Here is a 59,587-nt window from a genome sequence, read left to right as displayed (position 1 = left end):
GCTGTGTGCTCTTTCACGTCGCTGCAGAGCTGGTGGCATTCTGGGAGGAAAATTCCTCCATCCTACCTCAGGGTCGGCATTGAGCAGGCACAGTCAGGCTTCCCGCACTGTGCCATGGGGAGGGGGGGGCCCAAGCCTGGCAGAAGCAAGCAGGATTCTGGGGTCAGGGTCATAGTTCAGAGGAATCGCGAGAGATGGTCAAGGTCTGCACACTCTGGCTGGACTGGGACTTAGAGGTGCAGCCAAACCCTGCAGGATGAATTGCTTTGGGGAGGTGTCCTGGTCTAGCTCTGCATGTTATGCTGTGCCTTGGAGGTGCACATATGGCATTGGAGGGGGAGCAGGGGGCACCGGGGAGCTGTGGCCCCCTCTGAATACCTGACACACGCTGTTCAGTGGCTAGGAGGATGTGCAGCAAATGGCAGGCTACTGAGAGATGCGGGGAAGGTGTTCAAGGTGGCTTCTCCCTCCCCACAGGGAACAGCAAGCTGTGCTGGGAGACAGCCCAGCAGTAGCCCACAGCCTGGCTGGACCAAGAGTCAAGCCATGGCCCAGGCTTAAGTTCTGCTCCTTCCCCCGCAGGCAGGGTCAAAGTGCAGACAAATCGAGCCAGTACTGCACTGATTGGCGGAAGCATGAACAGCTCTTGCTCTGCCTGGCTGCAAGCCTGGGAAATGCCCCTAAGATCCGTCTGGCTGCCCTCGCCCAGAACCGTTCCCGAGGCCCCATCGCTTGCCTTGTGTCCCTCCTTCCATGACCACTGCTGCCTGGCCTCAGCGGGAGGCCTGCTGGGTTGACAGCTCCCTGGGGGCTGGTAGAGATGTGACCGCTCTCAAAGTGCTGCCCTGCTCGCCCAAACGCCAGGCCCAGCTTATGCTGCCAGGCTGGCTCCTGGCCTCTCTGGCTCAGCTTGAGCACTCCTGAGCTGTTTACTTGCAGCAGCTCAGCTGTGACCCTGCCCAGGCAGGGGGCTAGCACCTATCCCAAAGGCACCCTTACAGCACTGGCTGGCCCCAGAAGCTTGTGTCACTTTCCCTGGCCAGCAAGGCTGCCTCAGGTCTCAGCACAGCTGCAAGCAGCTGCTGTCAGAGTGCTGTGAAGGCTGTTGCTGTCAGGCTGCTCTATTGGACTCTGGGAGCAAACAGAGCAAGGCTGGAGCTGCAGCAGCTTGTAAATGGGAGGGACATCTGACCAGCCTGACTCCCCTCCCCCTTCCCACACACAGGCAAACCAAGAGGTCAGTCACCGCTGGGCACAAAGCACAGTGGGATAGCTGCTGGAGGACTGCCAAAGCAGCACGGCACGCACAGGTCCAGGCGGCACCGACTCCAAATGAGGCCTGGTCCCATGTGAAAGAGGAGAGCGCTCAAGGACAAGGACAGGGCAGCTCTGGGGTCTCGCCCCAGAAGGGGTCAGAGGGCCACACTTGTGAGCCTGCGTCACGCTACACGTCTCACCGCCTACAAGGTCAGATGCTCTCTGCTGGGCGAGAGGAGAGGGGACGTGGTTCCCTGGCAGCTCCTGCTTCCAGTGCTGTCCACGTGCCAGCTCCTCCGGCCATGCAAAGGGTGGGTAGGCCCCTCCCCCATCACCACAGGGTTTCACACCCCCACCCTGTGCCAGAGGGGCAGAAGAGCTTTGCCCCCCTACCGCCATCTCACAGAGGTGATGGTGACCAGGGCATGGAGGGGTGAATTTCACCCCAGGCGACCTGGTCTACGGAGCTCCCTAAAGTCATCACCTAGCTTCCTACCCAGGGAGAATGAATATGCCCTAAATAATTACCAGTTAGGAAAATAACCCTCCAGATGAACAGGGGCAATGGTGGCTCGATGCTTAATCAGCTTAGGACTGAAGAGTAACAACTTTAACATGTTCTTAAATCAAATCAGGACTTAACCAAAGCTCTAAATATGAACAAACCGATTAGATTCTGTGCGCCCAGAAGCAGATTAATCTATTTTATACCTGCAGAGTAATCTATTTCCTGTCCTCCAGCCCCTCCGTGGCTCTGTCCCCCCCTTAATGAGAGACCATCCAAGCCAGGCAGAGCAGCAGCAAGTTAAAGGGGTATGGACTGGACCGATGGACTGTAAGGTGGGTAAAAAGGTGGTTAGGTGGTCTGGCTCAATGACTGCCTAGCAGCTGGCATCAAGCAGGGTGCCCTAGCGGTGCATCCTAGGGCCAGGTTTGTTCAACATCTTCAGAGACCTGGAGGAGGGGCTGGATTGCACCCTCAGCCAGTTTGCAGGTGACACTAAGGTGTGGGCAGAGGTCGGTACCTTGGAGGGTAGGGATGGAGTCTAGAGTGACCGAGACAAATTGGAGGGTTGGGCCAAAAGCAATCTGAGCAGGTTCAACAGGGAGAAGTGCAGAGAGCTACAGTCGGATGGAGGAATCCTAAAGGCTGCTACAGGCTGGGGACTAACTGGGTGAGCAGCAGTTGTGCGGAAAAGGACCCTGGATTACGGTGTCCGACAAGCCGGATATGAGCCAGAAAGGCCGACGGCGCAGTGGGGTGTACGCGTAGGAGCGCTGCCAGCAGACCCAGGGACACGATCATTCCCCTTTGTTCAGCACTGGCTCCCGCACAGCGACAGGTTACAGGCTGCACAGGGCCGTGCGCTCTGGAGTAGGTGGGTTTAGCTAAGCCCCAGCTCTGGCCCGGCACAGGCCTGTAGTACTGGTGGGTGCGTGTGTAAAACTGAACAAGTTCCCACACTCGAGAGTGACATGATTCTTTGCAGCAGGGCTCCCTCTGCTGGAGCAGCCCAAACCAGGCAGGGTCCAGTCCTGCCAGCCGCCTTTGCCTTCCATTGAGCGGAGCTGAGCCGGAGCAGAGGTTGCTCAGCAGCTGGGCAAGGCCCTGAGCACCTCGCCAGGTCAGGCCAGGCCAGGTCGAGGAGAAAGTCTCCCATTTGCACGTTGCTGACAGCAGCACTAGGCCCCAGCTTTGCAGAGACCCTGGTGGGAGGCTGACTGGCACAGGGCAAGCTGAACTGCTTTGCCAACCGGCACCGCGGGAGTCCAGCTCAGAGGGCTGTTGCTCCCAAGCCTACAAAGCTCACCCAAGGGCCAAGCACACCCACAGGCCAGGGGAACTCCCCTGGGGAGCATTCCAAACCCGTGTGAACTGCTGGGGTGCAGGCGGCTTGCGGTGGGAGAGGGGTTGAATGCAGACCGGAGGGCTAGTTAGAAGCTGGAACGGAGGCTCCAGTCAGCAGCAGGTGGCCATGCCCACATGGCATACACCAGGTCAGGCTGCATGCACATGCTGGGCACAGCCAGACCCATGTCTGCCCAACACCCAGGGATAGTGCTTGACACACAGGGTGCCACCCTCACACCCAGCAAGTGCTCTGCCCGCACAAGGGCACCCAGCGGCTGAGCCCCATGGGCATGGAATGCCCGTTGCAGCCCCAGACTAACATGCACAGCGCATGGCAAACACGTCCTTCCACACGTCCAGCAAGAGCCCAGCACAGCCGGCCTGTTGTGGTGTGGAACAGCCACCGGAGCAGCTCTCTGGGGCACTCGGCCTCCCAAACAGGTGCTGGGACACCCAGCCTGGCCCAGCAACCCTCATGTCAAGCGATTCCCTTAAGCTTCGGTTACAGGCAGCAGCCTCTGCCAGTACCTTCCCTGCAGAGCTGGCTAAGTGTGCGCATACACCCAGGAGAGGGATGAGATGTTTTTCCTGCTCCTCTGTTGTGACAGTGTCTCACATCTGGGAGACAGCCTATGGGAGGAGCAACTCCCAAAACTCGGAAACCAAGTCACCACTCCACAGATGGGCATCTGCGTGGCACTCAGCCACCTCATGCGCCACTCACCCGGGCAGCCTCGGTACCATTCTGCACCTTGACACTCGGATTTAAATGGCTACGGCCCAGTAAGCACAGAACATCCCAGCAAGCTGGACACCACCTAGAGCGGGGGGAGTAAAACTAACACCAAGGGCTGAAATGGCAACCTGTTGCGTGTCAGAGTCGCAGTGCTGGAATCGATTTACATACATCTGCATGGCATGCTCCCAAGGGGCACTTAGAACGGAGGCGCTCCATATGCTTGGTTCAAAGGGAAGACAAAGGGGTGGGTGACTTGATCACAGGCTGTAAGTCCCTATGTGCGGAACAGATATTTGATAAGAGGGTCTTCACGCCGGCTGATGAGGGTACACCACCAAGATTCAGCAGCAGGAGGCCGAAGCCAGACAAATTCACCCTGCAAACAAGATACACATCATTTAAGTCAGGACAATTAACCATGGGAACAGCTCACCAAGGGGAGTAGGGGGATGCTCCCTCAAGGACTATGTTAAAATCAAGGCTGGATTGTTTTCCAACAAGGTCTGCTCTGATTCCAACACTAACTGAGGGAAATCCTGGGGCCTGTGTTAGGGAGGCAGCCAGAGTAGATGGCCCAAGTGGTTTCCAATGACTTTCTAAGCCACAATCCTAGAGTTTAAGGCCAGAAATGATCCCAGAAGTCAACTATTCTGACTCCTGGCACCACACCCGCCAGAGAATTCCCCCAAAACGTGGCTGGATTCTGGACTCTGAGCACTGTACTGCCATTTCTACATTTCCCTTTTTAAAAAAGGGTCCCTCTGTCCTTCTGCTTCCACCTGAGAGATTTTGCCTCCACCTTCTGCTCCCCCAGAGCTTTTCCCTTCTACTGTCTTTCCACACATTTCCCCTCCCTTCTTCTAGCCCCACCATCTGCAGTCTCCTCTGTCCCTTGCAGCTTCCTAGAATACTGGTTCCACCTCTATAAAATCAGGTAAACAATTACCAGGTCTCAGTGGATAATGCCTTACAGCCTGGAAACCAAGTGTGACAAACCCTTATACTCCACGTGGAGCACAGGTCATCTACAAGTGTCCTTCACTGCACTCTGCGTTGGGACAAAACCTCCAGCTGACCCCACGAGTGCCCCAGTTGTTGTCCTTCAGTCTCAGTAGATCTTCTCCACGCTGTCCAAGGTCTTCCTCTTTTGTGTTTTCCTTGCAGGTTCCACGTGAGCCCTTGACAGACTACGCTGGGTGATGGTTTTCTGAGCATGTGGCCTACCCATCCCCACTTTCTTCTCTTGATTTGAGCATCAAGTGGTTCTCCTCCTGCTGTGTTCCAAAGCTCCTCATTTGGGACCGAGTCTTGCCACTGGATGCAAAGGATGCACCTCAGGCCTCTGTTTAGGAATGGCTCTAGCTTGTGATTTGACGACTTTTTCCTACACCAGGTCTTGCACCCATACAAGGACACACTCTTCACACTTGTGTTGAAGATCTGCAGTGTTGTTTTTGCAGATATTATTTGTGAACTCCATTTAGGACAAACTATCTTGACTGCAGCTGTTGCTTTCCCTATCCTGCCATTGATATCCTTGTCTGTTCCTCCATCTCTGCCATAACACTCCCCCAGTAGGTGAGCTGCTCCACATCTTCCAGGTCATCCCCTCCCAGCGTGACGTCGGTGGTTTCAATCCTCATTCCTTGGTCTTTCCCTGGTTAATGCTCAGTCCAGTCTGAAGCAGTTTTCTCTAGTCTTGTGACCTTTTCTTCCATGTTTTCATGTCAGTGTGAAAAGAGGACGACAGCATCAGCACAATCAATGTCCTCCAGCTGTTTGGGAAGTGTCCACTGACTGCCCCATTGGTGGCCGTCTTTCGCCCCACTTGGGGCCTGGCAGCCATTGCTCTCAGCTCTGCACTCCAGTGCGAGAAATCTGGAAATGGGAACTTGAGTACTTACGGAGCCCCTGGCCTCCGTGTAACATGGCCAGAGCTTCAAGCAGGGCTGCAACTGGCTACAGAGAAGGGGGCTGATGGCACCTTTCCCACCTTTCAGCATAAAAACCACCCATCAACTTAGCTCTGTCCAGGCTGCCAAGAGTCACTACACCTGGCCACCATCCCAAGAGTCTGAGCTCCTAATGGGAAAGGAAACAAATAACTTGGAGCAGGGAAGGGGGACGTGAGCGCAGCCCCGGCATGCAAAAGGGGAGGGGAGGAAGATTGATGGACTGGTATGGGGGTGGAGGGAGGCTGTAGCCAAACAGAACACCCCCCTTTTGCTCTACTCTATCTTGCCTTCCCTCGGTGCTTCAGAGCACGAAAGGGTTAAAAGGAACAGCCCAGCCCTGGAATGCCCCAGAGCGCAGATGGGCTTATCTTAGCCACCATCCTTGAAGCTCTGGAGCAAAGCTAAGAACAGTGGGCTAATTAACAGCTGGGCCTCGGACTGCCCTTGGCTGATTACCATCAGTTGATTCGCCCACAGGGTCCCAGACACGAGGAAAATCTCCAGCCCATTAAGAAACAAATGCCCCTAATTGTCTCTACCTCGCAGGTGTGAGCTACGCCCTTGAACTCCCTGTGAGAACCAGCATCAGACAGTTTAATTCAATTAAACCAAGGAAGACGCCTACGTGACCCAATGGGTATAAAAGAGGGGTCCAGCAGACCCCCTATTTGAGCTCCAATCATCTTTCCTGCCGGACAGGAGGGTGGGGGTCGCCCCAGGTCCCCGGGGACGCCCGACTCCTGGAGAAAAAGGGACAAAGGACTTCTTCCCAAGGGATTGAGAGGGAAACTGGCCAAGCCACGTTGGTAGCGCGGGGTGAGAATAAGACCTGCTGGGTATTTCATCTTTTTCTTTTGCGTGCATTTAACAAGTACAGATCTCTGAATTAGAGTGCATGCTAGCTATTTGTAATCAAAGTAGAAACCTTGTAACAACTGTAACCACAAGAGCTTAACTTGCTAGGTAAACAAACAAAGCAACATTGTAACAGTAAGAGATTAACTTGTTAGGTAAATAAACAAAGTAATTAAGTGGTAACCTGATGACTCCTGTTACTGTGCAAACCGAACACAAAACAAAGACCCAACTGCTTTCAGCTGCTCTCAGCCTGGTCATTGGTGGGCTCTGCCATAGACAAGGGCATACGTGGCATCTCAGCTGGCCATTGGCTAACAGAGGCGCACACAGCCCTGGCATGTGACAGAGGAAGAGCAGAAAGCACAGAGACTGTCACGGCAGAGGACAGGGGAATGGAGACCCAGACCCCTAGGCACAAGGGAGTCCCTAAAGTCAAGGGGGCTGGGAGGTGGGGCCCAGGGAGCTAAGGAGGGGGAGTACACGGGTTTGTGCCCTCTGCTGGGTGCAGTGAGATCAGCCAACACAAGCTAAGATGTGCATGAGCCCCCCAGCAGCTCTACTTTTCATCGTCACACTTGTCTTCCTGCCGTGCTCCAAACCGACACCCCTGAGGTCTCCACCTCTGCCCAGGCTCTTATCCACTTTGGTGTCTCTGCTGTGGCTCTGATGCACTGCTGTAACTGCAGCATCTGGGGCCAGTCTGCACTCAGAGATCTACACCCCACCCCCAATGTTGTACCTACTCTGGGTGGAACTTGGGGAGCCTTCCAGGGCCACGCTGCAGCCCAACCTCTAGCTTGTCCTTCAAGAGCGTTTCTTCTCGTTGGGACCTGCCAGCATCCAGCCACGTAGCTTCCCCAAAAGCTCTGTCTGCGAACCCACTCTGGCCACTACAAAAAGGGGCAACATTCCCAGAATCAACACTCGCCTCCGCTAGTCACCAGCAGTACCTCGCTCATTCTGAGGTCCCCCGCCCCAGGGACTGCCCCCCCTGCAGCATGTGTGGGGGACAGCTAAGCTAAGCTGCTGGAACTGGCCGCACGAATGCGGCAGCTCTAGGGGAGGCGTGAGGCACTGCCTCGGTCCAGGCATGGGTGGCTAGTCCCAGATCCCACCAGCGCTGCAATGCCCACGTGGCTGTCTGCAGCCCATGTCTCTTTGCCCAGGCTCCTGCTCCCCACCAAAGCGTAGCTGGAACCTTTAGGCGCCTCTGCTAGCGAGCCAAACCTTTCCAGGCATGGAGATGGCTGCTGTCTACAAACTTACTCTCTCTGGGTCAACTGGACCACTTACCAGCTCAGAGACCCCTGACCGGTGGCTGAGGCCTACAAGCTGCAGAGGCTCAGCTGTTGGGCTCCTCAGCCATCGCTGGAGCTGTGACCACCACAAGGACATAGGGACTTGACGTGCTTTGCAAGCTGAGCTCACAACTGGCTTTTAATACAGCCAAAAGCCAAGCCCGCTTCAAGGGATGAAGGAACACAGGCCGCCCCCATCATCTGGGACACCAAAAAGGGCTCCAGGGTCACAAGGAACTCAACAGGCGCACGCCGCGCATATGGCCTTGGGGGATGCAAAATGGGGAGTGGCCGTATGGAGGTGACCGTATCTATGTACGGCATTGCTGAGACAAACAGAGCAGCACCGAGCTCACAGCTGGGGTATGCAGTTTAAAAAGAAGGTTGGAAAACTGGCAGTAGTGCCAAAGGGAGACAGACACTCACGCTCACGGGGGAAAAAGCCATAATGTTAGGCTGGTTTAACCATGTCACTTGGTGTGTAAAAACCCACATTCCCTAGGCAGTGCAGCTAAGCCAACCTTCCCCATTCTGTGTAAGCTGGGAGAGAATTTCTTCATCAACTTGGCTATCGTCTCTCGGGGAGGTGGATCACCTCTGATGAGAGGAGAGCCTCTCCCACTGGCGCAGGGAGTGCAAACGCTAGCAGTTTCTCAAAACACAGTCGGAGAGCTGATCTGATTAAGTGCAGGGCACTAGGGGCATTTTCATCTTTCACAGAAAGCAAGAACCAGAGGCTAAGAGCTGAACCCAGACCAATTCAAGCGAGTAATCCGGCACAGCTTTACCAGCAAGCGTGATTAACTGCTGAAACCAGAACCTCCTGGGGGTACGCACTCCATCTCCCAGGATCTTCAGATGAAGCCCAAAGGCCCAGCTGAAAGGTGCTTTAGCCACAACGAGTGAGGAGAGTTGCTGGCCTCAGCACAGGGGCAAGTGCTGAAATTCAACAGCATGTAGAGCAGCAGAGAAGCAGAGTTTGGCTCCTGCCGGCCTTGGGATCTCTGAACGCAGAAGCCTGCAGCCTGATGCTTCTACTGCGTCCCACAAAGCTTCCGAGAAGGTGCACAGATGGCAAGTGTTTCACACACCATTGAATCCTGTTTTTCAAATGCACTGCATTGGCTTCCCGTGGTTTGCAGTCCCCACAGCATAGGCCAGTGATTCCAGAGCGGTTCAGAGAGCCGGCAGGACACAGGGTGCTCACTCGCCTGCTTTCCATGTCCCAAAGTGCTTGAGTACCCCAATGCCCTCACGTTACCAGTCCAGCTAAGCAAGTGACTCAGTTGCCATGGGGCAGGCAGTGGTTAGAACTGGGTGTGCACATCAGTGAGTGGGAGTGGGGTGTCCACAAGACACTCCGAAATGGGTCACACCAAGGATGACATTTGGGGACCCCGGGTTAGTTCGCTTGCTGTGGCCTGAGGACGTGCTCATACGCTGAAGAAGCGATGCCCACATATGCCAGACTAAGATGGCAGGGGTCCCTCCCTTGGGGTCTATTTCAAATTGAGGTCTGGAATGCAGGAATTGAATGCAGGAGGAGGGACAGGTAAGCAAACTGCTTGGTCATGCATGTTCTTCCCGTTCAGATTTTACCCATTTTCACACCGCATGGCTTTCTAATCACGTGTTCCCTTCCTCGTTCTTACACTGGGGAATTCAGTAAGCAGAGTCAGACAAGCATCCCTCTTCCCCAGTTAGCACCCTCACCTGCCCACCCCAAAACTGTCGTCGCTTTACCAGTGCCGCACACCTGGGGGAGACAGTAGTGGCTGGAAGTCCTCGTTGAGGTCTCAGATTTCGTAGGGTGGCATTTTCAGTGGATACTACTGCTGTGACCTTACATCTCTGGGGCACCTGGCACATCGCAGGTTCTTCTGCCGGCTACAGCAGCACCTGTCAGTAAGGTTGCTTTGCTCCTGTCAATCAGATGCTTGTTTGAGTGATGCGCGCGCACACACACACACACACACGGTGTGCATATCTAAACCCAGGGCAGGAGGTCAGGCAACAGAATTAAAGCAGTTGGTTACCAGCACTCTTCATCTGCACAAATATTTCACAGCAAGTCCACGATTTCAAACTAACATATGTTACCTACATTGTGCTTACTATTCAGAATGGGGGAAGGGGAGCCCATATGCACACATGCTAGCTCTTGTGACAGCTAGACTGCTACAACTTGGCTGGAGGGAGCCAACAGAACAGTGAGTGAAGCCTCATAGCACCCCAGTACTGCTGCAGTGTGCTGTCCCTGAGGGGATGGGGCAGAGAGCTGAGTCTCAGCCCTTCCATGAGCTGATTTCCAGTCTGCCAGGACAGCCCGAAGTGACAGGACGTGATGCAGGCAGAGGTGTCTCCAAAGCTTAGCACAGAGCTGCAGTAGTGCCACTGCTTGGAGTACCTGTGCAACACGCAGGGCACCAAGAGCTGGACAGCGTTTCGGGGGCCCAGAGAGGAGGAAGACAGTATTCTAGTGCCGGCGGGGCTTCAGAGATTGACCACGCTGCTGTCTCATTTCGCCTGAGCTCCACCCCTCCCACGTCACACCACAGATCCTGCACTCAAATTCACACTTACTGCTCAGTGTGCAAACTACAAACTCACCTCCTTCTAAAGAGCGATGAACAAAACTCTCATCCCGGCTTACCTGTGCACACGACTCCGTCAGCACCAGCGTGGGAACAGGCCTAGTCGACTCACTGTCAACTCCCTCCTATTGCCACGCGTACAAACACAAGTGATAATTCCCAGTCAAGATCCAGGACCGAAATGGACTATTACACTCCAGCTCAGACTGAGCAGTTTAGGAACACAACCGCACATGCCACGCTGGCGCACACTAGATTTCACACATCCCCAGCCTTCCACAGCATCACGTACAGAGAGATTTACCATCTCATCTCCTCCTCCCCACCAGCAAAAACAAACACCCCAGATGGAAGCACAGCTCCAGCCTGTCGAATGAAGACCACGTGCAGGTTTCCACAGGTATGATTTGCAACCCCACAGGAACTTGTACATCAATACTACAAACTCATGCAAGAAAATCAGGTTTAGAGGTAAGAGAAACACATGTCTAGAAGTCCATATGTGTTTGGTCTTTTATTAGGACTGACACATTCATTGTATGTCACAACTTCCACTGATCAATGAGTTTTAGAAAAATCAAAAGGCCAGCTCCAGCCAGCAGAAGGATGGGGCTTATATAGTAATAGTTTTGAAAAGGCATTAAATGTTCACTCCCACCCCAAATCCATAACCCTCCCCTAAAATCCCTCCCACCCCACCCCCGAACCTCTCACAGCTTTGATTGTGTTGACAAATATGGTTTGACAAAATGCTTCCCAGCTGCCAGGTTATTCTCACTGCCACAAAGAGGCTAGCTAGAACTCAGAAAGGCCAGGATTACTTTAATGGTGTTTAAAAAAAAAAAAAAAAAAGAGCTGATATGGCAACACTACCAGTAAAGTGGGATACATCACAGAAACAAAAGTCTTTGCAGGCAACACTGGCTGGAAATAGTGAAACACCTGATGGGTGAAACAAGTGAAACTCTAAATTATATACAATTGTAGCTAAGGGTGGCACTGAAAACCACAGTCTCATTTAACGTGACCCAAGGTTTAACTTGCCCTTATCTATTGCTTATTTATTCAGATCGGTAATAACACTTTGTACAGAGACAGATGTGTAAAAATGAAACTTTGTGGAAAAACAGCTTCTCATGTGAAATGCAAAGTATAAGCTCTGTCCAATGTGGAATGTACCTACAGTCATTTTTTACAAGGCTCTCACTTGTATTCTTCTCTTTCTAAAACCAACTGACCTGCCAAGCAAGTTAGGTGTACATTTGACTTGCTTGGGACAAGCTGCTTTGAATCATTTGCAAGCATGTTTTGCTCTGATGTTCATTTTCACGTTGAAAGTCTTACTTGCCCCACTGTGTACAGACAGGGTCCGTAAGTGTCTGCTAGCAACATGGAAGGCAGGCAGGCAGGAGCCCTAATCCTTATGAAGGACGAAATTCAGTTGTTAAACTTCAGTGGGTATCCAATGGCTTTTTCCAGGCATTCTACCAAAGAGCCCGCAGAAAGAAAATCCCTCTCCACTTCCACAAATTTGATGTAGATGGATTTAGGCGACACCCCTGGTTCTACGATGCAGTTCTGAGATAAAAACCCATTGATCCCAACCCAATCTTTGCTGAAGGTTTTGGTGTTGGCCTGAAAATGTAAAAACAAGCACTGCTGGAGAGTTCTAACCTCAGCAATGCCAAGGTAACAATAGACAATTCTGGTGGACTCCATCTCCACCCGGAGAGAGGCCTGCGGTGAAGGGACATCGACCTCCACCGGAGTCTCTTTCCCAAGATCTGGGCCTCTGCGGTCTGCATGAGGGGAGAGGGGTTTCTCCTGGCAATCTTCATAGCCAATGGCGTACAGGCCAGGGCTTTTGGGAATCCCCCCTGGTAATAAATACTGGACAACATTTCCTCCAGTTGGCTTAGAATGAGCTATGGGTATCCAGTCAATTTCCATGTGCAGCTCCAGGCATCTTGCTTCACTAATGGTAATTTCTAGGAATTTATAATAAACGTTTTTCCAGTTCATTTTCTGCACTCTCGTCATGACGACCCGGCCCTCGGGCTTCTCCGAGTTGAAATACTCCCTCAGCCGCTTGCCAAGAGGCACCTGGGAGCTGATCTCAGCGTAGTGGTAGCGAATATCCTCCTTCCAGCGTGTGTTATAGCCAATCCCAAAAACGGCGAGCTTGTTAGAGAGGTGCAGCCTGGAGAAGTCCGTCCAGCTCTGAAACAGCTCCCATTTTAACTGGACGGATTCCAAGATCTGGACGATATTCTGCATGACGTCTTGCTTCCTAGAAAAATTAACACAAGTGGAAACCGTAAGACGGAGCTCAACTCAGACTGAAGCAAAACAAAGATAGAACAGTTTGACAGAGCACATCAACCTGCACAAAACATCAACCACAGCAAGAAGAGCCGGCAGCTGAGAAACAGGTGGAGGAAGATGTTCCGGTTAGCCCCAACACACAGCATTCATCATTAGCATTTAACCATTTGACTCTTTCAAGGAGCTTCAGAGAAGTCCCAAGAACTCTGTGAAGCAGAGAGAATCCTACTTCTGTTGACACAATGACAAGGATGGTGGGCATTCTGTTTCCCAACATTAAAAACCAGAGTCCCTCCAGGAACAGCCAGCCCAGACGCACGTCACACGGCGTTCTGGGATGCTCTCTTGTCAGTTAGGAACCTGTGTTCTCCAAAGCGGCCATTGGCAGCCAAGGCGAGAGAGAGCTGGCTGCTTGAGTGGCCCTCCTCCAGCCAAGTGGGCCACAAGACGGAACTCAGGCACGTGCTCCAACCAGGACCTCAAGAATAAGATTAAATACACTGCACTTGAGTCTCCTCTATCACAACTTCTTCCAAAGCACAAAATTATCCACTATTAGGGGCAAATTAAACTGCCAGTGCAACAGCAGCCGAGGGAGCGCACAGCTCTCCCAATGCTCTCTGCAATCAGCACACATCTCACACAAGCCCTTACTAGGGACAGAAAATCCCTCTGAATTGGTTAACTGGTTAAACAATAGGCTAACCCACCACTAACCTGGTTAACCAGGCTGGAGCAGCCTCTGCCCATTGAACGCTGGAGCCAGGGCTGCTCCCCGCCCACTGCAGTGCTGTGGATAGGAGTGTTCCAGCAGGGCCAGAACAGGCCCGGTCCCGTAGCTGAGCTGAAGTGGCTTCCCCAGCACCTCCTGCCACCCCCCCGTTTAGGATGAGGCTCACCAGTGAACTTCCCTAACCCTTACTTTAAATGCAGGTCATGTCTCAGTTTGCTGCTTGGTCCTCCCCTCCACAAAGCATGCCAGGCCCCTTCCCCCTCCTCCTCTCCCCCACCAGCTGTGGAACTCCGCAGCACTCCACAAATGCTGGGGGGGCGGGCGGGGGAGAGGAGAAGTGGGAGGAGTAGGTAAATGCAGAGCCCCCAGGGCACAAGCAGCGCAGGGGTGCACAAGATGCATGGAGAGCCTTGCACTGGCTGCAGGTTGCCCAGCACTAATCTGCAAACGCTGCTCTAGGAATTATTTGGGGCCTGCATGATAGTGGCCCCAGCTGGCCTTGGAACCTACTAACAGACCAGTGGGAGACCAGCATCTACACATCTTTATAAATCCAGCCCTTTGACACCCACCATACACATTCTGCACAGACACACCAAACTAATGCTGCGGTAGGAATGATCCTACTTTTGTTGTTTTTTAATCCTAACACTATAGTAAATTATCAGTCTTCTCTTTCCCTCAAAATGCAAACCCCAAACCACCAGAACGTCTTTAACCAAACTAGAGTCTCTGCTGATAAGCATAATCTTCTGCAAAAGCTAAACCGCAGTTAAATCAGTAGAGGGGGAAAAACATACATGTTTCTCTTACTGATGTATTTCAAGTTCCACTTCTTTGCACAATTTCATCTCACTTCCCCGGATTCTTGTGAGGGCAAGACACGAGCAAACAACTGTTTTAGTATTAACCAATAGTGCTTTTAGGCAAACATCCCTCTGCTGCTATGAACAGTTATGCCCCCAACACTACAAACTACTAAGATATTAATTTGTTCGGTCATACTCATAGGTACGTTTTAAACCTTTTGCCTTCGGATTATTAAACTTTCCCCAAATTTAGCCTTGCAACTTCTTCATTGGTGGGGAAGAGTGAAGTTTCAACAATTTGATGTCCGCTTTATATAAGTGAATGTACCTCTCTCGTAAGAAAGAATTTTTGTCATGCTCCCATAATTCAAAAGCTATGACAAATTTTGCACAAGTTTTCCCAAAGAGCGTTTATTTATGGGCCAAGATTGAGGCTTGGCCTACACTAGGGGATAAGATCAAATTCAGAAATGCAATTCAAGCAATGTGAATTGGGCAGCTGGAGTCGATACACGCTGATTCAAACTTTAGCACTGTCCCCGCAGCAGGTGGTCAACAGGAGACACGCTTCTCTTGACTTCCCTTATGCCTCACCACTGTGAGGAGAACAGGTGTAGACAGGAGAGCCTTCTGCATTTGATTTAGCATGTCTCTTCTAGACTTGCTAAACCCAATCCTGGAAGATTGACCTTTGGAGTGCCTGTCCATGGGTCTGTACAAATGCGCCCTAAGCATGGAACACATCAGCCAAAATAGAAAGTTTGAAAATATTCTAAGCAACTGGAATAAAGAGAAGTTACTCACCGTAGTAACGGTGGTTCTTCGAGATGTGTCCCCGTGGGTGCTCCACCATAGGTGACGGCTTGGCCGGCGCCGCAGATCGGATCTTCCAAGCAGTTTCTGCCGGACCGCGCATGCGCCGGCACGCGCCGCTCCCTGGCGCGCTCCTGGCCATGTGCGCGATCCGGTCCCCGCCAGTTCCTCGACCAACCGCCTCGGTTGCCCCTGCAAAACACTAACAGAGATCCGAAGCGGGGAGGATGGGCGGGAAGTGGAGCACCCACGGGGACACATCTCGAAGAACCACCGTTACTACGGTGAGTAACTTCTCTTTCTTCTTCGAGTGTCCCCGTGGGTGCTCCACCATAGGTGACTACCCAGCAGTAACCCAGATAGGTGGTGGGTAATCGGATTATGTGCAGCTGGTCCCCGAGAGGACCGCTGCAGAGAGACGGGTATCCTCTTGGAATACCCTGTGAAGGGCGTAATGTTTGGCGAACGTGTCGTAGGATGACCAGGTCGCCGCTCTGCAAATGTCTTTCAATGCAACGCCCTTGAAAAAGGCTGTTGATGTTGCCACCGCCCTGGTGGAATGAGCCCTGGGAGTGGCCGACAAAGGAGTCTTTCTGAGCTCGTAGCACATTTTTATGCAGGATACAATGTGCTTTGAGATTCTCTGCGATGAGAGACCTTCTCCTTTAGATTTGGGAGCGAGGGAGACCAGGAGTCTATCCGTTTTTCGGAAGGACTTGGTCCTGTCTACGTAGAAGGCTAGCGCCCTCCTCACATCCAGGAGGTGTAGGCGCGCCTCTTCGCTGGAGTTATGAGGCTTTGGATAGAACGAGGGTAGAACAATAGGTTCATTGATGTGAAACTCGGAAGAAACTTTGGGAACAAAGGCTGGATGCAGCCGTATGGTTACCGCCTCCTTGGAAAAGACAGTACAGGGTGGCGTTGCCATGACTGCCGCAAGCTCGCTCACCCGACGGGCTGACGTAATTGCAAGAAGAAAGGTCGTCTTTACTGTAAGGAGGCGAAGGGGAACCGTGGCCAAGGGCTCGAACGGTGGTCCCATGAGTGTGGTAAGCACCAGGTCCAAGCTCCACGAAGGTGGAATCGGTTTCCGAGGGGGGTAGAGGTTTACCAACCCTTTGAGGAACCTGGTAACCATAGGGTGGGCGAACACCGTGTGCCCTCCCTCCTCATGTCTGAACGCCGAGATGGCGGCCAGGTGGACCTTTAACGAGGATAGCGAGAGTCCTGCTCTCTTGAGGTCCAGTAAATACTCTAGAATTGTAGGTATAGGCACCGAAAGGGGGGCCAGCTGCTTGGTAGAACACCAAGCCATGAAGCGAGTCCATTTTTGTTTGTAGGTTTTCCTAGTGGAAGTCCTCCTGCTACTTTCTAGGACTTGCTGTACCTCCACTGTGCATGTGCTCTCTAGGGAGCTGAGCCATGGATTAGCCACGCTTGCAGTCGCAGGCTTTGGGGGTGCGGATGCACTATGGACCCCTGGGCTTGCGTGAGCAGGTCCGGCGCCACCGGAAGAGGCATCGGTGGGCGGTCCGACAGGCGCAGGAGTAGGGGGAACCATGGTTGGCGATCCCACGTTGGGACTATCAGGATCATCCGAGCCTTGTCTCTCCTGGCTTTTTGCAGAACCTTGTGGATCAGCACTGCGGGGGGAAACGCGTAAAGCAGGGGGCCTCCCCACGGGATCGCGAACGCGTCCCCCAGGGACCCCCGGCCCAGCCCTGCTCTGGAGGAGAATCGTGGGCACTGTTTGTTGTGCTGAGTGGCAAACAGATCTATTTGGGGAAACCCCCATGCGTGGAAAATGGGCCGTAGTAGATCGGGACGGATCTGCCACTCGTGGGTGAGCGCAAAACGTCTGCTCAACTGGTCTGCCTTCACGTTGTGCGTGCCCGGCAAGTAGGAGGCTCTCAGGATTATATCGTGGGCGATGCACCAGTTCCATAGGCGGATTGCTTCCGCGCATAAGGTACGGGATCGAGCTCCTCCTTGCCTGTTTATGTAAAACATGGTGGAGGTATTGTCTGTACTGATCCCGACGACTTTGCCTTGTATACGGTCTCGAAAGTGTTTGCAGGCGTTGAACACTGCTCTGAGCTCTAAAACATTGATATGCAGAGACTGTTCCGTGGGTGACCACAGTCCTTGAGCCACCTCTTCGCCCATGTGCGCTCCCCACCCTATGAGGGAGGCATCCGTAGTGAGGAAAAACGATATTTGCGGCTGATGGAAGGGTACCCCTGTTAGCAAGTTCCCGGGGTTTACCCACCATTGCAGGGATTCGCGCACCCCTGGTGGGGGCGACACCACCCTGTGAACGGTGTGTACTGCCGGCTTGTATACACTTGCCAGCCAATGTTGCATGCCGCGCATGTGCAACCTGGCGTTCTGTACCACAAACGTAGCCGCTGCCATGTGGCCCAGCAGCTGCAAGCACGTCAAGACCGGCACCGTAGGGCTGAAGGTGATGACCTGCACGAGGGAACCGATGGCTCGAAAGCGAGCCTCTGGAAGGTATACTCTCGCCGAGACTGAGTTTATGCGAGCCCCTATGAACTCTATGTCCTGTGAGGGGTCTATCTTTGATTTTGCCATATTGATAACCAGGCCAAGTGCGGAGAACGTGTTTGCTGTGACGCGTATCATGCGGAGAACCTCCCTTTTCGAGGTCCCTTTGAGCAGGCAGTCGTCCAGATACGGGAAAATAAACACCCCCTGTCTGTGCAGGTAGGCTGACACCACTGCCAAGGTCTTGGTGAAGACTCTGGGGGCCGAGGAAAGGCCAAACGGTAGGACCTTGTATTGGAAGTGTTCGTTGCCCACCATGAACCGGAGAAAACGTCGGTGAGCCGGATGAATGGTTATGTGGAAGTACGCGTCTTGTAGATCGAGGGCTGCGAACCAGTCTCCATCGTCCAGTGCTGTAAGGATGGAGGCAATAGTGATCATCCGAAAACGTTGCTTGCGCAGATACCTGTTGAGGCCACGAAGGTCTAAGATGGGCCTCCAGCCTCCTGTCTTTTTCTCCGTCAGGAAATACCGAGAGTAGAACCCTTTCCCTTGCAGTTGCTCCGGCACCTTTTCCACCGCCCCTATGAACTCTAGGTGGGCCACCTCCTGCCTGAGCCTGGCTACATGGGAGGCCTCCTGGGGGTGGGGCTTGGGCGGGGGTCGCGGCGGCGGGAGCGACTGGAAGGGGATGGCGTACCCCGTGGCTATGATCTCCAGCACCCATTTGTCTGTGGTGATCCTTTGCCACTGGTCGTAGAATGGTCGGAGGCGATGGTGAAAAAGTCGTTTCGGATGATGTTGTGCAATGGTGGTGATGGCGCAGCCCTGGATTTGTATGTCAAACTTGTGGCCTTTGGCCCCGCCCCGAGGACGGACGGCCCTGTTGTGAGCGTCGCCTGGGGGTTCTGTACTGCTGGTGCTGCTGATGCCGCCCTTGCTCGTAACCCCTGTGATACTGGGGGCGCTGTTGCTGGTATTGGTACCGCCTTTGCTGTGGGTAGTACCTTTTCTTTGAGTATGGAGGGGTGTAAATCCCCAGGGTCCTGAGTGTGGCTCTTGAGTCTTTACTGGAATGAAGGACCGAGTCAGTTGATTCAGCAAACAGCTTCTGCAAGTCGAAGGGAAGGTCGATTATCTTCGCCTGCAGATCTCTCGGTATGCCCGAGGTCTGGAGCCAGGACTCCCGTCGCATCACCACTGCAGTTGCTGTGGAACGTGCTGCCGTGTCCGCAACGTCCAAAGCAATCTGAACTTCCATCCTCGCAGCCGCGTAGCCCTCTTGCACTATGGCCTTGAGGACCGGCTTTTTGTCCTCTGGAAGCGAGTCCATGAGGGAAGTTAATCTGGCATAGTTGTCGAAATTATGGTTCGCCAAGTGCGCTGCATAATTTGCCATTCGCAAGGTTAAAGTGGAGGAGGAGTAGACCTTTCTGCCGAACAGCTCTAGCTTCTTGGCATCTTTGTCCATTCCCCCTGTTTTAAATTGAGATGTTTTTAATCTTTGCTGCGAGGACTCCACCACCAAGGAGTTTGGCTGGGGGTGGCTAAACAAGAACTCCATGCCCTTCGCCGGCACGAAGTATTTCTTATCCGCTCTCTTTTGGACAGGCGGAATAGTTGCCGGGGTCTGCCATATGGTAGTGGCAGACTCCAAGATCGCTTCATCAAGCGGGATTGCTACTCTGGAGGAGGCCGGGGAGCTCAAATTTTTAAGGAGCTTATGATGTTTCTCTTGCACTTGTGCTGTCTGGATGCCTTGCGTGAAAGCTACCCTCTTAAACAGCTCCTGAAACTGTTTGAGATCGTCCTTGGGATGGACGTCCCCTAAGGCCGTGGCCTCATCCGGGGAGGAAAACGAGGAACCGCTGGGGTACATTTCTTTGGACCCTTCCGGTTCTTGATGGTGATGGTGCGCCCTCTCGCTGGAGGTTTGCGAGGGAAAATCTCGTGGGTCCACGGCCAGTCCCCCCTGGGATGCTTGAGTCTCCGTCCCCGATCGCGATTGCCCTCGGGGGTACGAGGTAATATGTGGGGATCTCTCCCTGGTAGATTGCCGATGGTGTCCATGCCCCGCGTGGTAGGGACGACCATGGCAGTATAGGCACTGTTCCTGGGAAGGTGACCGTGACCTTGACCATTCCCTTTGCACGTACCCTGTGTGTCTGGGAGAGGGGGATTGTCGAGACACTGGAGAGAGCGATTTTGCATAATAGTCCAGCGATTCAAATCCCAGGAAGGGCGAGGGTGGTGCCAGCCATGGGGAGGCTGATTGCAGGAAAGGAGAAGGGGGCTCCGGGTAGGCTAGGGGGGGCCCCTGCCTTCTGGTTGGAGTCTGCAACATGAGCGGAGGGCTGTGAGAGAAGAGCTCCACAGCCCTGTCTGGAGAGGGGCTGCAATGCCTCCTCTTGTGTGCAGCCTTCCCCCTCCCTTGAGGAGGTAACTCCGCCCCCTGATGGGCGGGGGATCCCGGCCCCGTCGGCACCGTGCTAGGCACGCTCGAGGGCGGTGCCACACGTGCGGAGTCCTTGTGCGCCTGCAGGCTACGTGCCTGCGCGCTCTGCACCGCCGGTTCCCCGGGGATCGGTGCCGCTGCCTGCGGTGCCGCTGGTACCGGCGCTTGCTTAGCCGCCGCCCTGCCTGCGGTGCGGGGCGGCTGGCTGATCATCGGAGGCTGAGCCGCTTCCACGTGGCTCTCCGTGCCGCCGCCGATCAGCTGTTGCTGCGGCTGGGGGCTGCTCGCTCCTCCCGTCCCGCTCACTGTTGCTGCCGGCAGGGATCGGGTTGGAGAAACTTTCCTCCGTTTTTGCGCTGATGGAGTGAGGGAGGCAGCTTTCCTTCTAAGGGCCCCGGAGGGTCCCTCCTGCTGCGGCCGCTCCGGCACATCTGGCTGGAGGGCCTTGTCAAGAAGCAGCAGTTTAATTCTCATCTCCCTGTCTCTCCGTGCTCTGGTCGTTAACTTTGCACAGAAGGCGCATTTTTGTGCCACATGGGACTCCCCCAGGCACCTTATGCATAGACTGTGCCCATCGGACACTGGCATCGCCTCTCGGCAGGACTCACATTTTTTAAAGCCTGAGGAGGACATTGTTGGTGAGTCTTTGAGTTTGTTTGTGGGTACTTAGCACTTCTTTGTGCTGTTTCCCCGTCCGATGGCCTGCCTCAGCAGGAGGGCTGATGGCCCTAGCTCCCGGCCTCCGGCGCTGGTTACTGGGACTGGCTTGAGCTGTCCCTCCGTAGCTTGTTTGTTTTTTTTTTTTACAAAATAACAACCGGTTACTTATGGTATCCTAAGAACTGAAAAACTTTAAAGAGAAAAACAAATAAAGTCGTTGAATACGCTATGTGGCTTTAGCCTAGTCGGATTCCGTCTGCAGCCGACGGCGGTTGAGAGGAACTGGCGGGGACCGGATCGCGCACATGGCCAGGAGCGCGCCAGGGAGCGGCGCGTGCCGGCGCATGCGCGGTCCGGCAGAAACTGCTTGGAAGATCCGATCTGCGGCGCCGGCCAAGCCGTCACCTATGGTGGAGCACCCACGGGGACACTCGAAGAAGAATTCTAATTTTTTAAAGAGTTGAAATGCCTGCCTCACCACACACACTGCCTCTCCTTACAGTCTTACTTCTCCGTAACTGTATTTCAACTTTTTTCTATTACTCATTTCCCAGATTGTTCTAAGAACAAATGGTCTTTCTACTTTTGCAGCTCCCAGTTGGCTTCTTAACTTTGAATGAACTAGATGAATAAACTGAAATGAAGAAAATATTTTCTCTGCCCTGAAGATGGAGGCCGCTCCTGTTAATACCTGGTTTAGCACTTCAACCAATTCCGGTTCCAGATGTTCAGTGAATGCCATCCAACAGAGGTCACTGGTTTGACTTTCTGGCTGTGTCTACACTAGCCCAAAACTTCGAAATGGCCATGCAAATGGCCATTTTGAAGTTTACTAATGAAGCGCTGAAATAGACATTCAGGACCTCATTAGAATGCTGGCAGCCGCGACACTTAGAAATTGACAAGGCTCGTCCAGACGGGGGTCCTTTTCGAAAGGACCCCACCAACTTCGAAATCCCCTTATTCCTAACAGCAGATACGAATAAGGGGATTTCGAAGTTGCCAGGGTCCTTTCGAAAAGGAGCCCCGTCTGGACGAGCCGTGTCAATTTCTAAGTGTCGCGGCTGCCAGCATTCTAATGAGGTCCTGAATGTCTATTTCAGCGCTTCATTAGTAAACTTCAAAATGGCCATTTGCTGGCCATTTCGAAGTTTTGGGCTAGTGTAGACGTAGCCTCCTAGTTCATATTTCCTACCAATTTTTTACATTTAATGTAAATTAAATATTACATTTGTTTACTCAACTAGTTCAATTCAATGACTATTTCATACAGTTAAGAAACCACATGGAACTTGGAAAAGCAGAATAGATAATTTTAGTTTTCCAACCTACACTCTTCAAAACTTAGATGTGAGAAGGCAATCTCTGCTAGTACTAAAATTCTGAAAGACACTGACCAGAAGTAATCAGTTCAGTTTAACTATGGATATCTCATCTGTTTAATGAATGGCAGTTTCAGAAACAAAACATGTTCTGATGTACTTTTATAATTTCTTTATGTTCCCAGCACACACAAGCCAATTTTAAAGGCTGGTCTGTTGGTTAATTCATTTGGAATTTCCAAAACAGTTTCTCAAATCTCAAAAAAGTAATACAAGAAATGCATCATGCACCATTTTCTAAAAGAAAAAGTAGTTCCATGATTGCTTAAATAAATGTGTGTAGACATAGAGTTAGCAAAAAGAAACATCAAATTTAGCATAAAGGCTACATTCAGTTGGAAATCATCACGTTTAATGGTTATCAGCCTTTTCACAGAAAAACAAAATACAAATGCAAAACATGATTAAAATCAGCGTTTCCTGCTTATCGATCAAACTCATGATTACAACTGGAGATTTCAACCCACGTGATTGACATCGATCCACCCTGTCAGATACCGCCACCAAAGCAAGTACCACAGAAAGAATCTGTACTTTCACAAGCCTATTTGCACACCCCTGATGCACGCTAAGCACCTTCACACAGGAAGGATGGAAAGGCACGGTACAATTAGCCACTGTGTGTCTGGGGTGCAAAGAGCTGCCAGCCTAGCAGAGCCATGGGCAGGTGTTCCTGCTTTTGGTAATTCAGAAATCTGCCTCAGTCCACAAAACCCCACTAGAAGGGCACATGACACAAGCTCTGCTCATGCTGTGACCCACAGTAGTGAATCTGTACTTGTTCCCAGACAAGCAGGGGAGGGCGCCGTGGGGCTTGTGGCCATCTCCCTTCTCTGCTACCATGGACAAATCCTCTTCTGCCTTGCAGGGAGTGCGTGCTCTGGAGAGCCCACACGTGCTCCTTTCTCCCACACCTCCTATGGAGAAGGGAGGCACTGCAGCTACACAGGCCTCACTCTGTCTCTCTCGCCCCCCCTTATTTATTTCCTCTCACGCGCGCGCGCGCACGCACACGCGCATGCACATGCACACCCTTGCTCACTCCAGGGAAGGAGCCTCTCGGAACCAGGGGAGGCACAGAGAGGCGAGATTCGAGGACATGAGGGGAGACACGATGTGGAGCGGCATGAGAAGGGAAGGAGACTGACCAGAGCAGAAAGACTGTGCCCTGAGTCAGTGAGCGAGACACAGCTGTTGGTCTTCAGGTCCTGGGGATATGGCTGCTGACTACCTTGTCTGCTGACTCCAAGGAGGATCCCCCCATGACAGTCAGCTGCTCCCTGTTGCTGGTGCCCAAGGGATCCCAGGACATGCCAACCTGATGGTGCTGCAGCCCTCAGTGCCAGGGCTACCAGCTTGGCGGGGCCTGAGACAGTGATGTCGACTTAGGCTGTGGCTGTTTGCTTGGTTGTACGTGAAATGAAGGTGGCTGAAGCCACCCAAGTTGCCACTCAAATGGGACACTGGCTCCTTCCCTGGCCTCACAGATAGTTCCAGGAGTCCAGAATGGCCACTGAGCTTGGTTCTGTGTCCGGGGAGGCCACGGTGCAAGACGAGCCCATCTCTCCTCCAACGACCTGGAGCTCTTGGACGCCAACTCCAAGAAAGATGATGATGGAGAAGCCAAACTTTGGGGCACTAACTGTTAGGTGCCCAGGGACCAACTGGACTCTGGAGGTACAGGTGCCAGAGTGCCCTGGAGAAGGAGAGGGCTGGGACACCACTGACTGTTTCCTTCTTGAGTGTGTGGGGGCGGGACAGCACTCATCTCTTCATTCCTAGGAGGAGGCAACAGTGCTGTGAGGAGCAGCAAGTCGTCAGCTGCCTTGAAAGCCCTTGGTGTCAAGGGGAGCAGCAATTGCCCACTAGGGTCTGCTGAATGCAGCGAGCCCAGACTCAGCTGCCTTGCTTGTGCAGGAGTCGATGCAGCTTGGCCCAGGAATGTGGAGCCCTGGCCCAAACGGGATGTCACAGACATCTGGCAAGGAGAGAACACAGACTGGTGCTACGACTGGGTGCTGGAGCAGCCATGCTGGTGCCGAGTGTCTCAGGGAGAGTCCTTTCTTGGCACCATGAAGATGAGTGTGGGGAACCCTGATCCCAGGCCTGAGCAAGGACAGAGGGCTGCTTCCACGAGGAGAACTTTGAGCTGCCCTTCCTTTTCTTTAGGGGTTCCAACATGGAACTCACAGCAAATTTTACAGCAGTCCTTTTTGGTAACCTTCCCTTAGGCATCTTAAACAAGAGGCTCTTCGGCATGCACGTGGCACAGCCCTCACAGGTTTTAAACCCCAGGGACCACAGCATACGACTGCTCTCCTGGAAGTGCGGCAGGAGGCGAGTAGGGGGAAAGGGGAAGTGAAACCCTCAGTTAACTCAATGATTAACGCTACATAAGAACTAACTGGAGACAAACTACATACACATGGCAGAGACAGGAGCGCTTGCTGAAGCGAGGGCTGTGGGCAGTTCCAGTTAACTATCGCTGGTGGTAAGGAGGGCCTGAGGGGTTGGTGGGGCTCAATATTAAGGCACAACTCCATGGGGCGCCCAGGTCATCCCGGTGGGAGAAGTCTTCCAGCAACCATGTACGCCCCGACTGGAACGGACATGGACAGAACTCAAAGAAGAAATGAGAACTTCCTTCTTCCAGCTCCCTCTGCCAAATGATTTTACTCAGATTCAAAGGTCACCCTGAGGCACAGGCCAAGCTTGGAAAATCCCTGCCTGAAAGCTTGAAGAAAGCCAAGACTGAACACAGGATATTTAGAATGGAAACCGTTGGGTACTTAACAGTAGAGGGCAATGCTCTGCTTCCTATTAAAGTGTATAGAGAACTATGTAAGGCAGCTATTACATAGAAACATTCCCCCAGAATTATGCCCCCCAGTGGCATATCTTCCACCAAAGAATATCCACAAATACATGGTGGGGAACATGGATTGTGAGCGCTTCCTGCGAGAGCAAAGACACACTGAACTTCCCACTATTCACAAATTAGCTAACACAGCAGCAGATTACAATCCAGCTTTGCCAAGCAGCAGAAAAAATTATCACCTAGGCACAGAATCGACTCACCCATCCTCCCATCACGCTCAATGCTTTAAGTCACCTGTACTTAAGCATAAGGCAAGTAAGACTCAAAGCTAATCCCCTCTCCTCCTTTCCCTGATTGCTCCCTTTCTTTTCAGCTAATTGTCTGTATTCCTGGCTGTTATTAGATAGATGTCTGGGTACTAGTTTTAAGCTTCTATAGATGCACTCATTAGTGGGAATACTCTTATACTTTAATGGACCTCTACATTTAAAATAAGCTTTTCCTACCTGCTTAAAAGGGACAAAAACTTTAGGCAGGAGGAATCAGACTACAAATAGATGCAAAAACTAGGATTTTTACCACAGCCCCACACAACCTGCCCACCCTCATCCCCAAAAGTTATGATGTGTATGATACACAGTTTAAACATTTGCATGCATGTCAGAGTTCTGTTTCTTTGGCTGTATAACACAGCCAGAAGAGATTTGCATTGTGAAGCTTTCCACATGTTTTGAGGTAACTGGAACGATGCAAAAAGCAGATTCTTCAATAGTCTTGCACAATGTATTTATAATTATAGTCAGAAGTTTCAAATATCCTCCTCTCGCATAGTGCCCTTAGGGACATGCATTCAATGGTAAAAACATTCGTAAATTACTTACTGTGCTTCTTCTGAAGATTCCTGCTTTATCTTTAATGTTCTCTTTGTGGGAGGCATTTCATCTGAAACGCAAAGTTCCAACAGATTATTACACATTGAGAATGCTCCCAAAGCATTTCCCTTTCAAGGGTAGCAAGGAGCTCACTTAGTGTTTTGCAGTAAAATTCTGATGTCACACTCTGAGTACACAGTTTCAGCCCTTAACCAGCAGCACCACAACTTAAAGGTTAGCTATAGGATCAGAACCTGGCTACATGTGTGCAAGATCTTTCGACAGTAATTCCTGCTATTAAGTCACAAGCCAATTTCTTTGTAAACTACATTCTGAAAAAGGCCATTCTGCCTTCAATAGCACATTTGAAGAGCAAGCACTGGAATAACGTATCTGTATTCCATTTGGATTGTGTGTGCCCTAAGTACCTTTCTCAACCATTCACAAAACAAAATACTTTCAATCTTAACTGCACATAAAAGCTACGTCTACACGTGAAGACTACATCGAAGTAGCTTATTTTGATGTAGCAACATCGAAATAGGCTATTTCGATGAATAACGTCTACACGTCCTCCAGGGCTGGCAACATCGACGTTCAACATCGACGTTGCGCAGCACCACATCGAAATAGGCACTGCGAGGGAACGTCTACACGCCAAAGTAGCACACATCGAAATAAGGGTGCCAGGCACAGCTGCAGATAGGGTCACAGGGCGGACTCAACAGCAAGCCGCTCCCTTAAAGGGCCCCTCCCAGACACAGTTGCACTAAACAACACAAGATCCACAGAGCCGACAACTGGTTGCAGACCCTGTGCATGCAGCATGGATCCCCAACTGCGGCAGCAGCAGCCAGAAGCCCTGGGCTAAGGGCTGCTGCCCACGGTGACCATAGAGCCCCGCAGGGGCTGGAGAGAGAGCGTCTCTCAACCCCTCAGCTGATGGCCACCATGGCGGACCCCGCTATTTCGATGTTGCGGGACGCGGATTGTCTACATGTGCCCTACTTCGACGTTCAACTTCGAAGTAGGGCGCTATTCCCATCCCCTCAAGGGGTTAGCGGCTTCGACATCTCGCCACCTAACGTCGATGTTAACATTGAAATAGCGCCCAACACGTGTAGCCGTGACGGGCGCTATTTCAAAGTTAGTGCCGCTACTTCGAAGTAGCGTGCACGTGTAGACACGGCTAAAGATTGCTATAATTTTATTGACATGAGTAAAGCCTGAATCACTCAAACCCCTATTTAGAATTACACTCCTCATGTACATTTTAAAAACACAGTTTAACAACTACCTCTGGCTTCTCGCCTTTCCTTCTCCAGTATCTCAAAAGTAGCTCCTTTTTATGCCTTATTCGTGCACATCTGTCACATTCTGACCCTCTTTAAATGAAGCACTAATATTCCCAGTTCTCACACTTTATTTCTCTTAGGGAAAGTTTGCTATTTTCATATGAAAATATTAAATTTAATCCTCTTCTTGGTGAAAGAATTTACCAATCCCTGAATACAGCTGCAGATGGAAGTACATTTGTGAGTCTTCCTGCTCCTAATTTAACTTACAAAAATGATAGAAAAGCAAGACTAGTGCCTTTGGTAAATACTGCCTTGCTCTTACAATCATATTGGAATAATTCTTTAAAATGAACTTTGATAAGCTTCCTTAGACGCGATACATATATAAACCTTTTTCCTTCCTATTCACTGTAAGCAAGAATGTACCACTATACAAAATACTTACTCAGAAGCCAAAAGCAAGCATATTTTCAAGAAAGTGGATCTGTAATACATCAGGGCTGGGCAAGAGCATGTGGAAGAATGAATATATATTTTTAGCAAAAGCAAACATCTGGCAGTTTTCCTTGCGCAGTAGAACAGTAACTGTAGCTTGGTAGCTTTTTATGTCTCCTAACAAATTAGGAGTTTATACTGAGCTCTAATGTCAAGATTCCTTCCACTCCTGCATTCAAGTTCCTTTTAAGCAACACTCAACTCTCAGACTTTAAGACAGGGGGCTACAGTAGCACCTTGTCAGAAAGAGCTACTGCAATATTTTACGTGTTAGAATTCACTAGCAATAAAAACTAGCAGTTGATCAGTTTACTCCACAACTTACAGTTACACAGAGACGTGTCTGACAACCCCAGGAAGGCCTGCAAATTAGGCACCTTAGACTTAAACAACTGTACAAGTTATAAGAAGTGGTTTCCCTCTACTTCCCAAGAAGCGTTCTGACTTATGACAAGTCTTAAGCCTGTAAGTATACGAAATACACAGAAGGGGTTTTAGCAGCATTATAGCATTGGTTTGATTGGGATTATGCAGTAGTATTACTAAAGTGGTTTACAAGTACCAGCAAAACAAACAAACAAACAAACAATCAGAAAGGATCGATAGTCAATTTCTTACCTAAATCCGGGTCTCCACCCTGGTAGCAGTGAAGATCTTGACTGTGGTTTCCCCAGTCTTCCTGTGAATATTCCTCCATAGTGCTGCCATCTGATTCCAGCTCCTGGTACAAGCCGCTACTATTAATGAGTACAGGCTGGCAGGGTTGTGAGTCCCATCCTCCCTGACCAAACACCTGCTCCAACTGTTCAAACGTGTAACTGCTTTTCCTTTTCCCAACACCATGTTCTTTCACTCGACTGTAACACCTGCGGAGGGTCTAAGACACAAGACCTTCTGTTACTCGACGGGTGCCAGCTTTCCAGAGTGGCACACGCTCATCTGCAAGCAGAATGAGAATGCTAGACAATCTGTCTACTTCGTACTGCTCAGTCTCTGTTACGTGTGCTCAAGTACTAGAATCCATCACCAAGCTGCCAAATTAACCTTTGTAAGACAGGAACATTTAAGTTGTGATGCTTCTTAACATATGATGCATTAGCCTGAATGCCTATTACAAAGAACAAAGTTGTACAGAACCTACACATTCACCAGTTTCAAAGTTAAATATTTTATTTTTCCCTCGCTCTCAAAATCCCTAAGCCTGCTACAAATTACAGGAAAATAGACATGAAGTACCATCAAACATACCAACCAGCCCGTAGGATGCACACCTTCTACAGGAAGGAGAGACTACAGCTGTTGTGCCCACAGTTTGGAGAAGGTGGGGGTGGAAGAAAGATAGAAACAAGAGTTCCCAAAAGCAAAGAGAGTCCAACCTTCCTTATTCTGGTAAGAAGATACAAGGTAAAAAACGTTTGCCTAAACTAGTTAGCTAGTAAAACGTATTACTTACATATTTTGCATTCCTTACTAACTCACTCTGTCTCTTGGGAAGCTGCTGAAATTTAAAAGAGGTCAAATCAATAATGCTCCCAATTCCCAGACTCAAATATCAAATCATCAAGAAACAATACTAAGCTGGTCACATGTAATGATCCATTACAACAGAGTCCAGTCCAGATTTTGAAGCCTCCAATAAAGACAGTTTACCAAGATCAGACCAGGTTTTAGTACCTATTTGATTTCTTATTCTAGTGGCTGAGTTAGTAGCAAGCACTATGCATTATAAATTACAGCATGAAATCCAACTCTGATGCATCTGCTTCCAATTTTCCCAGTCAAGAAGGAGCTGTTTAGAAGTTCTTTATTCATGCCCCTGAATGTTTTTAATACAAAGTGTACTTCTACTTTGAAAAGTGGCTAAAATTGCATTGTGGGGTTACATATTTTCTATGTCTCAAGGACTTCCTTATCAGATGGACTCAATTTTCTTGTAACTGCCATCCCTTCAAGCTCAACCTTGGGAGGGGAAGAAAAAAAAAAAAATCAAGCTTGGTTGTCTCTCATTAATTTCATGCTGCTGCTTGGGAAAGCGATGAACAGTACCAAAAGCAGGTCCAACGTTAAAGAGCAGCAATGGGCAACCTGGGCTAGTCAGTGGCCCACATGAGTGGCCCTCCACTTCAGGGGGCCACAAGACTGCTGTAACCAAGACGGTTTCCCAGGACAGCATAGCATTGCTAACTGTGCTTGTGTACCTAGAGTTTGCAGCGTGTGCCAACTGAACTGTAGCATTGCTTTGAGCAGATACAGAGGGAGTGCACAGCTCTCAGCGAGCACAATGAGCACAAACCTCACTGAACATGCCCTTGCTTCATGGGCGCGCCACTTTAGTCAGACTTGTTGGGGGGGAAAACTCAGGCAGATGGAAACCAGAAGGATCTGGCAATCTCTCGGGTCCACACACAGAACCCCAATGGGCTGCATGTGGCTCTCACGCCACAGGTTGCCCACTGATAGGTAAGAGTTAAAAAAGGAAGCTGGGACAGTGCAAAGTAGCAGAGATCTTTAGCCACCAAGGATGCAACAGCCAGGAGATCCTAGAGGGAGAGGAAGAGAAACCCCTTTTTCTTCCATAACTGGAGCGAGGGATTTTCAAGGACTCTTAGTAAGCAGAGCTGGTACAAGAACTCCAGGTTCCCTCCTCCCCAAGCAAAGTTGTAGGACAATCTTCTTAGCTGAAATACCAGCATGGGTGGTCGAAACATTGGGCTTCTCAATGGGGTATTGCTCACGGGGCTACTGTTCCTTTTCCACCTGTGTCTTTGATATTTACCACTGGTTAGTAGGCAGAGTTCTCCATTAGTAGGCGTTGGGTAAAGCTTTCAAGTCTTGAGCATCACTTTCCACTTGTCCAACAACTGTGTGTTCGATGGGGTTAGATGAGCAACTGAGGGTAGAACCAGCCCCAGTATTTGATGCTTAAAAATCTGTTGATGTTCATGAGAGAACGGCATCCCTCTTCAAGGGCTGGGAGTGGGAGTGATACTGCAGGGCTAAAGAAACAAACACTGGATAGGTCAGTGAGCAGCCCAAGCAGGGAACATGCAGGTACATGGGAGGAGACTACTTGTGGGGAGGAAGATATCACTACTACAAGCAGTCACTTTGTAGTGTAGAACTACACTCAGATAGCTGCTCTCATTCTAGAATGAGGCTTCATTTTTCACCTCATTTCTTAGTGTCACAGGGTAGCGTGAAAACTAACCATACCAGCTGCAACCTGAAGAAGAACTTTGGGTAAGCTCAAAAGCTTGTCTTTCGCCAACAGATGTTGGTCCAATAAAAGATGTTACTTCACTCACCTCGTATCTGAGACCCTACAACTGACAGGATTACACGACCACTGCATATCATTCCTATGAGCTTTTAGAAATCGCTGTATTCGAATTTTAAAAATTTTTCCTAAAGATTTTATTTTCTTACAAGCCTCGCAATACTGCCATATCCAGCTGAGCAGCTATTGCAGCTCTCTCAATTTTGAGGCCTATGAGATTCTAACTGCTTTATTAATAGTCATGCTAAACAAACACAAGGTTGTCTCTAGCAAAATTAACTGAGAAGCTTCAGTATCTTCTGATTAGGTCTTCCGAGAGGCCTCAAGATCTGCAAACATTGGCTCAACCACTTAAAACTTAAGTTTACATTTCAGAAAAAGAGTTCTCTCAAGCAGATAATTTGTAACATCCCTGCAAGACTTCAAAGGCAACATTATTAGCAGCCATTTACTTCATTCAGCTGTCAACACGAATGCTATCTGGCTAAGAAAGCAGCAAAAAGTTCACCAAGCACCTACTGAACAGAAATCTGTGCAAAGGAAGAATGAGGCAGTACATACCCTGGTCAGAACACATTCCCAGATACTTCAGTAGGATAGATGTCAACTCCAAGATCACTGCCAAAAGGGTCCAGAACTTTGCTTGGATGACTCTATCCACCTCTGAAAACTGAAAGCATTCTACAACTTCACTAGTGTCTTTAAGAGAAGAGCTCCCCCACCCAAAACACCATAGCTAAAAACTGTTGGTGGGACCTCTACTTCCCTTCCCTGGAAATGGGGGGACTTCCACTATTTTCTACTTCCCACAGGCACTCTCCATCCTGGATACCTCTAGGTCTCTACAGCATAGAGCTAAAACTGGGAGAGTCTCATCTGAGCTGCATGGCTGTTAAACTAACGGGAATTAGCCACTTCACTGGGCTACTGTTTGCAAGATCAAGAAATCAGCACTGCATCAAGACATTCAAGATTTTCTGCACAGTTATAACACCTGGGAACATGGGGGGTTGTTTTTGATGGAAGACTTAATTCTCCTTAGGCCTATAGGAATTCCTGTGTTATCACTGGAGATGGGCTTTTTCCAAGACTTGTAGTACCTTTGTCCCTTCCAGGATGCCCTTGAGCAGGGATCCAGTTGTATTAACAACTCACGTCTTTGTACATACTACCAACACCTTTCTACCCTCATGTCTTTTGAGAAGGAGCAACTTTTTAAATATAACCGTTTAACATGTGGTGCGAACCATCAGCCACCTTCTCAAATTTTGTTATTACTAAAGAGATAATGGATGCTCTACATTCAGAAGATAAAGGCTCTCTGCTCACTTACAACTTAAAAACTGTACACAGAAAATGGGACACTGGGAAATCCTGAAAAGCTTGTACTGCACGCTCAGCCAGAGTGGAACTGCTGTGGCATACACGTACCTCCTCGGGTTCCCCCCGAAAATGCTGACACCATGCCCTACAGAGCAGTTAGTTTTCCAGGCTATCAATATTGGTACTGGCCCATCAGTCAGTTTCCCACTGTGTATGTTTTCTGAAGCTTTATACCTGATTTATCTGATGCAAGTTATGAGTCACCAATGTAGCTAAGTAATAGTAATGAGTTCCATGAAAGAGGGCAACAGGCGGAAAGTGCAATGGTTTGAGAAGCTGCTACACGAGCAAAGAATGTTAGATAAAGTCTCACACACGTTAGTGATCTTCAGCTAACTCTGGTTTATTTCACCAAACTTTTCAAATTAAAGGAAAATAATTCAGCATAGAAAGTCTTCTGTAGTGCTTAACCTTTGTGTAACCAGGTAATGGGCCTACATATCTCCGCTGTAAGATTCTTCAGATCTTGATAAAAAAGATTTACGGTGCTTGGTTTTCAATTTATTGATTTATGCCTGAAAATCTCCCAGGTTTAACAAAAACAATGGTGCTGGTTTTTACTTATTTTTCACTCATATTTTGGAAGCGTGTCTCGGCCAAGTTTCCTGCTTTGGCAGGAGACACAGCAGCTCACTAATTAGCTTTTTTTTTTTTCCCCCCCTTGCAGCAAAGAGCCAACCCAGGCTTTGGTGAAGCCAAATCAGAAGTACCAGAATATGTATATGAGTACCCAAGTGACTGTTTTCAAACCAGTGCCTGGGAGATACAGGCCACCATGGGTGTAGATAATTATCCATGCTATCAGCATTCAGAGCAAACCGAAAGTTAGTGATCCGCTTTTCATGCTAAAATGAAAAACTACATTTCAGAACATGAAAGGAATTTTTTTTTAAAAAAAAATTCAAAACAGAAGGCACAGGAAAAAAGAATATTTACAGCCCAGAAAACTTCCCTTTTCAATTATTTTTGTAATAAAACACTGAAATTACCTGGAAGTTTTAAATAAAATAAAAACAGGTATGGTCCAATAGAAATTATGGATGTCATGCTAGAATTTCTGGGTGAAACTCAGTTTGTGTTAAAGGAGGTGGTCATACTACAAGTTGAACCTCTCTCCTCAAGCACTTTGGGGACCTGACCAGCGCTGAATGAGAGAATTTGCCAGACCACAAGAAATCAACACTGTCTAGCAGCACCACCAATGCTTCCAATGCCTACTGGGTTCTCAGAAGACATCTAGGGGTAAATTACAGCTAAAGGACAGTACAAAACACTGGCAGCCACTATTGGTGCCTGTAAACAAACATTATGTGACTGTGGGAAACTTGGCCATACCCATGATAAGTGGTTGTTTGGCAAACTAAAATCATGCTGGATTACAGATGCTGCCAGGTGAGTGTGTTCCAGATTAGAGAAGTTCAACCTGCAGCTGATAACAGTCCCTTTAGAGCTTAAAAGTCTGCATACCAGATGAAAAATATGGATGAACTGAATTTTTGTTCTTCTCAGGACACTTCCATTAGTTCTCCTTGTGCAAATGGGCTTTTTTGTTTTTTTAAAGACAATTTGGCTGAAAAAATGAAACTGAGACCAGTAAAACACTATTTCTGCAATAAAATTTGGAATGGTGGGTAGAGCCTGCCCAACGGGCTGTTGTTACATTAAAACATCTTTATATTACTAACGTTCCATCTCAGAAGTCCTCTTGCCAGGGTGCCAGATACAAGAAAAGCAACAGAAGGGACTGAAGGGGTTTGGAATTTAACATCTCTATACTAGATGTGCTTTTAGTAACTTCTACCCTGAAGAACTTTTCAATGAGAGAATGATTAAAGAGACAGGAATTAGTGTCAGAGTCTAATACACTTACTAAAAATGGTTACTAGAACCTATAGGGAACAAATAGCCAAGTCCAGTTGAAAAATCACCCTGCAGGACAAGAAACGGTAAGACTGATTTGTCACACTGGTCACCTAGATGCACATTCTTGAGAGAAGTGTACGCTCAGCTCAGAAGCCTCAAGCCTCCTCTTGCCTCCTCCCCAGTGCTCTGTAGTCATAAGACACCTAAGGGACAGAAGCCAAAACCACCACCAATTCCATCCATAAACTCAGGAATCCTTGCTGTCCCTTCGAGAGCTGGCCAAGTGGCTTCTCTTTCCACAAACAAACAATAATCGAGCTTCCATAGGCAGAAAGTGCTTTGAATTGGGCATAAGGTGAGAAGGCCAAGTCAAAGCAGCGATGCTGAATAAGAGCCCAGAGTCACAGAGCAGCATAGCTCAGCAGGAGAAATTTTTACAAAAGCATCAGCAGCTCCTTAGACCTTTTTGAATGTAACCCAACCCCCACCGCTGGCTGAACATACGACAAGTCAAAACTGTCAAACTGCGCGTATGAATCCCCTGTGGGTTGAACAAGACTGACCTGCCTCTTACTCCTATGAGCCAGGCTGACCAAGGATGTTTTTATTATTTGGTCCCCTTTATATAGCTAAGAGTCTTCTGTCCACATTGTGGACCCTGGGGTGGCAAATGCTTCCTTGGTGCGATTAAGGGCTGGAGAACAACAGAAGGAAATTGATGCCCTGATTACACAAGCACCATAGATCACTTTAAACATGAATTTGGGGTGCGGAAACAGGCCCACTCTGTCCACTGTAGGAGTGTAAGGGATGGCAGATGCCTATTGCCGTAGTGAGAGGAAGTCTGTCTTTACAGAGGTAAGTGGAAGACAACCTTAGGAGCTTCATTTGCCTCTGTCCTAAGAGTTGAGCCTTTGCTGTCCATGGAATACAGGACAAACCCACCAAACATTGTCATTTGTAGGACAAGTTCAGAGTGACAACCCTCACACAAGAGGACAGAAAGCTGAGACAGATCTCACTTGCTTTGCTTGTAGGACTCATTTGGCCACCAACTAGCACTCAGACATGTTGGACTTTTCTTCTGTACTCACTCAGTTCATGTGACTAAGGCAGCGGTTTGTTAGGGATTCTCATCAGCAATGGCTGAGGCACATGCCTTAGAGCAGGCGTCTCAACTCCCACCAGCCATGCATGTGGGGATTTTCAATCTGGCCTGTGAGGCAGGGCAGGCCCATTCTCCCCTCCCCCATTGCAGCCCATCACTGGAGGGACATGGCCTTGTGGATTACGTACGGGGCCTGGTGCAGGGTGGCAGCAGTGATTGAGGGCCCCCTCCAATGCTTGTGGCAGCGGGAGCTGTGGAAAAGCAGAGCGTGCTTGGTACTCTCTCTATTCCCCAACAGATCCCACTGCTGTGGGCAGTGCAGGGGGCAGCAGTGGTCAGGCCTTCCAGGTAATCTGAGGTCACGTCTGCCCCTGCAATAGGCTAACCTGTATTGGATTGTTAATGTGACAGTTTGCTACCCAAGACAGACTATACAATCTACTTGGAACTGATAAGTGCAGATTAAGTTGTATACTGCAATACTCTTGTAGTCAACTTAAGGAGAAAGATAGCGGTTACCTGTTTGGGTAACCAGTCATGACTGTGTCTTCTAGAGGAACCTAGGCACTTTGTTTGTTCAGAGCTCTCAGTGTTAAGGCCTGCAATCTACTCATACTTTCAACCCCTAGGAGAGGACACATGAATAACGTCAGCAACAGCCCACAGCAATCTTCAGGAGCTGCTCGTCCAATAGTTTAAAAGGAAAAAAAAAAGGGTCACATGGAAGTTCAAAAACTCAACCCCATCATTGCTGCATATGTCTACTATAATTTATTTCTTCCTTACAGGTAGCAGCAGGAAGAGCCACTCTCATGTAGGCTGAGATACAGGAAGTCCTACAACCAAGAAAGTTCATAAACTGGAGATTTAAAGGAGAGCTGCAATAATTACCTAGAAAACCTGCCTCACACTGAGACCTGAAGTATTTAAACGTGTTCCTCTTACTGAAGAAAGGATTCAGAGGTAACTTGAATTTGATCTATAAGTATCAGCCCAGGAGATTAAAGCCCTCTAGTGTATCCTATCAGACAAAAGGGGTAAGAGCCAGTGACTGGAAACTCAACCCAGAAACAAGTTCTCAGTTGTAGAGATATTGGCCATTGGAAAAGCCTAACAGTCGATGTGCTGGATTGAGATTTGAAATCTTTAATTTAAAATGGGATGCCCAAGAGATGTGCTCTAGAGCAGTGATGGGCACCCTAGGCTAGCAAATGGCCCTCCCAGGAAACCATCATGCTGACACACCAAAAGAGCAGTCCTGTGGCACTTTAAAAGATTAACAAAATAATTTATTAGGCAATAAGCTTTCACGGGGCAGACCAACTTCTTCAGATCTGGAGACAGTGCTGTAGAAGTGGGTCTGCCTGATGAAAGCTCATCACTTAATAAATTATGTTGTTAGTCTTTAAAGTGCTACAGGACTGCTCTGTTGTGTTGTTAGGATGCAGACCAACACGGCGACCTCTCTGTGACTTTGCAAAATCCTGGGCTCCAGTAGCTTTGCTAGCTGTGCTTGCATCCCTCATACCTGTATGCAATCAGCACACGCTTTGTGCCCTTGCTTTACCTGTGTCATTTTAGTAATATGTATGGTTTCTGCCCACACAGGAAAAAAGCCAAAAGAATCTAGCAACCCTGCACATGGGCAGCAGTAAATAGAATGTCTTGAGGGACCTGCACCTACTGTGCTCGGGCTAGGAGTCTTTGGGTTTAAAAAAAAAAAAAAAAAAAATGGTATCAATGACCTGAGTTCAGACTACATGATAAGGGCCTTCATGACAGCCAGGGAAAACCAGACTGCCTTGACTGGTATTAGAGAAAACTTAAACGCCACAAGTGTTAAGTTTCATAATGCAGGAGGGAAAAAAAAGGCAAAACCTCTTAAAGAAAACCTCTGCAAGTCACATCTTAATACATGAATGCTGGTGTTTTGTCTCTTTAAGTCAAATACAGATAGTTGTTTTCCCTTTTTGGGTCTCATCTAGCAGAAGAGACTTTCCAATTAAAATATCCTGTGAGTTTATTTTCTTCTGTGACTGATACATTTTCATCTCCAGACATGGTTTAAATCATATGAAAACTGTTTAAGATCTTCTTTTTTAATTGTAAAAGTGTCCGCTGAGACTATCCAAAGATCAGCAGAAATCTACCAGCATGGAGTACAATTGCTGTACACATTCAACTACTAAGATCATGGCAACCATGTGGAAAGATCAGTGGAGATAGTTACTTTGGAATACAACTCAGGATTTGGGACAAGTGACGATTAGGTTATAAGTTCTTTCCTTACAATCAGCATGACACTGATAGATATCAACGCCTGGATGGTCGCACAGTGTTCAGCCAACAGTGGATGTATTGTCAATATTTTAAATGGATTTCACACCCTGGCTGAATGCAACTCTTATGAAGTAACACCTTTTATTGGACCAATACGTGCTGGTGAAAGAAGATTTCAAGCTTGCTTCAGACTGGAAGAAGAGTTCTATATAGCTTAAAAGCTTGTCTGTCTCCCCAAACAGAAGTTTGTCCAGTAAGATGTTGCTTCATCTACCTTGTCTAATACCCCAGGATCAACAAGGCAGCAGCCCATACAATGGAAGATAGCAAAATGATCAAACTGAGTCAAATTCAAAAAAATTAGCAGCATCAACACAACGTTATGTTGCAAGTCTGAAGAGTATGATCCTCCTGGAAAATCACATTAATTTGACAGATGGGTGATACTTGTAGCTATAGTAGGATGCAGATAAACTTGAAAACTCTGCCTGAGTGATAAAGTTGTAAACCAAGTGTTGTCAAATGCACAAAGAAAATACTTCTCCTTGGCTGAAGAAGTGTATGTATGTTACTGGAGGGGTAATTGCGCAAAAGGACTTTAAGATGTACAACATTACCACAGAGTATTTTTTCAAAATGATCAGGGTATGCTATTTAACAATACTCTTTCCTTCAAGAAACCTCAAGGGACATCTTTGAGCATTTCTGCTGTTTTGGTCAGAGAATACTGACTGACTAAAGATTTTAGACACTGCGCCTGCCAGAGTGAATATACGTGTATTGTTTTCAATGACTTCATTTAAATGTTCGGACTGAGATGAGACCACATAATCCAAATACTGTAACTCAGTTATAATTAATCCTGAAGAGCACCAGGGTCACTACTCCATCACTTTTTAATCTTCATACTGTATTACTGAACATGCAACCTAACAATGGAAAGCACTATATAAAAAGCTCCGTTTTTACACAACTAAGCTTGTTCACTCCTGAAAGACAAATTTTAGGAAAAGGGAGCGCACATAGCTTAAAAAATGAATTTGCACTTCATACCAGCTGTGGATAGGGCATTTTGAGACACTTTCTCCAGAATTTAGCTGGATTTTTGAAATTCTGAATAAAAAAAATCAAGCAGTAGAGACTCTCCTCAGGTTACTGCACAAGGCTAGCTAGCCCAAGGCCAGGGAAACCAATGTGCCCAATTTCTCTACTAAATAAAATATTTCTTCAGCTCTCACATAGTGAAAAGTAAGAACAGCACAGGGTAACGACTACAGGTATTCCAGCAAATATATTTTCTGCTAACAAGAACGATGGGATCACAAGCAATTTGAAGACACAGAGAATGATCAGAAGGAAGAGCCAAGCAACGGTAAAATTAAGGATGTTGTTTAAAATTTGGAGAAGAGGAAAATAATGGCCATGGAAACCATTTTGGAATCTCACTGATGTGGAAATTAAGACCCAATTTTTCTGTGCTTCATGGTTAAGCAGTTGATTGTTCCAGAGAACTTTTTAGATCAAAGTTATATTCAACACTTCACCTTTTGAAGACATAAGATAGCAATAACTGTTAGAACTGTTGCACATGAATCCCTAAATTTAAACCAGAATCATTAGATTGGCCAAATTTAAAAGTAGGCTCATTTCTAGATTGCAGTCCAGCTGTGCATATGTGAAGAAAACCATATGCAGATGTTACAAGAACTGAGATCACGCTTTGTATTTTACCCTAATTCAAAACAGGATACACTAATTTGATAGAACAGACAAAAATGGAAAAAAACCCAACTATTCTTACTAGATGATTTGATGAGGGAGGTGAATCAAGATTCTACAGATTCCATGGAATTAAGTGCTGAAGAAAACCAAAATAAAGTTTGTTTAAAAACACTCAAGATAAATAAATCACAACTTAAGTAGCACATCAAATACTTTATGGGTAAAATGAATGTTACAGTTTCTTAAATGTACATCAAGGGATACCAGTTAAAACAGATGATAAAAATCAATATTGAGGTTCAGCTACAGATTTATTTAATTGCTTAAATGATTTAGGCTGGCATTTCCCAGGGAGCCAGGCATGCACAGCTCACTGGAATGCCACAGGTGTTGTTATTTTAAGCCAGAAGGTATAACTGTAATGAGCAGGAATCTGTTTGCAATGGGGAAAAATGGAACATCTTTTTACAGAGAATCTTCAGTTTTTCACATTTTGTGGGTAAAAAAATCATACAATAGAGCCCTATTGATCTGAGCCTCCAACCATTACCCTTTCTGGATTAACTGAACCAGGACTGACAGGCCAAGTCCTATCGCCTGCGGTTTAAAGCTGTCTAGATAACCCAGATTTTTGATTACCTGAGCTGGCCCTGGTCCTAATTAGATCAGATAAATGGAGTCCGATTGTATCAACAAAACAGTGTTCAATATCTACATATGCAGTGTGACTAGGAAAAGTACATTTAGGAGTTTAATATTAATCACAGAAAAAACCACCCCATATTTTTATGTTTGAGAGAATTTGGGGTTATCATGGAAAACTAGACTCTCCAGTGATCATTTACTCTAGCGACATTCATAAACAGTCAAGATTTTCACTCAGTAACCTCTGCAGCAAGCCAACTCTTGGTGCCTTTGAAAAATGCCAGCCTTAGCTGGTGCTGGACACTGAGTGAGAGAATTCTGGTTTTGAGCAAGCAGCACTATGGTGAACAGACCTCTGAGCATGCTTTTCATGCAATATGGTAGGGTCTCTATATTCACAAACCTTTGCAAATTCAGTTATTGGGGAGTGGTCGCTTCCCCTGGGACCCCAGGCAGGGAGCGCCAGCAGACACTGCTCCCTCCCGGGCCTTGGACAGGGAGCGCCAGCAGCCGGGGGCTGCCATATTCACAAAATTCAACATTTGTGAAGGTTCTCAACATGGAAACCTGGCAAATATCGAGATTCTACTGTACTCATCTTCCGAGGCAGCTATGCTGAAGAACCTCGTAACAGCAGGGTTCCAGGATATGTAAAAGATTGGGTCACAGCATGATCTCACTGTCGTGAGTTGTGCTGTAACACGTTAAGGTCCCTAATGGAATGTGCTCAAGATGTAAAAAGAATGCACCAAAAAAGTCATTGTTACAAGCAAGTGGCAGCAGCTGAGTCACAATATTGGCCAGCATTAACTTGAACTGCTGTTCTTCACCGGTCCATTGTGGCAGGAAGCCTGAGATACAGCCTCATATAGAATTTACTCACTTATAGATTGGTTCCCATTGATACACCTTCAGAAGAAGTGGGTTTGCCCCACAAAAGCTCATGAAAGACCAACAACATAATTTGTTAGGTAAAGTGCTACATGACTGCTGTTTTCTTTTGAGTAGACAAAAGAATGTTAAGCAAATGATTTTAACAGTGATTCTTTCCATGCTCATAACAGCCCAAACTGTTCATTACAAGTGTAGCAGATTCCCTACAAGCCCTTCTGGATTCACTATCTAACAAAGGATTGCTGCTCCTGGAGATATTGCAAGTTCAAGGTTGATAACAGGAAACCTTCATTCTTCTTCTACTCATCATTGTGAAACATACACATGAAATAATGTAGCTATTCATTGATCTTGCTAGCCTGTAAACAATCCAAGCTGACAAAGTTCTGCTCAAATCCTTCTCCGCCATGCCACCCCACTAGAGTGAATCTGTCTTAGAGCAGGCAACACATGGACACAGAGTGATTAAAATGTTCACTCCGGTATACCCCTTTTTTGGCAATCTTCTTCCAACCTGCTCGAACCAACAGGCTCACGCAAATCCAAGTGATCCAAGTGCCACTTTTAACACAGAACCAACAGCGTGACATTTCCCAAGAATGTTCAATTTATTCCCAGCACATAAGTACAGCTGAATTAATCCAGGAGTCTTCTACAAACACTACATAAGGTTCTCACCACCATAGCAACCAAAGTCTGGTGTATATTGACCAGTTAGACTGACATATGAATGTCTCTTAGTGATCTGAAAAATCCACATCTCAGAGACGTAGGCACTGCTAGGTGGACAGAATTCTTGCTTCAAACTAGCTATTGCCTCTTAAGGAGGATGATCATCAGTGATGGGAGAACCCCTCCCATTGCTAGAAAAAGTGTCAGCACTTAATGCTATAGCAGCACCACTCTTGCATTGTGAGGGAGACACTAGAAATGTAAAATCCCATTTAATTAGTTAACCCGCTAAAGTATCAATTAAATGGGGTGGGAGGCAGCCCAAGGGGCCAAAGATGAGGGCTGCTTTGGCTGGGCTACAGTGCCCTGATCCGCAGCAGACCCCATGAGTCTAGAACATCCCCCAGCCCATGGCAGGCAGGAGGTGCGGGGGGGAGGGGAAGGTGTGCTGCAGCCCTCATCAGTTAACCAAAACTGATAAGTCTCACCCTAACATAACCAGTAAACCTCATCTGTTTTGGGTGAGACTTACAGGTTAACCATTAATACCCCTAGGAGACTGCAGAAGACTCATGAAAGAAAACCAAAACTACACTGTGAACTGTTTTAAGTAATTTTCACCATGCACTAAACCTGAGGTGGGGTATCTTCTTCAGGTCATTGATGCATAGACAAATTAGTCAGGGAGTCAGGGCTAAGGGGCTTGGGTGAGAGGGATGATGCAGGAGCAGTCCAGAGGTTGATGATCTGGGCCGGAGCAGGTTGCAGGAGCAGCCTATGGATGAGGGAATCTGGGAAGCAGTGGAGGGTTTGGTGTGAGGGGTCTGAAAGGGAGGGTCTGCATGGGAGAGGGGTACAAGAGCCATCTGGAGGCATGAGGTCTGGGCAACAGGGGTGCACTTACCTTTGCAGCACCCCCAGACGCACATGGCTCTACATCCTCACCCCCTGCTCCCAGGCAATTTACTCGGCTGCTCTGATTGGCCAGAATTCTGGCCAATCAGAGCAGCAGTAAGAAGCCCACAGGCAGGCTATCCAAGTCCCGCTGCTCCCCCTCCCTTCTCCCAGCTGGGGGAACAGCAGTAAGCACACGCAAAAAAACAAACAAACAAAACACACACACACACACAAAAAACCCAATACCCACAGTAGTACAGTATTCTCAAACATTCTGCTTAATCTACAATCCAGTGGACTAAAGAAATACTGCAGGTCTTTGAGAACTATATCCAGGACCACACCTCAGTTTCAAAGCCCAACAGCCCTACAAATGGGTGTTCTAAACCATCTGGCTTCTGGTGTGCCCTGCAAAACCCTACTTTTCAAAGACAAGTTGTCTTCAGAGTCCATGGGCAGAGGTAACACAGGAATCCCCCTGCTTGGGCACAGTACTAAAGTACTCAGCAAAGAAGAATCACAGCTGATGTCTGGTACCTGACTCTCAAAGGTTTACTCTAGACCAGTGTTTCCGAAATGGGGTTCCACGGGAACCTGGGGTTCCACAAGGTGAAAATAAAGGTTCTGCAAGAAAATCCCATTACAATAGCTGACTCCTCTGCAGCTCCCTGCCCTGCCATTGCTGAAACAGTAGAGCTGAATTTAATTGGTTTAATGACAGGCAGGCAGGCTGGCTAGAGGGATCCAGATGTTAAACCAACTCAATTTAGTTTCATTACTTCAGTAGTGGCAGACCAGGAAGCCACTGACTGTCACTCACTCTTCTTGGTATCCAAGCAGCCACACCCCTCCAGCTCACACCCTCTCCCCCATGGAACACCTCCATACCAGCCTTCCTTCTGCTGGGCACACGTGGCTGCCCGCTGTAGGCTCCCCAGCCAGCAACACGGATGGGTTAGTCCTGGGGGCAGTTTGGGGCTGAGAGGGGTTAAGCACAGAGACGAAAAGTAGGTTTGAGGCTGGTTTGTGGGGTAAAGCTTGGGGATAAGGGAGTGGATTTGGAGGCTGAGGTAGGTAAAGCCTCGAGATGGGGGGCACATTTGGGGGCTGAGTGAGGTAGAACCTAGGAATGGGATTCCACAAAATTCTTTTGAGTTGAAATTGGGAAACACTACTCTAGAATGCTACAAGCCCAAAATGTCTGGGATAGTTAAGAATGCTAGACTATTCAAAAATACTATATTAGATACCCAGAAAACTTCACTGACAGCATAGTAATACCACATCTTGGTACTACCTCTTGCTCATGCATTTCTGTTCACTGACAAAGTGCTGAAAACGCTGGCCAGTATCACAGAACAGAAAAGAAAACTGTTAAGACTTGGTAATTTTAAACAGACATTATTAATTCACTTTTGTAATGATTTGTACTAAAAACATAAAAGCACCTTAGACATTTGCTTGCATCTGTCACTGGAAACCCTGAACTTTTTACTGTGGTCAAAATGCTAGTGCTCGTCCTCTGCCAACCACCATTACAAAATAAGGTTAACTAGTCAGAAAACTAGTCTTTCAAACATTAGCTGTCCATCTCTTTTTATTAGGTGGCAGGTTTAAAGCAAACAAAATTATTTCTCCACGCAACACACAAGAACAGAACCTTACCAGGGTTCAAAAGAGACCTGGATAAATTCACCAAGGCTAGGACCATCAATGGCTATTAGCCAGAATGGGTATCAATGGTACGCCTAGCCTCTATTGCCCAGAAGGTAGAAATAAATGACAAGGGAGAGATTACTTGTTGATTACCCATTCTGTTTGTTACTCTGGGGCATTCGGTATTGGCCACTGTTAGAAGACAAGATATTGGGTTAGAGGGACCTGGGGTCTGACCATCCCTATGTTATTTTTCTAAACAAAACAAAAATGCAACCTCTCATAAAGATTAAAAGTTACCCAAATGATGAATCTGGATTTAGGGAAAATCTGTTTCTGAGAAGCACATGTGCTATTCTTAAAGTACCTTACTTGAAGAAGTTTTCACTACTCATTGCACACTCGAGCAGGATAAAGAGAAGATGTTCTTTCTTGTGGCTCCATAGGGCACATTCTAACTTGGAACAAAGGAGAAGCAAGTGGTTCGGCTAGTAAGAACTACACTGAAGGTGCACTCCCAAGGCACACTGAAAATCTGCCTGAAGTTTGTGCCCCTCCATGCCACCTGGTTTCAACTGGTACCAGAGAAAAAACTCAGCTGTTTTCACCAGATGTATAGTCTGACAAAGTCTTGCAAGAAAACTAGTACGTAGGAGCTTTCCCACTGGATGAGCGTAGGATGGGTCTGTGTGGCTCAGGATGCTCTGTACCAACAGCTGGTGTCTTGCTACATGAGTAAACGCCCATTCCCCTACCTCACACCCCAGAGAAGCACAGTACAGAAGCAACGAACCCAGTGCTGAAGTGACTGTAGAATTAGCACAAATGTGACACCTGCCACATGGCTGGTGCCCAGCCCAGCCCCAGGGCATGGGGGTCCCTGGGACCCAGCACAGGTGATTTGCTTGAGTGCCTAGTTAGCAGATCCGAAGCCCTTGCCCAACACCCCTTCCCGGAGCCCTGGGCCAGAGCCGCCCACGCCATCCCCAGAAGGGAGCTGTCCAGGGGGTCAGGCCAGGATGCTGCCAGGCCGCACCCCGCTGTGCTACAAGGGCCCTAGGAGACAGCGAGGCTCTGTATCCCAAAGATTCCAGCCTCTGCCCAGCCCACAGGACGGCACAGGAGCGGCCGCCCCCGGAACCGAATCGGGCCGGCCCAGCCCAGCCCAGCTCGCCGTGTGTTATGGCCCGGCCCGCCCGCCTCCCTCCCCGGGTCCCCTCGCTCGCCCCGGCCCGGACCCCCGCCCGGCCCGGCCCGGCTCGCCCCGCCGTACCTTGATGCGCTCGCGGCACTGCGACGGGGTGCGCTCGTAGCCCAGCTCGGCCAGCGCCCGCGAGACGCGCTCGTACATGGCGGGCCCGGGGGCCTTGCTGCCGAAGACGGTGCCGGCGCCCTCCAGCTGCTGGTACCGCGCCTCCACCAGCCGCTCGTTGCCCCACACCGCGATCAGCGCGTTGGTCTCGGCCGGCGTCCACGACATGCCCCGGCAGGCGGCTGCGGCCGCGGCCGCCGCGGCGCCGCCGGGCGAGAAGGAGACGGAGGGCGAGGCCCCGCCGCGGCCCCCCGGCCCGGCCCCCGCGGCGGCGGCGCAACCCGGCCCGGCCGGCCCCAGCGGGGAGGCGCCGCTGGGCGTGGAGGGGTCGGAGAGGCTGGGGTTGCCGTCGCTCAGCGCCCCCGGCGAGCCCGGCGACAGCACCTCCATCTTGGGGATCTTCAGCGGCGACTCGGCGGCCGGGAGCTGCGAGGAGCCACAGGGCGCCGCCATATTGGAGCTGCCGAGCCGAGCGGGCGGACGTGACGCGCACCGGAGGAGGGGCTTCCGGCGGAGGGGAGGGAAGCGGGAGAAAGGGAGCGCGCGCGGGAAGCACGTGCCCTAGGGGAGGGCGCTCGAGGACGGGGTGGGGGCGTGGCCTGCGGGGGTTCGCGGCGGCTGGCTGCGCGCGCCGGTCCCAGCAGGGGCGGCTACAAGGGGATTGACTCCGGTGCAGGGTTCTTCTCGTGTGCACGGACGGGCGCCGGCGGGCGCACCGTGGGGCAAAGCGCACAGGCGGGACCTGCAGCCCCGGCCTTTGTACAGTTGCACAGCAGAGGCTTTGCTTTTCAGTTCCCACGGGGGGCTAACACATACACGTATTGGCCTACTAGAGCCGGGGTTCTGAGTTCACAGAATCCCAGGGCGGGAAGGGACTTCAGGAGGTCATCTAGTCCAGCCCCTTGCTTCACGCAGGATCAACCCTCACTAAGTCATCCCAGCCAGGACCTTGTCCAGCTGGGACTTAAAAACCTCAAGGGATGGAGAATCCACCACCTCTCTAGGCAACGCATTCCAATGCTTCACCACCTGCCTGGTGAAGTAGTTTTTCCTAATGTGTAACCTACACCTCTCCCTCTTTAACTTCAGACCATTGCTCCTTGTTCTGCCATCTGACACCACTGAGAACAGTTTCTCACCCTCCTTTTTAGAGCTCCCCTTCAGGAAGTTCAAGGATGCTATTAAATCACCTCTAAGTCTTCTCTTCTGTAAACTAAACAAGCCCAAATCCCTCAGCCTCTCTTCATAGGTCTTGTGCTCCAGACCTTTAATCACTTTTGTTGCCCTTTGCTGAACCTGCTCCAGCAAATCCACATCCTTTTTATACTGGGGGGCCCAAAACTGGACACAATATTCCAGATGTGGCTGCACCAGTGCCAAATAAAGAGGAATAACTACTTCTCTAGATCTGCTTGAAATGCTCCTTCTAATGCACCCTAGGATGCCGTTAGCCTTCTTGGCTACAAGGGCACACTGTTTACTCATATCCAGCCTTTCATCTACCATAACCCCTAGGTCCCTTTCTATCATACTGCTGCTGAGCCAGTCGGTCCCCAGCCTGTAACAATGGTTGGGATTCTTAGGCCCCAGGTGCAGGACTCTACACTTCTCCTTATTGAACCGCATCAGATTTCTTTTGGCCCAGTCCTCCAATTTATCCAGGTCACTCTGGATTCTCTCTCTACCCTCCAACAAATCTACCTCTCCCCCTACTTTTGTTCAATCCTTGAGGAGGCCAATTAAGGATTGGGGCAAATAGATGTCAGGGAGGGTGCTTGGCCCTGCCAAGGGGGCAGGGGACTGGACTATATGACCTCCTGAGGTCTCTTCCAGTTCTTGGAGATGTGTATCTCCAATTATATTTCCTAAAAGACAAAGTGGCCAAAGGTGAAAGTTGGATCCTCCACACTGAGGTAGTGCCAGAGTTGAGAGGTTGCCTGGGTAGTGCCAGGCCTGGTGCCTGGGCATGGTGCTCCAGTCAGGGTGGACACAAGAGGGATGAAACTAGCCTTGCACTGGCAACGCTAAACCTGGCATTCCCCAACTTTCAATGGCTTGCCTTGCAACTTAGTATGTTCTTCCTGGTGTAATATTTGCCATGCAAGGAGTTCATGGTATTCCTGCAAAGTTCAGGAGAGTTTTTTTCTTGCCACACATCTATTAGCATCTCTTTGAAAATCCCACTGTCTTAAAAACAGCAACACCAGTTTTCATTTCTTTTCCTTCTCCTTGAGGTTTGCCTGTGGCCTCAGTAATTCACATAGCTTCATTCTCTGTGTAGGGCAGTGATATCACAAACTATGGCCGTGTTATTCAGAGCAGTTATGTGAATTCCTCCTAATCTGGGTATTTCCTTCCTCCTCACACTGCTGGAAAGCAGCTGTCTAGCAATGCATAAGGGTGTGAGAAGTTGCATGGAACGTTACTGGTAGCTGATAGGCATACCTGTAGGAGTGACACCACTACAACTTGCACCTTTTTTGGGCAAAGGAGGCGCTATCCGAGCCACTATTTACAATTTTAAAACTCACGGAAGTAGAGGGTGTGACATGCAGTGTAAACAGACAAGGAGGGTCATGGACTAGGAGGAGACTCATAAGATTGTTCATCTCTCTTGCTGCTCCAGGTGGAAAGAGAGCACCTTAAGGCTACGTCTACACGTGAAGCCAACATCGAAATAGCTTATTTCGATGTAGCAACATCGAAATAGGCTATTTCGATGAATAACATCTACACGTCCTCCAGGGCTGGCAACGTCGATGTTCAACTTCAACGTTGCGCGGCACCACATCGAAATAGGCGCTGCGAGGGTACGTCTACATGCCAAAGTAGCACACATCGAAATAAGGGTGCCAGGCACAGCTGCAGACAGGGTCACAGGGCGGACTCAACAGCAAGCCGCTCCCTTAAAGGGCCCCTCCCAGACACAGTTGCACTAAACAACACAAGATCCACAGAGCCTACAACTGGTTGCAGACCCTGTGCCTGCAGCATGGATCCCCAGCTGCCGCAGCAGCAGCCAGAAGCCCTGGGCTAAGGGCTGCTGCCCACGGTGACCATAGAGCCCCGCAGGGGCTGGAGAGAGAGCATCTCTCAACCCCCCCAGCTGATGGCTGCCATGGAGGACCCGGCAATTTCGACGTTGCGGGACGCGGATCGTCTACACGGTCCCTACTTCGACGTTGAACGTCGAAGTAGGGCGCTATTCCGATCCCCTCATGAGGTTAGCGACTTCGACGTCTCGCCGCCTAACGTCGAAGTTAACTTCGAAATAGCGCCCGACGCGTGTAGCCGCGACGGGCGCTATTTCGAAGTTAGTGCCGCTACTGCGAAGTAGCGTGCACGTGTAGACACAGCTTATAGCACAGGGGGAGTTGGCCAAGATGTACGGTTGGAAACTCACCTCCGCACCGCAGCAACCTTGGAGTTGTTGTGACAGTAACTGACCCCTGACAATGCACTGCACAAAACCAGTGAGTCACTCAGTGTCTTTACTTAGGTAGTTGGAAGAATTCACAGATGACAGGCGTCTCCATTGGCTTTTTTATTTTGTCTCAGCTTCAGCAATGGAGAATTATGCCTAGTGTTCAAGTGATGTCAATTTATAACCACGACAACAACAAAAAACTGTCCTGCCCTTCAAAACTGCCTCTTGTGACACTTGTCAAATTCCAGGGATGATGCAAATGCTGTGGTGTAATGCAATTTCTTTGGGCAGGAAGGGACACACAGAAACTTAAACATTTGACTTTTCTGAAACATTTTCAATTGTGAAATCTGGGCTGTCTAGCCATTAAAATTAATTGCAATTAATCATACAATTAAACATTCATTTTAGTTAACTGCACAATTAATTGCACTGTTAAAGAAGAATGGAATTCTGTGTAAGTGTTTTGGTGTTTTCAGAATCCAAAGTATACAGTGCTCGCTTTATATTGATTTTCATTATAAAATATTTACAGTACACTGTAAAAACAAAAGACATTGTATTTTCAGTTCACCTCACACAAATACTCCTATTAGGTCCAGCTCATTGACACTCTTGACATGATGCACAATAGGCTCTTACTTCCCAGAGAGCCACCCTTTGGAGGTGTTTTTCTCATCTTCACTGAGCAATGAACCTAGCCAGTTTGGTCCTCCTCTTGTTCTGAATATATTTGTGAAATGTTTTTGTTACCCTCTCCAATTTTGCCCCTACACACTTGTGTTTATTTGTTTATATTCGTCCTTTGTAACTTGATGTCATCATCAACATCATCAATAACTGTGGGCTCAGCGTCTGTTGGTGTCCGATGCTTCTCTTCCTATTTCCTTCCATCTCTCCCTGTCCAGCGTGGAGTGGCTTAGTTTCTGTAGACTAGCCCTGCACCAACCTACTATGTCAGGTACCCATTCTCTGTGGGGTCTGCCTCTCCCATTCCAACCGGCCATTCGGTTGAACCTGAGGTAGTTTCCACTCTAGGGCTTCTTTTTGATTTTTAGATCATTCAGGATCTCCTGGGGCAGCCAGGGTGATGTCTTGCCATACTTCATGTCTTTCCATGCAGGGGACTCATGTACTCCTGCACCCTCAGTACGTCTGTCTGTCCCAGTTGGTTTTTGTTTTGCTCTTGTTTCCCATGGGACGTTACGACCAGCTTGCTCAGCTTGCTGAAGGCTGCCTTTTTGAAGCCCATTCTCTTTATTTTGCTGTTCTCCCTCCTACCATCACTTAGCTGCTTTCACCCAGGCATAATCTGAGGCATGGCGGGAAGCAAGGTTGCAATATCCCTCTTTGCCTGGCCAGTTGGATATGGAGCCAATAGCGTGGCCCACGGTTGGGCAGCTGCCCATTCAGAGATGAATAGGAATGCCTCTGGATCGTTGCCTGGTCCCATCTTCATGAGACGAATGGGTAGATCCACCAAGACATCTCTGGACACTGCCCCGCAGGGTGGGTCCTACAGGTCCATTTACATATAATGTCGCTGCCCCCTGCTGGACCAGGTGCTCTTGTTGGCTCTGGTGCTGGGGGTCCAGACTGCAGAGAAGGTGCTGCTGTTGTTCCTGATCCTGGGTCATGTGAAGCAGGTGCAGGCCGGCCCTCGTGCCCCTGCCCCTCTCAGCACACTTCCGCTTCTAAGGACTACCTGCTCGTCCCTGGGCCTGAAGTGCCTCACTCTCCTCACAGGACGAGGCCAGAAGGAGCAAGTGGTCCATGACTCCTCCCTGTCTGAGCATGATATTCCCCCTTCCACCAGTCAAGCCATGAGCTCACTGGCCCACTCGCATGCCCCCTCCCCACCTGAAGAACATCCTTTTTCCTCTCTCTTCCCACTTCAACCCCTGGCTGCCCTCACCCCCAGAGCAGAGCAGAGCAGGGGAGCCTTGCGGCAGAAGGGGGAGAGGCAGCACTGGATGGGCAGACCTTTGTCCTTCTATGGCAGCAGACATTGCCATTCCTCTAGCAGCCTCTGGATTAGACTGCAAGCTCCTGGGCAGGGCCCTGTTCTGTGCCTTATGTGTGCATCTCTTAGCACCACAGAGGCCTGGGCCAGCCAGGGCCCTAAGTGCTACCCTGGCTGCAACAGCAACTTTGGCCATTAATAACTCCTTGGTGACGAGTCACTGAAAACTGCAAGTGAGAATTTCCGGCGACAAGCTCTAAACAGCACAAGTCCCGACACGGGAACGTTTCTTGCGAACACCTTCTACAGTAGCAAGTTTTCAATGCAAAGTAGCACTGGCTTCCCCTGGACTGCGCCTTACACGCCGACAGCCCCTCTCGCTGGATGGAGCAGCTCACATTTCAGTAGCTGCCCTAGCAGCCCTTCTTTTCAAGGGTCAAAACCATTTCAGAGAGTCCCAGGGCCGGAAGAGACCTCTGAAGTCATCAGTGCAGCCCTCTGCCCGAAGCAGGACCAACCCTGACATCCTTAGCTCCTGGTTTCAGGCTCTCTGAACCGTACAGAACAGACACCTTCAGGGGCAATGGCTCCCAGGAGGCTTGGAAATTTTTTTAAACCACGGAAAATCTCTGGCAGCTGGAGATTTTGTTCGTTTTGTTTTGCTTTTTTCCTATGACAAATGTAAAATACCATAAATCTGACCTGCCCATTGTGAGCACGGCAATAACAGACACCAGCTGGAGGCCGGCACTGGCCTGGTTACAGGTCCGAGGGAGGACCACGCTTAGCTGGGGTTGGGGATGGAATGTACGAAGGCCTTAGCAAGCAGGGTTCATTTCTAGTTCTGCTCAGCTGACATCTAGCTGGGGCTTAGCTAACTGTGATTAGGCTTCGCCCTCTTTGTGGCCTCTCTGACCAGGGGCCAGGCATGCTGCTTTCAGGAACCTGCTGAGATGATCCAGATTAGCGCCTCTGTTTCTGTGGCCAGTTCTACACTAGGGGGCAATGTGGAGCAGCAGTGAGTAGCCCAGCTGCAGTGGATAGACCTCCCATGCAGGGAGTAGGTGAGAGAAACTCCAGCTGACTTCCCCAACTCCTCGCTGCCAGGCTGGGAAGCACTGGGAAAGGAGTAGCTAATAAGAGAGAAATATCCTGTTGCCTCTCTATAAATCCTCGGTATGCCCACGCCTTGGGTGCTGCATGCTGGTGTGGGGGCCTCATCTCAGGAAGGATTGATTAGTGCTGGGCAAGAGAACAGACCCAATTAGGAGAACAGGACAGCTTCTGCGTGAGGGGAGACGAATAATAAGACTGGGACTTTTCCATTTGGAAAAGAAGAGGAGACTCAGGGGGGATCTGAGAGAAGTCTGTACAATCGTGACAGCTGTGGGGAACGTGAGTAAGGAGAAGTTGTTTACTTGTTCCATAGTACAAGACCTAGGGGACACCACAGGAAATCAATGGGCGGCAGGTTTAGCACTAGCAGACAGAAGGTTTTCTTCACCCTGCGCACGGTCGGCTCTCAGCGGTGGCATTCAGAGCCGGGGTGCGGGGGGGAGCGTTGAACCGGGCTGAAGGGGCTGTGCGAGGCCTGAGCGGAGTGAGGCCCTTGCGCCAGAGTTACTGCCCCTTGTACCATGCACCAGGCCCGGCCACCTCCTGTGTCTTTCTGCCCAAAGCCGGGGAGAGCTGATCACACCAGGGTTTGCCCCTGCAGAGGGTGTGGCTCACTAGTGCCTGTGGAGAAGAGGCCCGCCAGTGGCCTGCCTGGGAGGGCCCCGGGGTCTCCCTAGCCCTAGGGTTTAGGAAGTCAGCTGCGGCTGGTCTGTCCCATCCCACACAGGGCATGCAGCAGATCAGGGAGCTGGCTGGGGCTGGGCTCTGCTGGCTGAGACCGCGAGGGGGAGCCCTGACTCCCTGGCAGCGGCAGAGCTGGAGGATACGGCCTGCGAGGCATTGACAGTTCTTGCTGTGGCACCGGCCCCCTGCACTCAGAGCTGGGGTTGGAGAGCTGTGGTCCTCCTGCTTGCAGCCCCGGGGCCTGGCGTAGGTCAGCACTCCGGGAAGCCGCTGCGCAAAGGCCGGTCCCTCAGTGACACCCCGAGAGCGGCACTGGGTGGGAGCAGCAACGGGCCCTGCTGGTACCTCTAGCGTGCAGCACACAGCCCCGAGGGCAGCTGCACTTTGTGACAAGGAGGGGCAGGGCTGGGAGGCCCAGGGAAGGAGCTGGCCTGCAGGGGGATTTTGCGGTACAAGGTGGCAAACTGAGCCCGGGGGGGCAGGGCTGCAGGCCCAGGTGGCAGCACTGTCCCCCCATGCACCCAGGACCTGTCTGTTTGGGCAATGTAAAAGGGCCCCTGTGGCTGGGGGCAGGAGCAAGAAGGAGGGAGGTGCCCCAGCCCCACAGGGGTCCTCACTGCACAGAGCAGGGCTGAGACCAGCCTGCTGCAGATGAGATCACAGCCTTATTTTTATGGCCACTGCTGCCCACTGCCGGACGGGCTGGGTCAAGGACCCCGCCCTGTGCCGGACACCACTGGGTACCACCATGGCTTGGCACCCGCAGTTACTCTCCCCTCACCATTGGCTGGGCAGGAGCTGCAGTGATAGGCCCAGCTCTGATCTACCCAGCCTCAGGTATTCCCCACAGCAAGGGTGGGGCAGCTCTGTTACAGGCACTGCAGGGACCGGGCGCTCCCAGACCTCCACCTCTGTCTCCAGCCTCTGCCCCAGTGTGGGCATGGGGCCTCCATCGACCCAGTGGCTGCCAGCGCCCGGGCAGGGACAAAGGAGGGTGGCAAATGCCATCGGAGAGAAACCTCTGCGCAGGTGATCTCAGGAGCGGGACCGATTGCCACGTCGCTGTGGCTGCCCATCACCCTGCACTCGCTCCCCAGAGCCGGGGGATGTACCAGCTTGCACCACTCCCTGGCTTACGCTCGCTGTTCATTGACTCCCCCGGCCTCATTAATCAAAGCTGCACTGAAACGAGCCCCAGAGAGCTCAGGGTTTCCCCTCTGTTCCCAGCCTGCTTTAATTAGGTTCTCAGTGGGAGGGCTTCCAGCACACACACACCCCAGGCCCAGGCCGCCGCAGGGACCTTGGGACACTGGCCACGAATGCTGCAGGTTGCAACCTGGCCGTAGCAAAACAGGCATCTTGACCTCCTCTTTGTGTCCGCTGTGCATATCCCCTCAGCTTTTCAGGCTCTGAAGGGCTCCCATTGGCAGCCCCAGGATGAGAGTGCAGTCGTAATTCACCCCGAGTGCCAGGTCTCCTCGAGGGCCCAGCCCCAGAGGGACATAGCCGGACTGGCCGCTTGTCCCGCTAGCCACTGAGCGGTGTTAACAGCCAGCTGATTCAGACAGCTAGCAAGCGGCCCTGCTCCCGGGGCAAGGCTCTGCAGGCGGTGCTGCCTGGTCGTAATCGACAGAGCACGCACGCAGCTAGGGACTGCAGCCGCGTCCTCGTGGGAGATGCACAGCTCCGCAGGGCAGAGCCTTGGGCCACTCATCTGCATCGCAGGCTGAGAATTGTCCAGCTTTGCTCTCTGCCTGGGGCAAAGCCCAAGGGAGCACTGTCACCTGCCCCTCCTGCGCTCACCTGGCCCCTCACTCACCTAACTATCACCTGCCCCTGCCGCGCTCACCTGGCCCCTCACTCACCTAACTATCACCTGCCCCTCCTGCGCTCACCTGGCCCCTCACTCACCTAACTATCACCTGCCCCTCCTGCGCTCACCTGGCCCCTCACTCACCTAACTATCACCTGCCCCTCCTGCGCTCACCTGGCCCCTCACTCACCTAACTATCACCTGCCCCTCCTGCGCTCACCTGGCCCCTCACTCACCTAACTATCACCTGCCCCTCCTGCGCTCACCTGGCCCCTCACTCACCTAACTATCACCTGCCCCTCCTGCGCTCACCTGGCCCCTCACTCACCGAACTATCACCTGCCCCTCCTGCGCTCACCTGGCCCCTCACTCACCTAACTATCACCTGCCCCTCCTGCGCTCACCTGGCCCCCTCACTCACCTATCACCCTAACTATCACCTGCCCCTCCTGCGCTCACCTGGCCCCTCACTCACCTAACTATCACCTGCCCCTCCTGCGCTAACCTGGCCCCTCACTCACCTAACTATCACCTGCCCCTCCTGCACTCACCTGGCCCCTCACTCACCTATCTATCACCTGCCCCTCCTGCGCTCACCTGGCCCCTCACTCACCTAACTATCACCTGCCCCTCCTGCGCTCACCTGGCCCCTCACTCACCTAACTATCACCCGCCCCTCCTGCGCTCACCTGGCCCCTCACTCACCTAACTATCACCTGCCCCTCCTGCGCTCACCTGGCCCCTCACTCACCCAACTATCACCTGCCCCTCCTGCGCTCACCTGGCCCCTCACTCACCTAACTATCACCTGCCCCTCCTGCGCTCACCTGGCCCCTCACTCACCTAACTATCACCTGCCCCTCCTGCGCTCACCTAGCCCCTCACTCACCTAACTATCACCTGCCCCTCCTGCGCTCACCTGGCCCCTCACTCACCTAACTATCACCTGCCCCTCCTGCGCTCACCTGGCGCCTCACTCACCTAACTATCACCTGCCCCTCCTGCGCTCACCTGGCCCCTCACTCACCTAACTATCACCTGCCCCTCCTGCGCTCACCTGGCCCCTCACTCACCTATCACCCTAACTATCACCTGCCCCTCCTGCGCTCACCTGGCCCCTCACTCACCTAACTATCACCTGCCCCTCCTGCGCTCACCTGGCCCCTCACTCACCTAACTATCACCTGCCCCTCCTGCACTCACCTGGCCCCTCACTCACCTATCACCCTAACTATCACCTGCCCCTCCTGCGCTCACCTGGCCCCTCACTCACCTATCACCCTAACTATCACCTGCCCCTCCTGCGCTCACCTGGCCCCTCACTCACCTAACTATCACCTGCCCCTCCTGCGCTCACCTGGCCCCTCACTCACCTAACTATCGCCTGCCCCTCCTGCGCTCACCTGGCCCCTCACTCACCTAACTATCACCTGCCCCTCCTGCGCTCACCTGGCCCCTCACTCACCTATCACCCTAACTATCACCTGCCCCTCCTGCGCTCACCTGGCCCCTCACTCACCTAACTATCACCTGCCCCTCCTGCGCTAACCTGGCCCCTCACTCACCTAACTATCACCTGCCCCTCCTGCGCTCACCTGGCCCCTCACTCACCTAACTATCACCTGCCCCTCCTGCGCTCACCTGGCCCCTCACTCACCTATCACCCTAACTATCACCTGCCCCTCCTGCGCTCACCTGGCCCCTCACTCACCTATCACCCTAACTATCACCTGCCCCTCCTGCGCTCACCTGGCCCCTCACTCACCTAACTATCACCTGCCCCTCCTGCGCTCACCTGGCCCCTCACTCACCTAACTATCACCTGCCCCTCCTGCGCTCACCTGGCCCCTCACTCACCTAACTATCACCTGCCCCTCCTGCGCTCACCTGGCCCCTCACTCACCTAACTATCACCTGCCCCTCCTGCGCTCACCTGGCCCCTCACTCACCTAACTATCACCTGCCCCTGCCGCGCTCACCTGGCCCCTCACTCACCTAACTATCACCTGCCCCTCCTGCGCTCACCTGGCCCCTCACTCACCTAACTATCACCTGCCCCTCCTGCGCTCACCTGGCCCCTCACTCACCTAACTATCACCTACCCCTGCCGCGCTCACCTGGCCCCTCACTCACCTAACTATCACCCGCCCCTCCTGCGCTCACCTGGCCCCTCACTCACCTAACTATCACCCGCCCCTCCTGCGCTCACCTGGCCCCTCACTCACCTAACTATCACCTGCCCCTCCTGCGCTCACCTGGCCCCTCACTCACCTAACTATCACCTGCCCCTCCTGCGCTCACCTGGCCCCTCACTCACCTAACTATCACCTACCCCTGCCGCGCTCACCTGGCCCCTCACTCACCTAACTATCACCTGCCCCTCCTGCGCTCACCTGGCCCCTCACTCACCTAACTATCACCTGCCCCTCCTGCGCTCACCTGGCCCCTCACTCACCTAACTATCACCTGCCCCTCCTGCGCTCACCTGGCCCCTCACTCACCTAACTATCACCTGCCCCTCCTGCGCTCACCTGGCCCCTCACTCACCTAACTATCACCTGCCCCTCCTGCGCTCACCTGGCCCCTCACTCACCTAACTATCACCTGCCCCTGCCGCGCTCACCTGGCCCCTCACTCACCTAACTATCACCTACCCCTGCCGCGCTCACCTGGCCCCTCACTCACCTATCACCCTAACTATCACCTACCCCTCCTGCGCTCACCTGGCCCCTCACTCACCTAACTATCACCTGCCCCTCCTGCGCTCACCTGGCCCCCTCACTCACCTATCACCCTAACTATCACCTGCCCCTCCTGCGCTCACCTGGCCCCTCACTCACCTAACTATCACCTGCCCCTCCTGCGCTCACCTGGCGCCCTCACTCACCTATCACCCTAACTATCACCTGCCCCTCCTGCGCTCACCTGGCCCCTCACTCACCTAACTATCACCTACCCCTCCTGCGCTCACCTGGCCCCTCACTCACCTAACTATCACCTGCCCCTCCTGCGCTCACCTGGCCCCTCACTCACCTAACTATCACCTGCCCCTCCTGCGCTCACCTGGCCCCTCACTCACCTAACTATCACCTGCCCCTCCTGCGCTCACCTGGCCCCTCACTCACCTAACTATCACCTGCCCCTCCTGCACTCACCTGGCCCCTCACTCACCTAACTATCACCTGCCCCTCCTGCGCTCACCTGGCCCCTCACTCACCTAACTATCACCAGCCCCTCCTGCGCTCACCTGGCCCCTCACTCACCTAACTATCACCTGCCCCTCCTGCGCTCACCTGGCCCCTCACTCACCTAACTATCACCTGCCCCTCCTGCGCTCACCTGGCCCCTCACTCACCTAACTATCACCTGCCCCTCCTGCGCTCACCTGGCCCCTCACTCACCTAACTATCACCTGCCCCTCCTGCGCTCACCTGGCCCCTCACTCACCTAACTATCACCTGCCCCTCCTGCGCTCACCTGGCCCCCTCACTCACCTATCACCCTAACTATCACCTGCCCCTCCTGCGCTCACCTGGCCCCTCACTCACCTAACTATCACCTGCCCCTCCTGCGCTCACCTGGCCCCCTCACTCACCTATCACCCTAACTATCACCTGCCCCTCCTGCGCTCACCTGGCCCCTCACTCACCTAACTATCACCTGCCCCTCCTGCGCTCACCTGGCCCCCTCACTCACCTATCACCCTAACTATCACCTGCCCCTCCTGCGCTCACCTGGCCCCCTCACTCACCTATCACCTGCCCCTCCTGCGCTCACCTGGCCCCTCACTCACCTAACTATCACCTGCCCCTCCTGCGCTCACCTGGCCCCTCACTCACCTAACTATCACCTGCCCCTCCTGCGCTCACCTGGCCCCTCACTCACCTAACTATCACCTGCCCCTCCTGCGCTCACCTGGCCCCTCACTCACCTATCACCCTAACTATCACCTGCCCCTCCTGCGCTCACCTGGCCCCTCACTCACCTAACTATCACCTGCCCCTCCTGCGCTCACCTGGCCCCTCACTCACCTAACTATCACCTGCCCCTCCTGCGCTCACCTGGCCCCTCACTCACCTAACTATCACCTACCCCTGCCGCGCTCACCTGGCCCCTCACTCACCTAACTATCACCTACCCCTGCCGCGCTCACCTGGCCCCTCACTCACCTAACTATCACCTGCCCCTCCTGCGCTCACCTGGCCCCTCACTCACCTAACTATCACCTGCCCCTCCTGCGCTCACCTGGCCCCTCACTCACCTAACTATCACCTACCCCTGCCGCGCTCACCTGGCCCCCTCACTCACCTAACTATCACCTACCCCTGCCGCGCTCACCTGGCCCCTCACTCACCTAACTATCACCTGCCCCTCCTGCGCTCACCTGGCCCCTCACTCACCTAACTATCACCTGCCCCTCCTGCGCTAACCTGGCCCCTCACTCACCTAACTATCACCTACCCCTGCCGCGCTCACCTGGCCCCTCACTCACCTAACTATCACCTGCCCCTCCTGCGCTCACCTGGCCCCTCAATCACCTAACTATCACCTACCCCTGCCGCGCTCACCTGGCCCCTCACTCACCTAACTATCACCTACCCCTCCTGCGCTCCGCTGGCCCCTCACTCACCTAACTATCACCTGCCCCTCCTGCGCTCACCTGGCCCCTCACTCACCTAACTATCACCTACCCCTGCCGCGCTCACCTGGCCCCTCACTCACCTAACTATCACCTGCCCCTCCTGCGCTCACCTGGCCCCTCACTCACCTAACTATCACCTACCCCTGCCGCGCTCACCTGGCCCCTCACTCACCTATCACCCTAACTATCACCTGCCCCTCCTGCGCTCACCTGGCCCCTCACTCACCTAACTATCACCTGCCCCTCCTGCGCTCACCTGGCCCCTCACTCACCTAACTATCACCTGCCCCTCCTGCGCTCACCTGGCCCCTCACTCACCTAACTATCACCTGCCCCTCCTGCGCTCACCTGGCCCCTCACTCACCTAACTATCACCCGCCCCTCCTGCGCTCACCTGGCCCCTCACTCACCTAACTATCACCTACCCCTGCCGCGCTCACCTGGCCCCTCACTCACCTAACTATCACCTGCCCCTCCTGCGCTCACCTGGCCCCTCAGTCACCTAACTATCA

General features: G+C 50.9%; 1 protein-coding gene across 3 annotated transcripts; it reads right to left on the bottom strand.

Moving 5' to 3' along the window:
• Positions 1–3,266: 3,266 nt before the first annotated feature.
• Positions 3,267–45,892, bottom strand: MSANTD2 (Myb/SANT DNA binding domain containing 2). Of its 3 annotated transcripts, none has more exons than XM_074977103.1 (5): positions 45,392–45,892; positions 29,175–29,219; positions 28,340–28,598; positions 25,938–25,998; positions 3,267–4,224 (listed from the first exon to the last, which is right to left on the bottom strand). In XM_074977103.1, exons 1-5 carry the CDS (start codon positions 45,881–45,883, stop codon positions 4,074–4,076), a joined length of 1,008 nt encoding a protein of 335 aa, XP_074833204.1. In that variant the 5' UTR covers positions 45,884–45,892; the 3' UTR covers positions 3,267–4,073. The 3 variants fall into 3 exon arrangements, with proteins under 3 accessions (XP_074833204.1, XP_074833202.1, XP_074833203.1); XM_074977101.1 differs by lacking the exon at positions 3,267–4,224 and adding an exon at positions 11,266–12,843; XM_074977102.1 differs by lacking the exons at positions 3,267–4,224; positions 29,175–29,219 and adding an exon at positions 11,266–12,843.
• Between the last annotated feature and the right edge of the window lie 13,695 nt (positions 45,893–59,587).

This window comes from Carettochelys insculpta, chromosome 25, assembly GCF_033958435.1.
Source record: "Carettochelys insculpta isolate YL-2023 chromosome 25, ASM3395843v1, whole genome shotgun sequence".
Lineage (NCBI taxonomy): Eukaryota > Metazoa > Chordata > Testudines > Carettochelyidae > Carettochelys > Carettochelys insculpta.
The sequence above is the reverse complement of the archived record's forward strand: the minus strand, read 5'-3'. Positions and strand labels throughout refer to the sequence as shown.

What these genes read in the sequence shown, in the direction of transcription:
- MSANTD2 (XM_074977101.1), bottom strand. Translation starts at nt 45,883, where the DNA reads ATGGCGGCGCCCTGTGGCTCCTCGCAGCTCCCGGCCGCCGAGTCGCCG. An exon ending in TAGTAAGGAATGCAAAATAT is followed by an intron (nt 28,599 to 29,174) that starts GTAAGTAATACG and finishes CTTGTGTCTTAG; the next exon opens with ACCCTCCGCAGGTGTTACAG. An exon ending in GGGTGGAGACCCGGATTTAG is followed by an intron (nt 25,999 to 28,339) that starts GTAAGAAATTGA and finishes TTTGCGTTTCAG; the next exon opens with ATGAAATGCCTCCCACAAAG.